The sequence below is a fragment of the Salmo trutta genome, chromosome 36 (genome assembly GCF_901001165.1).
Source record: "Salmo trutta chromosome 36, fSalTru1.1, whole genome shotgun sequence".
In the NCBI taxonomy this organism is placed as follows: domain Eukaryota; kingdom Metazoa; phylum Chordata; class Actinopteri; order Salmoniformes; family Salmonidae; genus Salmo; species Salmo trutta.
The window spans coordinates 25,508,116-25,580,204 of NC_042992.1; the positions used below are offsets into that span (position 1 = coordinate 25,508,116).

At 43.1% G+C, this 72,089-nt stretch overlaps 1 protein-coding gene and 1 long non-coding RNA gene across 2 annotated transcripts; both read left to right on the plus strand.

Moving 5' to 3' along the window:
* Positions 1-684: 684 nt before the first annotated feature.
* LOC115175730 (uncharacterized) lies at positions 685-16,152 on the plus strand. Its single transcript, XR_003872094.1, has 3 exons — positions 685-1,237; positions 14,168-14,212; positions 15,940-16,152. It is a non-coding gene; the product is annotated as an uncharacterized LOC115175730 (long non-coding RNA).
* A 5,711-nt stretch (positions 16,153-21,863) lies between these two features.
* LOC115175461 (phosphatase and actin regulator 4A) lies at positions 21,864-46,701 on the plus strand. Its single transcript, XM_029734695.1, has 15 exons — positions 21,864-22,432; positions 22,715-22,844; positions 30,739-30,909; positions 31,064-31,144; positions 31,447-31,913; positions 32,169-32,778; positions 33,267-33,686; positions 37,875-38,466; positions 38,683-38,942; positions 39,274-39,457; positions 39,560-39,615; positions 40,549-40,610; positions 40,810-40,947; positions 44,839-44,915; positions 45,151-46,701. The coding sequence occupies exons 1-15, from the start codon at positions 22,403-22,405 to the stop codon at positions 45,164-45,166; spliced, it is 3,294 nt and encodes a 1,097-aa protein (XP_029590555.1). The 5' UTR covers positions 21,864-22,402; the 3' UTR covers positions 45,167-46,701.
* Positions 46,702-72,089: the final 25,388 nt, after the last annotated feature.

Genomic DNA, 72,089 nt, shown 5'->3' on the forward strand with positions numbered 1-72,089 from the left:
ATAAAGAAATGTGTTCCTGTACAATAAAATAGCCAAGCCTTTTTGTGAAATAGCACAAAGGTCTTTACATTCTCGCTTTGCAATACTACCTTTCCCAAATGGCACCCAAGTCCCTATTTAGTGCACTACTTTTGAGCCGGACTGTCTCTCCTTCCCGCTCTCCCTCGTTTCCCTCAGTCAGATCGTGCTGGTATTTCTAAATAATCCAGTAGGTGGCAGCCTAAGTAAAGTGTTATCTTTACCCTGCAATTTCACATAATGACCAGCAGAGATCAGAGTACTCACATTTTTGACAGCTGAAAAACAAGCATTTTAGCTTCGACAATGCAATCATGTCCCATTAAAATAACTTTATTGATCAATTGCATACAATGTCCAACCGAAATTTTACTTCCGCTTTTAACCCCACCCCCTCCGAAAAACACACATACATACATAGGATTTTGTAAAGGCATGGGGGGTTTAAGTGCCTTGCTCAAGGGCACAATGAATGTGGGCAGACCCGCGAGCAATTGCGCCAACTCATGATGAGTTAAGATTGTTTGTGGCCCTTACCCCCTTCAAAGTTGCCCATCTATCGCTTGTAAGGATAGGCCTATCATCATACAGTCATCTATGATTTTGAAATCAACTCCAGTCATTTGGAGATGGGAAGGGATATTATTTTCCGTGGTCCACGGAACACTAACAATGCCCCTCGGACAGTCAAACAAACATTTTGTTGTGTCAAACTTTACGTGACATTTCATCCTCGGAGTGGCCGCATTGTTTGTATGAGCTAGCTAAACATTTCTACACTCGATGTATACGTTTGTTTCCCGTATTTAAGCAGTGCATTCTTTCTGTGGATTCTCTAAACGTTTGGAACGCACTTCTATCTACAATAGTAGTCCGCAAAAAAACAAATAACCTACAGTTCACGTCACTGCAAAGGTGGAGCGCCTCATTTTACATCTTCAGTGCGCCTGTGCAGACTCACTAATCTCTGTCCACTTTCAACAGCGATTCCTGGGCACAGTTTTCAAGTTGATAGCTAGCTACTACGTATGTTAATATCTATCTAAGCAGTCTATGTACAAATTAAAATGTATAGACTATAGTAACCTGATATTAGTTGTTGCTTGAGTTTTGGTACTTTAGGTAGCTAAATTAGCTGGTTATCTTAACTAGTTCCGGCTTTGTAGCTAACACGGGGATTTAAGTCGAGCGACCCAGTTTTTGGAGCAATATTTCAAAGGTAAGTGCATAGCTAGCTATTATATATTATTTTTCAAGATACATAACCGTTTCACGGAGAACATGCGTTATTGTGTTCATTGTTAGGTCAGGAATGTTGTTAACTTGTTAGCGACTAGTTAGTCATTCAGACATTAGCCGGAATTCTGAAAATTACTATAGCCACCTGTTGCTTGCTTGCTTACATCAGCTATTTTGCTTGTAAGCTCCAGTACTTTAACTATAGTAGTCTATCATATCATATCACATACTTTTTGCGTATCAACATGCTAGCTAGCCTTTTCATTAACGTTATAGTTAAGGTCAATCTTTATTCTGTCTGACTAAATGTTCTTATAGCTAACCAGCTACAGTAACTATATGATAAATTAGTGCAACTAGCGAGCTGGCTATCCAGACAGGTCAAGACAGGTGCAGTGCACCTGCGATTTTCCATGACACCACTCGTTTGCCGATTATTTTGTGCCATTATAACGTTAATGACACAGCCAACATTTTGCCGACTAAATACTAAGTTGATGGTAAGTTATTTAGCGCATTAGTTATCTTGATGATAGACCCAGTCAGTGCCCTGCTCTGGTTTGCCCACCTGTAATGCCAAGTGCCAGAACAACATAATTCTAGGTTATTGAAGGCCGAATAGACTTGACCTTTACCACAATTTCATACTATATTTCCGTCTGTATGCCATCAAATAGGCATAAAAGCAGTTTAGCAGACGCACACACACAAGTGCCAGCAAGGCACTTTTTTAAATGGGCTCGATCTATTTTGTCTACCACAGTCATCAGTTGGATTGTTTTCAGGACATTGTGTATCATCATGTCAGCAAAAAACAGATGGAGCCATTGTTTACAGATGGCTCATTTCTGGGGTCCTTGATCAACCAAACCTAAACTATTCAGTTTCACCAAAATAATGTTTAATGTCGAGGCATATCTCTTGGAACAATACTTACGATTCACCCCCTACTATTTTGTGAACTAACACTTGACTTTGCTGATAGTAAGTACATTTTAACTCAATAAAGTAACTATGACTGACATGTGGTTGTCCCACCTAGCTATTTTAAGATGAAAATACACTCACTGTAAGTCGCTATGGATAAGAGTGTCTGCTAAATGACCAAAATGTAAATGTCAGGTTGAATGTGTCCTTCGCTATCAAAGAACTGTTTAAAACCTGTTTTTATCCAGGGTCTCTTGTAGAAGTGGGTGATTACATGGTAGCTTACTCTCGCGTGGTCTAGAATGGACTACAATGGCAGCCCACAGGTAGAAAATGGGAGACTAAATAAAACGTATTTTAAATGCTTATTTGACACTTCAACATGACAACGGACACATTCAACATGACAAATCGTAAGTATTGTTCCTAGAGATATTGGAAATGCCTCTTGATGGGTAACTTTATTTTGGTGAAACAGAATAGTTTAGTTTAGGTTTGGTTCATCAAGGATGCCAGGCTGTAAACAATGGCTCGTTGCAGGACTAAGCAAACAGTAATAACCCTTTCAGGTAAGCTCTTTTTCACAAGCCCCATCTAGATGAACTACAATTTAGTTTCACTGTGTTACAAATACTCGTAACTTCAACAAAGTCTCATTCAGCATTATTAGTTTCTCCAGTTTAATTACCTTGTGCCTCATTCAGTTTGATCTCTCTGGTTTCTTTACTGTTGTGATTTGAATTGGAAAGAGACTGCGTGTGTAACCATGTAAAACATAAGATTAGTTGACTGTCATGTTGCTGGGCGTTTTAGTTTCCACTCATTTAGAGAGTAGATGAGCAAATACCTCTCAGGAATTCCTTTACAGCCATTTCTGCTTGTTCCAACAAGTGTCTTCAGTGCTGACTGGAGGTGGTAAACAGCTCTGTAGAATAGGATACCTCAGGGTTTGTCTGAGTTGTCCGGTTCTTCTAGAGAGAAGATGACAGAAAGGGATTGTTTTACTACGGTTTTATCAGATCGAGATACTCAATTGTATGCAAGTAAGTCGTTTTAAAGGTAAGGCTATTGCTTCACTTTGTTTTATATAGGTTGCTTTAACACTTCACTGCAAAAGGTGATGAAAATCTGTAGTCTGGGTTCAAGTCCATGGTTTTAGTGAGGAGGTTGTAATGTTTCTGAACAGAAAATGATAGATTTCTTCACTTTCCAATTCAGCACATCGTCACATCCATGCTACCTGATTAATAGGCCTACATTTAGTTAATTAGGGCCTATTTGTTTCCAATGGAAAGTTTATGATATGTGGTTAATTATTGTTTCAGACTTTTAATGGTTATTGCTCTGCTGTCAGTTGGCTATATGAATAAATTATTCCAAGCCCCCCCCCCCCACACACACTATGTGTGTGGACATGGCCAGTGCTGCAGAAGGAACCCGACACAATGGGTGATTGTACCCACCCAGGTCTTCCAAGCTCTTCCCAGGCTTGCGGCATTATGCTCTGCTCTAAGAACAAGCCGTTAATAAGATGTCAGGGAGTACAGAATAAGCTGCACTGGTTGTTGCTCTCTACAATATTTATGAACGCTATCTCACAATGAAAATGGAGAGCAGCTGATTTAGCACCAGAAGTAATTTTATGTATGCATTTTTAGCCTGATGTAGGCGTTTTATTCCATCAGTTTGAGAAGTTACTTTTCAAATGCCAGATACAGGTGGCATTACTAATCTATAGCCTAATAAGTAATACATAAAAAATTAGGTAGGTGCTTATATTTGTTAGATCTCACATGTACAAGTGTGTATTATACACGTGTGAATTGTAAATGTGTTTTTTGCATATCGTAACTCCCCCTGAGACACCCTCGGATAGTAGGGTCACGGCCAGGGTCTGGCATTATCAACGGCAATCCTGACGCAATTAGGGTTAGGTGCCTTGTTCAAGGGCACATTGGCAGATTTTTCACCTTAATGGCTCAGGGATTTGAACTAGCAACCTTTCAATTACTGGCCCATGCTCTAACCGCTATGCTACCTGTCGCCCATGTAGGCAATGTGTGTATGTAATTGGCACAGTCGAAGGAGCATCCACACGGTCACACACACACTTTCATTTCGATGAAAGTACCCACAATCTCCTGGCTGCATCACCTTACCAAACCTGAAAATCTGGCTTCCTTCACCTGTCACTTTATTCCTTTTTGTGTCAGGTTCTGGTTCCCTGATGCAGGAGAGAGGCCATAGGACTCTAAAACAGTCAAACAACCACCTAAACATACCAATAAGCACAGAGGGATGGGTCATTACCTGCTCTGCTCACCATTTGAACTTAAATGGCGCTAGACCGAGGTGTGTGTGAGACTATCTGTTGCTTGTTCAAGTGTTCAGGCCAGGACCTGTTGTGCATTATGGAGGCCTAGTCTAACTTCTAGTTTACTCTCTGATAGGCCACACAAAACAGCAGCAGCCAGGTGAACATTAACTCTCCATTTTGTTTGCCTTTCCTGCCTGCCCATAACAGGTCATTTGTTGCTTTTTAAAAGCTAGCCTAGTCTACCTCTCTTCAGATCTGCATGGGAGTTGAAGTAGTCTATGAGCTAGGCCCTAATGCACAGCTTGGAATTTTGAGTATGAAACTGAGTGAAGCAGATCTTTCTCTCTAGTGAATAATTTGTGGGCAACCTCACGTTGGCTTTACTCGGGCATCCATGTGAAGGTCAAAAGCATTGGCTATATACATGTAGGCCTATAAGAAATAGTCTACTGATTATGCCATTCAATATAAGCAAGCATAATAACCAGGCAGATACTTGGCATGCTCTGTCTAGTTCCACAGGTGCCTGAGCCTAATGCCCTGGCAGTGGGGATTAGTTAGGCTAATTTAAGTGGTGTACAGAGTGGTGTACATACGGACACTGCTACTGCCGTGGGGAATGACATCACGTGTGTCTGTTTCTGTGTCAGTGTCTACTCACTGCAGTGACATTGCCAAACCGGTTAGACAGCAAAGCTGACCATGCGTGAGATTGCTGCTGCTGAAACGGGACCGCCTAGCCTATGTCCTGACTGTTCTAATGGTTATTTACATCTCCAACGTGCAGCAGCTACGTTAGTGTTTAGGTTCAGCAGTTCAAGCGGTGTGTTTTTCATGTTGTCACTTGTCAAGGTGAAGTTGTCATGATGTCTCTGGATATATTAGTCCCTAGTGACCGTCCCTGTCCTCCTTGGCAGAGATATTGATCTGTATGCGTTTTATCGGCCCCAGAAGGCTTCAGTGTTGTCAGCACTCTCTAGTACAGTTGTTTTTCTCTTTTATATAGGAATAATTCAAGTCCTTCACAGAAGTCAGGAATCCCAGACACTACTTGGCTCTAATCAAATTAATCCCAGACACTACTACTAACTGGGGATGTTACAAGGCCTATGGTCTTCTGAAGTGAGTAAGTAACCTAGCTGTTGGCCCAGAACTGGCTCTACTTAGTCCAAGTCATGCTCACTGGCCACCTTGCCAGGGCTATTACCTTCTGATTGATACAGTGGTTTCTCCTTTAACACCCTCGCTTCATTGATTTTCCTCACTTTGACATGAGGGGGTATATAAGCCACCCCGACTTGCGGAAGGTGTGTGCACTACGGTCCGATATCCTCAAATGGAAACCCAGTCGATCACGCCCAGCGGTATCACTGAGGCTTTTCAACTTTACATACTGCGCATCAGTAGTTAAAAGTTGTGAGCTTACGCTGTGGGACTTAGAGGTAATTTATGGTTTAGTACGGTACCCTGCATCACCACTTCATTGCTCCAGACCAGCGCAAGGGGGAGTTAGAGCGCTGATTATTCTTTTAATCTAACTGACAATGAATGGGTGACATAAATCTACATAGAAACTGATAATTGTGCACGACTTCAGTATTACTTACTAAAATGTTACACTAGGGATTTTATTTTGTTAGGATTATTTTGCTCATACTGTAGCACTGTATGCCACTCCCGCCCGGTCACGTTGTACAGCTCTTGAGTGGCACAATGGTCTAAGCTGTGTTGCTACAGATGCTGGTTCAATACCCATGGCAGCCTCGAATGGGAGACCCAAGAGATGACTGTAGGTTTTTGGTTTTTCTTCCTCTAAAAAAAATAATTATAAATCACAAACTGGCTTTATTTACAAATTAGTAACAATGTCTCATCCCATGTTCAAGAATGGCCTTTTTCTCGCTCATTTTACATTATTTGAAAACCAAATAATTTCCAAAATCTTGTAATTTTTTTTAAACAAAGCGATTTATTATTAATTTTGAATGATATAAAATCCCATTGGATATTCTCAGATATATTATTAACCCTGTTATTAGCAGGACAATATATATTGGTCATATTGATCATGGCTCCCGAGAGGCACACAATGGGACTGCCTTGCAGTTCTCCAGCTGTATCCACTGAAAGTGCGTAAGGTTCAAGGCACGAGGGCAGGGGGCACAGGATGGGCCGCAGAGCCACGCACAGAAGACCGACCTAGCCCATGGGGGAGGGGGTGGACCGCCACACTGACAACACTTTTTAAGGGGCATTGCGGTAATGGCGCTGACTAGGGAAACGTTCCCGCTGTTCTGTTCTTAGTGTCAGTCTGCAGGTTCAAACTAAAACAATGTAATTAATAATGGCATCTTTATGCTTTCGTTTATGAAATAATGATAAAAATACTTTCAAAATGCTGATGTTTATTTGGTTATGGATCCGTAATGTATTACTATGGGAATAAATATTACAGAAATATTGGAACAAAGTTGTCTAATGAAGGTAAACAAATTGTTGCTTACTGGAAAATACTTTTCAAACACACAGCCACGTTGTACGCACCATTATGGCTATTAGCAGGACCATATTTTGGCCTTTATGGGTGGTGCACAATTGGCCCAGCATTTCTCTCCCTCTAAAAACAGAAATACATGTTTTGGCCTTTACAAATATTATTTTGGCTGTTATTCAGATGCTCTCTTTTTGTTTTTTTGAAAACTAAATAACCTTATCTTTATATATTATCAAGTTGATGACAGTCATATAGCTGGCACCTACATAAAGCTGAGTGAGTCACTCATTCATGGCTTTGGATCAAAATAAATAAGTACAAACATTCTTTCTGATAGTCATTAATAAATACATGTTTTGGTTATCCTGACCTGGACACCATGTACAGTATTATAATAGCCCATTATGGGCTATTAGCAGGACAATATACCTTTACCTCTCTGTATTTTGATACTTTGTGGATGGGGGCTCCGGAGTGAATGGTAAATTCTTATTTACAAGGACAGCCTACTCCTTCCTCACCTTCGTGGAATTGAATCCCGGTCTCCAGCGTGCCCGCAGGACACTGGATTATTTAGCGAAATAGACCAGCACTGTACTCCCGACCGTGACGTTGTACAGCGCCATATTTTACGTTCCATTCTAACGGTAACCCAGAGGGTTTTTTGTTTTCCTTGGGATAGAAATAACCTAATATTAATTAAGCAAGTACAAGTCAAAAGTTTGGACACACCTACTCATTCCAGGTTTTTAATTTATTTTTACTGTTTGTAGACTCTACATTGTAGAATAATAGTGAAGACATCACAACTATGAAATAGCACATATGGAATCGATTAAGAACAAATTCTTATTTACGAAGACCGCCTACTCCTTCCTCCCTGTTGGGGATTTGAACCCCAGTCGCCCGCGTGCCCGCAACCTCTATTACAGCTATTATTGCAGGCTACCAAATGCTTCTCAAAGATGCCCTCTGGTGGTCAAATTAACACTAACTAGCATTAGTAGTACCAGTGGTTCACACTTAAATAATGTGCCATAGAATTCTGCGGCACCCTGCAAGCTGTGCCGCAGTATGCTGCAACTTTTAAAGGAGGAACCACTGTATGTATAGGTCAAAGATTTGACTTCCTGTTTGAGATCTGGCCCATGTTCACTAGGCATATGTTGATCTGGTCAAAGATTTGACTTCCTGTTTGAGATCTGGCCCATGTTCATTAGGCACATGTTGATGAACGTTGCAGATAGAAATGTCATAAATAGAGCAGACATGAGTCCTTATTCTACATTTCAGAGGAGCTTGTTTGTTCTACATGATGTGCAGTGCCTTCAGAAAGTATTCACACCCCTTGACTTTTTCAAAATGTTCTTACGTCCTGAATTTAAAATGTTTTCAATTGAGATTATTTGTCACTAATGTCAAAGTGGGATTATGTTTTTCTAGATTTTTCAACCCCTTTGTTATGGCAAGCCTAAAGTTCCCGGAGTAAAAATGTGCAAAGTCACATAAGTTGCATGGACTCACTCTGTGCAATAATAGTGTTTAACATGATTTTTGAATGACTACCTCATCTCTGTACCCCACACATACAATTATCTGTAAGGTCCCTCAGTCAAGCAGTACATTTCAAACACAGATTCAACCACAAAGACCAGGGAGGTTTTCCAATGCCTCGCAAAGATGGGCACCTATTGGTAGGTGGGAAAAGAAAGAAATATGACATTGAATATCCCTTTGTGCATGGTGAAGTTATTAATTACACTTTGGATGGTGTATCAATACACCCAGTCATTAAAAAGAGACAGGCATCCTTCCTGACTCAGTTGCCGGAGAGGAATGAAACCGCTCGGGGATTTCACCATGAGGCCAATGGTGACTTTAAAACAGTTACAGAGTTGAATGGCTGTGATAGAAGAAAACTGAGGATGGATCAACAACATTGTATTTACTCCACAATACTAACTTATTTCACAGAGTGAAAAGAAAGAAGCCTGTACAGAATGCAAGTATTCCAAAACATGCATCCTGTTTGCAACAAGGTACTAAAGTAATACTGCGAAAATTGTGGCAAAGCTATTGGTGGTGCTGAGGATGCAAACACTCTTATTTAATATCTGAACACCGTGAGTGTTGCTTTACCACTCTCCATCACTGATGTGGAGTACACCTCCACTGGTATGTTTTGTGCAGAGGGAGACAATTCCCGCCTTTGTTTATTCACTGTTCCAAGCAGGCTAGTCTATGCAATCAACTTGTCTGCCAAGGAAATTGATGTGAAGTTGTCCGTGGTCACATTTCTGCCTTTGCCCATGTAAGGCTCCACAAGTCTCAAAACCACAGTCTCGGACAGTTGCTCAGCCGCTGGCCTTGTCTCATCTTTCCCCAGATATGGAAAGCCATTGAGCAAGTACTTGGTTTCGACACTGGCGGCTATTATGTTACTAGTTATTATGTTACTAGTTTTTGCTTATAGTAGCCAGAGCAATGCTGCTGCGTGAGTGGTCATGTGCCTAATGCATGGACAGCATGGATATTCTTGGAAAAGGTGGCATTTGGACCTCTTGAATTTGGAGTTATTTGACAAAGGTAAGTGTCATAGAAACTGCAGAATATTTTCTTTCAGATACTATATAGAAATCACAATGTTTTACCTGCATGTGACTGAAGGAGGATTTGATAAAGCAATGCTCTTTTCCCCGCATCTGTCAATTACAAGATGCGCCCTTCTCTTCATGTACAATTTGACAATTGATATGCCTAATGTTGTCACTCATCAGGTTATTGTCGATTTAATCTTGTCTAACTCGTATGTGTGAAATTAGTTTTGGTGTAGTTTCGATGTGCAGGTTCACTGGCATTTGTTTCCCCCTCATCAACTTGGATAGGTCAAGGATGTTTTATATTATTCTAAAGGCCATCTGCAACACATGGCATGTTTTCATTTCCCTTCCAATAAATTAGTAATAGTTAGAGTAAATAAAACAGTCCTGTAACAGCTTCTTTTTACAATGTAAAACGTCAGAGAATGGTATCAACCTGCAAGGTGTGCCATCAAATTATTAAAATGAGCGGCAACGCTGATAAATAGGCAGCACAAACTCATCATCATCATCACACTATTGTTTTAAATTAAATCAACCTCCTCATTCAGTTAGTCCTAATTTAAATTCTATTGTGAAGTAACTTACACAATTATTGCCCATTTGCCATTCATTAAGTGGGCTGGCATCGTTTGCTTTGCTAGGTAGTCAAGGATATATTTAGCATTCTTCTGAAGGTCTACTGCAATATGTAGCATGTTTTTGTTTCCATTACAATACATTTGTTTAGTTATAGTAAATAAAACAGTCCCATAACCGCTTCTTTTTACAAATTAAATCATAAAAGAGAATGGTATCAACTCGCAAGGCATGCAGTCAAAAGGATTTACTGCTGATTTTTAATAGGCATAACACAAATTCATTGTTTCTAAATGAAATCAACCTCTTTACCCTCCTTATTCAGTTAGGCCTAATTTAAATGCAATTGTGGAGTAAGGTGCACAATTATCCATTTCTCATTAATTCCGTGAAGAGCGAGAGACTGCATTAGTGCCTGACTGGGTTCCAAAGCGTTACAGCACGTTGTGTTGACGGATTTTAAGTTAGGAATAGGTGTGAGGAAAAAAGGCTCTAAAATACTTTTCAGTGTGTGATTTTCAATTCTGACAAATGAGCAGTGTAAAATACAAACCTTTTTAAGGAAAAGTCAGGGAAGGAGCAGGTCATAGCTTTTTTGTGGGCTGATAATTAAAATCATAATGTGGCCTACGGCAGTTCAAGTGTTAAGAACTGGGGAGTTTTTCAGGATAAAAAAATAAACGCAATTTACCTAAGCACAGGCAAAATCCTAGAGGAGAACCTGGTTGTCTGCCTTCCACGAGACACTGGAAGATTAATTCACCTTTCAGCAGACAATAACGTAAAACACATTACAAATCTACACTGGAGTTGCTTACCAATAAGACGGGGAATGTTCCTGAGTCGCCGTGTTACATTTTTGTCTTAAGTCTGGCAAGACCTGAAAATGGTTCTCTTATATTTTTTTTGTTTTTATTTAACTAGGGAAGTCAGTTAAGAACAAATTCTTATTTACAATAAGAGCCTTCATCGGCCAAACTCGGACAACACTGGGCCAATTGTGCGCCGCCCTATGGGACTCCCAATCACGGCCGGTTGTGATGCAGCCTGAATACGAACCAGGGTGTCTGTAGTGAAGCCTCAAGCACTGAGATGCAGTGCCTTAAACCGCTACGCCACTCGGGAGCCCCAGTCTTGCAATGATCAACAACCAATTTGACAGAGCTTGAAGAATAATGGACAAAGGTTTCACAATCCAGGTGTGGAAAGCTCCAAAGGTAATTCTAAATTGTATTGACTCAGAGGGTTACCTATCTAATCAAGAAATATTATTATTAATATTATTATTATTATTATTTTCACTTTAACACAACAACAAATTAAAAAGTCCAGGGGTGTGAATACTTACCGGCAGGCACTGTATTTTGAATAGCTGAACGCAGCCCTACCTTGTTTCTGCACAGGTTAGTCACGTGGGCAGCAGGGAGGGGTTCTGTTTATTTTGGTCAGGGGACTTTGTTCAGGGACTACTACATTCCAAAGTGCTGTACCTACCACTAACCGCCCTACCCATTTTCTGCTATGATCGTCCAGGGCCTCACCTACTCCACACAAATCACAAGCTGGGTGACCACAGCATTCTGTGTTGCTGCATTGACTGTTCAATTCTGTAGTGATCTTCATGGGATTGGCCCTTTGTGGTAATCAACTTTGTCAGGTCCTGATCCAGCCCTGGGTCTGGTTGCATCTGCGTCAATGAACAAACACTCCCACTGACTGTTTCTCTCTGTTCAAAGAGCTGCTCTGACCCTCCCTGTATATCCTCTAAAGCTGTCCTTAGCTGTGATTACAGGAAAGGTTTCTGATCACTTGAAGAGGTGATTGTTCCTGCGGGCCATATACAGACGTAGGCTTCCATTTAATGTAATAAGTCACCGGCTACACTTGGCCTGTCCCATTGTCCAGAATAGAGTAACATAACTAACTGGTGCTTTGTTTATACTTTGTTTGTCATGTAATTGGCTGTAATAAAGAAACCTCGACATGTCAAAATCAAATGAAATTGTATTAGTCACATGCGCTGAATAAAACAGGTGTAGACCTTACAGTGGAATGCTTACTTATGAGCCCCTAACCAACAATGCAGTTAAAAAAACAGATAAGAAATAAAACGAGTAATTAAAGGGCAGCAGTAAAATAACAACAGCAAGACTATATACATGTATACATACAGGGGGTACCGGTACAGTCAATGTGCGGAGGCACTAGTTAGTTGAGGTAATATGTACAATATGTACATGTAGGTAGAGTTATTAAAGTGACTATGCATAGATGATGATAAAGTAGCAGCGGTGTAAAAGCGCGGGGGGGCAATGCAAATAGTCTGGGAAGCCATTTGATTAGGTGTTCAGGAGTCTTTATGGCTTGGGGGTAGAAGCTGTTTAGAAGCCTCTTGGATCTAGACTTGGCGCTACGGTACCGCTTTCCGTGCGGTAGCAGAGAGAACAGTCTAGGACTAGGGTGGCTGGAGTCTTTGACAATTTTTAGGACCTTCCTCTGACACTGCCTGGTATAGAGGTCCTGGATGGCAGGAAGCTTGTTTCTGTTAATAAGCGGAAGCTGTGCAGCTGGTTCTGTGGTTGTAATTGGCTAACAAACATTTAGGACGTGATGCAAGCCTGCTTGAATCTGTTCCCTAAAAGCTTGCTTGGAGCACATCAAAAAGACTGGGCAATTAGACAAGTCAGCCCCTGACTGCTTTTGGCTGGGTTAGCAATATTTGCCTTTTAAAACCCAGACAGACATTCACACTGACATTGGTTCATTCCTCCATCACCGGGTCTCTTTCAAATGGCCACAACCTTCATATCTGGCTCAGACAAAGTAATTGCTTGATGGCGACATTGGTTTACGTTTGCCAGTGTAATGAAATTAGTTCTGACTTGGCCCAGCTTCACTTGCCTGGCTCATGGCTAGGCTAATTAATGCACAATTATGTCACAGCTGCTGGCTCAGACTAGTCTTTTAGAAGTCCTCCTCCTTCACTTCCATCTGCTCTTTGGGACTGTGTAAGTCATCAATCTGAGTCTTAAAGTTATTGTGGCCTGTAACACTAAATCTATTTGTTTGTGGGTGGTGAATGGAGGGAGAGGGGGTCTCGGATGGTTGATGGGCAGCTCTCGGGGAATTGTGGGGGAATCTTGGATGGTTGTTGGCCTGGCTGTTGGGAGTTTGGGTCGGTGGCCGATAGGTCACTGGTTCGGGCCCCTGATTTGACTTGGTGGGAGATCTGTCGATGTGCAGTTGGGCGGGGCGCTTGACCCTGGGTCGCTCTGGATGGGAGTCTGCTAGATGACTGAATGTAATGTAAATGTTGAGCAGCTTCACTGCAGGTTGTATGTTATGGTTTGGTATGTTTGTTTTAAAAACAACTTGCTGCTGTTCCATGTGCCCAGAGTCCTAAATGAATTGTGTGTGAGTGAACATGGCATGTGTTTCTGTGTCTGGAGTGGAAAGCTCAACATTGATTTCTTCCTGTCTGATCAGGGTCCATTAACGCAGTGAACACCACAGGTAGTTTGCAGCCAGAGGATTAAGGGCCATGTTCATAACTTGGGACTGCCAGGGAAGGCGAGAGACTGATTTCTAAGCTCCATGTGTTAGAGACTCGGATAAACCATTTTGAATATGGGGCCAGAGCTATTCATTTTACCGTAACTAAACTGCTTCTTCCAGATTGAGGCCTGTCTTAGTCTGTTGGGGAGATGAGAGGAAAGCACCATTTTACTACTCTGTGGCTCCTCTCCCCCTCTTACAGACTGAATGCTAGGCCTGCTGGAAAGATGATCTAATATGGTGTGAATTACTCTTTTTAACCAACCCTCTTATATGAGGGATAAGGACATCTGATAGTCTCCATTGAGAGACACACACACACACACACACACACACACAGTCATCTCATTTGTTTGTGTCTGATGGTGCCTATTTTAATCTGTTGTTAATTCTACTTCCTCATTTGCTCAGTTTGGTCCCTTGTTTTGTCTGACTCAGGAGCTGTTGTCTGCTGTGCTTTGGACTCTGTGATGGCAAATCGGGGTAAGAAAAGTATGATTTCTATGTAGGCCTGAATCCTATTCTATCCTAGCCTACTCCTTTATGAAAATGGATTCATTTCTAACATGTCATGCCCTTTTGTGTAAATGGCTTAGGCCTTATTGTCTAGGAAAATTAGATTTTGTAAGTGGTGGTCTTAGGGCAAAAGCTAAGTCAAAACATCTGAAAACACACAAGACTGTTCTAGCCTAGCTAGTTCTGATAAGTCTCACATGCGATAGTGTTGTGCTTCGGAGATTACTATCAGACATGGTATCAGGAAAGCCGAAAGTGGTGAGTCAACACTAATACTGTAAAGTTGCTGCGCTGGCGATACTAGGCAGTCCTATCCATTATGGGGTGGGTGCAACGTGACACATAGCCCCTGACTGTTTCAACAGAGCTATTTGATTGGGCCTGTCCCAGAGCACACACCTGTATGGGGCTATCTGATTGGGTCTTTCCCCAAGCAGAGGACACACCTGTAAAGGTTAGGAAACAGCTGTTTTTCTCTACCAGCCCCACACAGCCTTGGCTCTAGTCTCTTGTTTCAACCGCAGAAGGACCTCCGTGTGAGTCCATGGAAGAGGACACAGTATCTGGTCCAGACTCGGTAGTTGCTGCCTGTCCTTGTCGCAGACCGATCTGTTGTTCTGTCCTTGGATGTATTGTTGTAATATGTTTATTGATCTATGAAAGGCTCAACAATGGTTGTACGATCGGAGTATAAATGTGAGTAAAATGCTGTTTCTGTTGGTGATTTTGATTGTTCTGTTGAATGGTTTTTCTTTTTTTTTCTGAAACTGTTGAACAATGTCAGTTATTTGTAAGGCAGTTTTATCTGAAAGACTGAATATGATAATTGAATGAGAGAGAGGTGTGACTTGTTTGTACTGTAAGCTGATCCACATCATGTGATGGGTACTGTGTGTGTGGCCTCCCTAACCAGGCAGTGAAAGACGTGGGGGCTGGTCTGGTGCAGATCTGGGGCCTCGTTTATAAAACTGTGCAGAGGATTCACGTCAAATGGTGGCGTACGGACAAAAATATGATCTTTTATAACAGTGTGCACGCATGTCCCACACCGGTTTCCCTATATAAATCACAATCAACTCAAAATTTGGAACGCCTTGTCCCCACCCTTTTAACGGCCATAGTTGCCTATAAATAGTCAGTGAAACGCCCCTAATTAGTATTCATCCATACTGACTGCATGACGACAATGACAGCAAATCCCGACAGAAAGGCAAAAAAAATTAATAATGGAAGTTCTTGTAAGGGAGGTTTAAGCAAGGGGGAAAAAGTGTTTAGTGGACACAGTGTGGGCATTACAAATGCCAAAAAGGCGCTTGTGGCGGATGCTGTGAATGCTGCTGGCTCAGAAGGTCGGACCCTCTCAGAAATGAAAAAGTGGTCCGGCATAAAAGTGGAGGCCAAAAGGCACATTGTTTAAGGCTAAGTGTTTGTGCCACGGGCGGGGGAAAGGGGACACCGGAGCTCAACCCCCTTGATGAGCGACTTGCCAGTGTTTTTGGCTGAATCCCTCCTGAGTGGAGTAGTGACATAGGTGGAGGGAGAGACAGACAATTCAGATATGTAATTAGTATTCCCTCGTTTGAAAAGAGTAAACCGAATGCATTCAAGTTGTTTTAAACATTTTATTTCCACCTAATTGACATGTTCTATTGTTTTTGGTTGCTGCGTGTACCAACGGGGTCGTGGTGCTGCAGCTCAGCAGGAGCTGAGTGCGCCCAGCCTCCACTGCACCTCGTGCGTCACAACCCTCCAGTGGCCATGTCCACACAGATGCAGTCCTGCAAACGCAAAGAGACACCATCGACTCTTAACGAGATTGCCAAGGAGTTGAAGGAAATAATAAATGTTGTGTGATTATAAGCTGTACATTGAAAGAATTACTCAATAAATAATGTTATTTGTTTCCATACCTTGTGTTCTTACAAGCGACGCATCACATCCACACGCTGGCTTACGGCAGCTGCCTCTGGTTCAAACACCTGGGGATAGGGGTCGGGATCGGTGCCAACACAACCAACAGCGTCACGGGGTAAAGTCACGTTCCTTAGCTGTGCCACATTATGTATATCACAGCACACAGCCCCACAATGTCGCAGACCTATTCAGGCTTGTATAAAATGTTTCCGCCTGAGGAGTCGAGGCAGTGCCATCTGCCCTTCAGAAGGCCGATGGTGTGCTCCACAACAGCACGTACCTGGCAATGACGCACACTGTAGTTCCTCTGTTGGAGAAAGGGGTGAGCAGCCACCGCTTGAGGGGATATCCACTGTCGCCTGCAAGATTTAGTGAATGGGTTAGCCACTGCAGTAGAAAAATTGCAATTGATTTAGAATTTCTACATTACTCATCCGTAACTAGAAGCCAGCCATCACGCACAGCTCCGGACTCAAGTCTGCACCCAACACTGCTGTTTCTCCATATGAATGAGGGTTGACCCAGGCCACCGAGCCACTACATTAGTCAGTACCATTTCCGCATCACATTTGATTTAGACGTTCATGGAATGCGAATGCTTTCGATTTAATGAAAGCTAATTCATTCTCACTCGGTGCCCTTGTAGCAACATGAGTGCAGTTAATAACATCGCATACATTTGGGAAACCGGACATTACTGCAAATTGCACTTTTTTATTTGCTTGTTCACCCACTGTGTAAGGAAACTTTATCTAGAAGTGCGTCAATCCAATTATACCTCCTAACACGTCTGGCATAACATGACTAAAGGTAGGTCAGGGATCTCTCAGCCAGTCAGACAATTCCCTTTGAAAAGTGTCGGTTGCCAGAAATCCGAGGGTTGTCGGGACTTGAAGTAGGACAGGCATGGCTTGGTATCTGCGGGTGCTTCTCTGTAAAGCTGGGCCCACTACAGCACAGCGATCTAAGAGAACAGCTCTTTGTAATCCGAACCGCCTCATAAGTCACTCATCATTGGCCAGTAAATCTAGCTGGTCTCTGAAAATTCGCTCTCTCCGAATTCTTCCATTTGCCAAATCTTCCAACAGTGCCAAAGCAGCCATTGTGAATCATTTACCCATTGTAATTGAAGGTATTTTTATACGCACCCAGTTGCGTAACACCTTCAGGTGTGGTAATTACCCTGATTGTAACTGACAATGACAGGGCCATTATAACATTGACAGTTCTGCGCAACGAACATGTGATAACATGCATCTGCCTGACTGAGGCATCGAAAACCGCATCAGTTTAATTGTAATTTGTCCTACTGTTCACCTTATTATTAATGAAAATACATTTCATAACATGCAACTATTGTTTAATAATTACAGATTCAATTAAATATAATTCCCGATTAAGGTGTACAACATATTTGAGGGGTTATTTTGCAAAAACCAATCTCTTTTTATTAATTATCCTAAATGTTAAATGTTTTTTTTGTGTGCACTCCAGGGAACTCTTCATATATAATATGTGAGATGTAATATTTCTATTTATTTTACACAATGGTATACATTTCTAAGCGTTTCTCGAGTTTCATCCTCCTGCCATCAGTCGCAGTTTCTAATTTCTCCAGTTTTTTATGTGCGTATGTATGGGTCAAAGTGTCCGTGGAGGACCGCACATTCTCACGTCAAGTTTTATTTTTTTATAAATGCCAAAGTTTGCTTAGAAAGTGGCGTACGCCTTCCTTTATGCCTATGGAACGTTTATAAATGAGGCCCTTGGACAGGTTAGGGCCTGGTTGACCAACACACATTAGGCCTATAGCAGTCGTCACCAACCGGTCATCGCGATCCAGAGCGCAAATTAAGTGCACCTGTAGGCCTACCGCTGGCCAATCAGATGGCTCAGATCACTGTCTGCAAAGTCTCTTCGTGCCATAGACGATAAAAAGAAGCCTCCAACCCAAAGCAAAGTTGATAATGTGAGATTTCAACACTTTTTAAACCATGTCTAGAGAGACCCAATGAATACAGCAAAGTAGTAAGTTTAAGTAGTTATTCAGCATTGTCAACACTTTGTTCCACATAGTCATAAGCCATAAAAAGCTAGTTTCGATAAGCTTATTATTTGCGGCTTTTTTAATATCGAGGAGTATTTAACTTTCTCTGGTCATTGGAGTAACAACATGAATTGGTGCATTAGGCAGCAGTAATGCAGTGTGACTTAAGTTTCTCCATCAGCTGGAGGAATGTCCCCTTTTCTCAGCGCAGAGAGGAGCGACGGTGTGTCGGGTGAGAGGCAGCCTCATCAATCCTCCCGCCCCTCAGACTGACCATCAGATGCAGGCCATCAGTCCAGTTAAAAAAAAAAAGTCTAATTGTTATGCTCACTCAGCTGTGCCTCACAAGTATTACAACAAATAATCTATACCAGTGTGATCAAAATTATGTGAATATATTGAAGCAACATCTCAAGACATCAGTCAGGAAGTTCAAGCTTGGTCGCAAATGGGTCTTCCAAATGGACAATGACCGAAAGGATACTTCCAAAGTTGTGGCAAAATGGCTTAAGGACAACAAAGTCAAGGTATTGGAGTGGCCATCACAAAGCCCTGACCTCAAACCTATAGAAAATGTGTGGGTAGAACTGAAAAAGTGTGTGTGAGCAAGGGGGCCTACAAACCTGACTCAGTTACACCAGCTCTGTCAGGAGGAGTGGGTCAAAATTCACTCAACTTATTGTGGGAAGCTTGTGGAAGGCTACCCGAAATGTTTGACCCAAGTTAAACAATTTAAAGGCAATGGTACCAAATACTAATTGACTGTATGTAAACTTCTGACCCACTGGGAATGTGATGAAAGAAATAAAAGCTGAAATAAATCACTCTACTTTTATTCTGACATTTCACATTCTTAAAATAAAGTGGTGATCCTAACTGACCTGAAACAGGGAATTTTTACTAGGATTAAATGTCAGGAATTGTGAAAAACTGAGTTTCAATGTATTTGGCTAAGGTGTATGTAAACTTCCGACTTCAACTGTAAGCAATAAGAAGCCCATATTGCCCTTGACTCCTGTGTGTGACTTGATAATTCATCAGTATTGTGGAATTTGTATTGTGTTGAGTCATGCAGTAGCCTATTTTTATTCAGCTCAACTTTTTTATTCTTCATAGTAGATGTGATGAGGAGAAAAAAAATCTACCTATTCATTATCATAGAATCTGTTTCCTTTGATAATAGTCAATAAGGCCGGTATGGTTTCCTATAGGGACCAGCTGACAGCCAGTGATGGTTCCCAGGGTAGTGGGCCTGATTAGGACCTTTTATCAAAAAGATCACCTATAGCCTTGCATTCCTAACATTCCTGCCTGTCATTTCCCCTTGAAAGAGCTCTTTTGTGTCGTTACCTGGTTCCACCTCTAGAGAGAGCTACAGCGGTGTGCGCTGTGGCTCAACAGAGGCAAAGGTTTTGGAATGGAGTAGTGTCAGATTTGAGAAGACGCGCGCGCACACACACATTTAATCTTTATTTTAAGTTAAGGTAATTCACTGTAGACATTCACACACTGATAACTTCATTCAGAATAGTTGGCTAATTTTATGGGTTACACACGTAAAAATAGCTACTGTTTGAAACATTGACATAGGTTTGAACTTGTGTGAAGTAAGTTATCGAGCCAAGAATTGTTCCACCTGTAATTGAACGGTTTAGGCACGTGTCATATGTTCAGTGTCAACTCCTTGGCTTCATCGTAGTTGTCTCTGCCGTTGAGGTTCTTTACAGTGTCAACAAACAAGCTGCACATTCCCACAGACAACTAGCCTGTCAATCATTCATTGATTTATGGTGTACCTGTGTAGCTCAGTTGGTAGAGCATGTCACTTGTAGTAGGTTCGATTCCTGGCACCATCCACTCTAAGTCACTTTGGATAAAAGTGTCTGCCAAATGGTTATTTATTATTATTATTACTACTACTACTACACCCTGGCCAGTTTGTTAGGTACACCCATCTAGTATTGGTTCAGACCCCCCTTTGCCTCCAGAACAGACTGAATTCTTTGGGGCATTGAAACGTTGCTCAATTGGTATCAAGGGACCTAACGTCTGCCAGGAAAACATTCTCCACACCATTACACCACCGCCACCAGCCTGTACCGTTGACACGAGGTAGGATGGGGCCATGGACTCATGCTGCTTACACCAAATCCTGACTCTGCCATCAGCATGACGCAACAGGAACCGGGATTTGTCGGACCAGGATGTTTTTCCACTCCTCAATTGTCCAGTGATGGCGTGCCCACTGGAGCCGCTACTTCTTGTTTTTAGCTGATAGGAGTGGAACCTGGTGTGGTCCTCTGCTGCATTAGCCTATCTGTGACAAGGACCAATGAGTTGTGTGTTCAGAGAGGCTGTTCTGGCTCGCCTGTTTCCTTGCACGATTCTTTCCATTTCTCTTTCGACCTCTCCTCAACAAGCTGTATGCGCCCGCAGGACTGGATGTTTTTGGTTTGTCGCACCATTCTCAGTAACCCTAGACACTCATGCTTGAAAAGCCCAGGAGGGCGTCCGTTTCTGAGATACCGGAACCGGCACGCTTGTCACTGACGATCAGACCTAGGGCTGTTACGGTGACCGTATTACAGCCACAACGGCGGTCACGAGTCACGACCGCAGTCAAATTCCACGTGACCGTTTTGTCACGGTAACAAGGCTTGTCCAAGCTCTGATGCTGCTGAGGGTCATTAGTAGTCTACCAAACTTGCTAACTGCCTGGTACTCAGCACTCTATTGTCCCTCTCATCACTCTGACATCAATGCAAATGTGACGTTCAATCAAACAGTAACTGAATGCCTCGTTACCTGTCTGCTTGCTTCATATAGCAAGCCACTACCACGTCTGTTAGCGCAAACCATTTTATTCACACAGTTCAACTCAGGCTATGTGAGTTTGGTTGTCTTTTATTGTAGGCTAGTCTGTAACGGTTGAGTAAATGCAGTTCTGTGACTGCGTAGGTTAATTAGGCTGCTAATTCACTTAGTCTTAGGCAATTATAGCTAGGCTAGGGGAAGAAGCAACTGTTGATTCCTTCATGCTCCCAATCATAGTATGAGATGGACTTTCTGCACGTTGCTATTGGTATTACTTAGAGAAAACAGCTATCATCCAGCTGGGGTTACTGTCTTTCATAGCAGGTTATCACATTTTTAGGTGGGCTAATCTGTTTTATGTATTGCCACAGACTGAGTTTGAGTGTAGGCATTTATTCACCTCTGCAATATTTATTTTCCAGGAGTGATTCAAAATCAACGATAGTTTGTTAGGCTATAGGCTTAGCTATTCACAAATTGGCCTCGCAGTCAACCAGGCAACGCTGACTGGTCTGGCAATTGTCATATCTGCTCTTTATTGTCTGTAAATGGAATGTGTTTGCAGACTCTGGGTTGCATCTTCTTGCGGACTTGAAGGGGTTGCATCCCTAGTCTAGTGCACAGCCCGCTCTGACATACCTTCTTACCTCCCTCCCTCTAACTAACCTTATCACTTTAGCTATTTCTCCTCTCCCCCTATCACTCTAAACAGACTGATTTACATGTAACCACACCACTCACTGCTAATACAGTTCAGTACAACAGGACTGAAGGAAGATTGCTGTTCTCCATGCTCAACAGGGATTTCTGACTGACACATTAAGCATTCACTGAAATCTCCTACTCCTTTGTCAGTTCACTTCCCCGAATAGTCCCACTGAAAGAATGGCTGATTTTAGAAAGCAGAAACACCTATTGAGAAAATATGTGCTTCGGTGTAGAATTTAGCGTGCCCTGAGATAGTGGTGGAGTTGATTTAGCATTGTGTTGAGGTTGGGGCATCTTAGGTGAGCTGCTCTGATAGTGTCTTCTCTCCTCCTCAATAGTTCTCTCCTCAAACTGTCCATCCAAACTAATCTATCCATAAAAGAAGTGTTTCAATTAAGCTGTCAGCAACAGCTCTAACATTCAGCTGGCCTTCTTTACAACAACACATGCACATTATCGGCTATATGGTTGACTTCAGGTGTGCAATACGACACCTGAGTGACATCACATCCTCTCTGCCTGGTGCAGAGCTCCACCTAGACCCATCTCACCTTCCACCACTTCTCATGTTACAGGGAGAGACCTCCCCTCCAGTTACCAACCGCTTCTCCTCAGGAGAACTGGGATACAATACTATTTGAATTCTCTCAAATACTGTTTCGCCTCCTGTGAACATGAGGAATGACATGCTTCGGAGTCTGCCGGTATGCCACTAACCTTATTTATGAAGTCAGCTACACAGAGGAAGGAAGGGAGGAGGGACTTTGCAAATTGAGTGAGTGAGTAAGTAAGTGAGAGTTTGTGTGTGAGAGAGCGAGACCAAAACACTCAGTGAAATAGACGGAAGGGCAGGAAGGAAGAGATCGACGTGAGCCGAGGGAGTAGGAGAGTCTTGGGTTACAGGAGCGTTAAGGCGGTTGGGTTTGTTGGCGAGGATCGTAGCAGGGGATCTATTTTTCCTCTGTCTGTGTCCCTCCTCCCTACAGTGGACCCCAGGAGAGTTAGGGGCCGGTAGGCCAGAGGGGACAAGGGCGTGGGGTAGCATGGGACAGAGTGCCAGCGACGCGGAGACAGTGCCCCGGCAACACCAACCGCAACCTGCTCAACACAACACTGGTGAGTCCAAGGACAGAACAGGAACCTGTACAGAACCTGAGGACATGAGCTTTTGTATTTGTTTTTGGAGGAGTTTGTGAAGTAGCCTACTCAGGAAAGCACTATTTGTTTGTTTTAGCGTGGAAGAACCTGCTTTTGTATTGCTATCTATGGAAGAGGAGTTTGTTTGTCGAATGTTTTATAGAGAACTGTTTGTGTTAGCATGGAACTGAAAGGGTAGGTGGATATGGAAGATATGTGTTGCAGGGGTTTTTGTGTTGGAAAGCGAGACTGAGAGAGAGGAGGCGGAGATGGGCAGGCACAGACAGGTGAGGGAATGTATGCTGATGGAATGTGGTGATTGTGTAATACACCAACCTCACCGACCCACACTGCTGTCTAAACTCCTCTTTTTCCCTCACTCACTCTCTCCCTCCCCCCTATTTTTACGACGGAACATGTTTAAAAAAAAATTAAAAACAGTGGCGCTGGGAGTGCAAGGCACCAGGCTGTATCACAACCGGCCCTGATTGGCAGTCCCATAGGGCGGCGCACAATTGGCCCACTTCGTCCGGGTTTGGCCGGTGTAGGCCGTCAATGTAAATAAGAATTTGTTCTTAACTGACTTGCCTAGTTAAATTTGAAAAAAGCTTCTCAGGATTCCATCTCTTATTATGGTGCTGTACCATTTGCCTAGCCTAAAGCCCCCATCGTTCCTTTCTCTAATATACAGAGACCAACACAGAAACCTGTTTTTGCCACTGTGACTGTGTCTGTCAGAGGGCGGAACACATAACTGTTGAATTTTGACAACTTGACTGCTCCATAGTAAACTGTGTGCAGGGAGGGGTCTCTTTATGGTGTGGTGGCTCAGTGTAGTTTATTAGGCTTGGATTGTGAGTTCTAGTTAGTGAGAAGAACACATCACAGTTGGATTTAGGCCTAATTGTCTGTACTGTGCTAATTGTCTGTACCGTGCTAATTGTCTGTACCGTGCTAATTGTCTGTACCGTGCTAATTGTCTGTACCGTGCTAATTGTCTCTGTACCGTGCTAATTGTCTCTGTACCAGGCTGAGTTTAGGTAGGGGTGGTGGCTCATCTGAGCTTGTCTTAGACGGGTTGGAATAAAGCAGCATGCTAATTTCTGTGGACAATAAAGTCATCTCCATATTATCCTGCTTCTTCTTGTGCTCAAGTTTATTGGGCTTGTATTGTGAGTTTCTAATCCGTCTTTAATTTAGCCCCCCCGTAGGTTTATTTGCTTAGTAAAAATGTGAACCACATGACACGGTCTGGTCAGTCAGTGTTTGCTGTGTGATGTTGTGGACTTTAATAGGTTAGCATTGTTTTGTTGTGCACTGTACTTTCAACTCTTTAATAACTAAACAAATTGCATGCCTTGGTTTAGCTATTTTTTTTTCTGAACAACTGGGTTTTATATTGGAGCCCGTTGGGGAATGGTAGTGTAGGCCTAGTATTAGTTGGAATTGCATACTTTAGACTGATTGACTTGGTAATGTAGTTTTTACATACAATGAACTTGTAACACATGGTGACAAATACAGTAGAGCACATGCAGTACATTCGGAAAGTATTCAGACCCCTTCCCTTTTTCCACATTTTGTTATGTTACAGCCTTATTATAAAATGGATAAAATAAAAACGAATCAATCTACACACAATACCCCATAATGACAAAGCGAAAACAGGTTTTTATAAATTTGTGCAAATGTATTATGAATAAAAAAACAGATACATTTACATAAGTAGTCAGATCCTTTACTATGGGACTCGAAATTGAGCTCAGGTGCATCTTGTTTCCATTGATCAGCCTTGATGTTTCTACAACTTGATTGGAGTCAACCTGTGGTAAATTCAATTGATTGGACATGATTTGGAAAGGCACACGCCTGTCTATATAAGGTCCCACAGTTGACAGTTCATGTCAGAGCAAAAACCAAGCCATGAGGTCGAAGGAATTGTCCGTAGAGCTCCGAGACAGGATTGTGTTGAGGCACAGATCTGGGGAAGGGTACCAAAAAATGTATGCAGCATTGAAGGTCCCCAAGAGCACGGTGGCCTCCATCATTCTTAAATGGAAGAAGTTTGGAACCACCAAGACTCTTCCTAGAGCTGGCCACCCAGTCAAACTGAGCAATCGGGGGAGAAGGGCCTTGGTCAGGGAGGTGACCAAGAACCCGATGGTCACACTGACAAAGCTCCAGAGTTCCTCTGTGGAGATGGGAGAACCTTCCAGAAGGACAACCATCTCTGCAGCACTCCACCAATCAGGCCTTTATGGCAGAGCGGTCAGACGGAAGCCACTCCTCAGTAAAAGGCACATAACAGCCCGCTTGGAGTTTGCCAAAAGGTACCTAAACAAGTTTCTCTGGTCTGATGAAACCAATATTGAACACTTTGGCCTGAATGCCAAGCGTCACAACTGGAGGAAACCTGGCACCATCCCTATGGTAAAGCATGGTGGTGGCAGCATCATGCTTGTGGGGATGTTTTTCAGTGACAGGGACTGGGAGACTTGTCAGGGTCGAAGGAAAGATGCACAGTGCAAAATACAGAGATCCTTGATGAAAACCTGCTCCAGAGCGCTCAGGACCTCAGACTGGGGCGACGATTCACCTTCCAACCTGACAACAACCCTAAGCACACAGCCAAGACAACGATAGGAGTGGCTTCGGAACAAGTCTCAATGTCCTTGTAGCCAAGCCAGAACCCGGACTTGAACCGGCTCGACCATCTCTGGAGAGACCTGAAAATAGCTGTGCAATGACACTGCCCATCCAACCTGACAGAGCTTGAGAGAATCTGCAGAGAAGAATGGGAGAAAGTTCCCAAATACAGGTGTGCCAAGCTTTGTAATGTCATACCAAAGGAGTGTCGAGGCTGTAATCACTGCCAAAGGTGATTCAACAAAGTACTGAGTTAAGGGGTCTGAATTCTTATGTAAATGTAATATTTTGTTTTATTCTTAAAACCTGTTTTTGCTTTGTCATTATGAGGTATTGTGTGTAGATTGAGGGTGGGAAAAAAAACAATTTAATCAATTTTAGAATAAGGCTGTAACGTAACAAACTGGAAAAAGTGAAGGAGTCTATATTCTTTCCGGATGCACTGTAAGTATAATTGTATTTCTTTAGTACAGTACTCTCCTGTGCATGCTTCCACTGCATGCATGTATGGTATACCACCACCGTGCTATGCTCATAGCTATAGAATGTCATTCCAACTTCATGGCTACACTACTCAATGCAGTTGTCAGAAACTATGTTGACTCAGTGCATGTCATGTCATTGGTATGGGTCATTTACCTTATGGGCCATTCAGTATGACTGCTGGTTGAGTAAGAGCAAACCAAGGCTTCTCTAGCAGCTCTCTGCTTCTCTCTGCTTGTCATGTTAACCACAAAACAATGGCCTTGACAATATTGTCACAGATTTCTGTTCAAACGACGTGTGTCTGTGTACTATTGGTGTGTTGTAAAATATGTAGCCTGCATGCCAGTAAGACAGTGCTCAGCCTGTAGATGGATGTTTATCTTTGATGGCCTGTCAGTCTCTGGGGAGCAGTGGCCTGTCAGTCTCTGTGGAGCAGTGGTTACCGTCAGTCAGTCCAGGGTTGTTTGACTCTGCCGTCACCTTTTATTCCCCAACTCTGATACCTGCCTTCTCTTCTCACATTGTCGCGTTCTATTGTAACACAAGGTCGCCTCGCCCCACACAGACAGACACAGACAGAGCCCCTTCCAGCACCAATTAGTGTCTGTCTGTCCAGGATACAGTAAGTGTCAGGAACAGCTGTGAGTCTAATGTGTTTGACAGAGGGAAGGTTCAACGCCCACCACCGCTCCCTGTCCCCCGCATCACTGCATTGCCATACAGTTCAGTTTAGGACCTCTCTGCGGTCAACTGGGGATCACACGAGACCCATATAGGAACTAAACGGACAAACAGACCTGTTTATCTCATAGAGATACATGCATCTGACAACATGGTTGTGAATTTAAAAGGATTAAAAAGGAACACTCATTTGAATGAGATTAATCATTCACAGCAACGTAAACTAAGGCTTAGACTTAATCCGAAATGAGTTAATGTACGACACAGTGTAGCTAAGCTAACAGTTATGGTAACTTGGCATAGTGATTGCTGGTGTTTTGAAGTTCAGTTGGTATTGATAGTTCTGGTGACCATGATAAAGTATGATTCCTCAGTTGTTCCTGTATGGAACTGTCTGTACCCAAATTAAATGTAATGTCCTGAGCTTTGCTGCTGCTACATTTCGCTTAGAGTAACCTTGAGAAGAACTACAGTGCTGCTGGGAACTGCATCTCTGAGTGTTCACTGTTTCCAGACCAGGACAATTACCATGTGGCCTGGATGTGGAACTACAGTATTTAAAGTATATATTATGCATACTAGATGCATGTTTTCAGATTAATATTTGTGTTAGGTCTGACGTAATCTTCTGGCTAGATGCTACAGACAAAACAACTGACCTCAAAGTTCTGGTGGGATTCTCTAATTGTTTTGTTTTTGCTGGCACTGACTGGCTTGTCTCTCTCACTCTCAAACTGTTTTCTGTGGAACTGGCGCCTGCCTGCCTGCCTGCCACAGGGATATCAACACTCTGATTTTCCCCTTCTGAATCCTGGCCCCGTCTCGCCATGTCTTGTCTCCGACCCCTCTCTTTTTGCTGTTTTGCTCTCCCGCTTTCTTTCTCTTTCCTCTTTCTCCTCTCCCTCTCTCTACTAGTCTTTTATAACATTATCTATTTGTTTAACAAACACCCTTGCCCTCAGTGAATTGCACTGGTATCCTGTTTTTAGCATTCGTTTACCTATTCATACTATTTAGGGGCATGATATACCTGTCTCTGTGTCTGTCTGTCTCTGTACAATTATCAATCAAGTGAATTTGATATGTTACTCTCCGCTTAACTTTCATTCCTCTTTCTCATGCCAGGGTGTTTTCTGGTAAGAGTCAGAATACAGGGGAATGAGGGAGAGATGGAAGGTGTGGGTTGGATGAATGAATGAATGAATGAATGAATGAATGAAATTGAGGATGCAAATTGCCACTGTCCTAAAGTGTGACCCATAGACTGGATTGTTGTGACCACATCAATATAAGGCCGATGACTGTAACATATGTCTGGTGTTTTTATATAGATCTCATGCTGTTCAAAGCTTCCTGGTTTGTTCCTTAGGGAGTGACTCAGTCAGTCAACCATCATCAACATGCTGTATGTCCTAAGCACCGTCCTCTTGTGCAGCAAGTGTGTGTATGTGTGGTTGACTCATCACCTAAGAATGTGTGGATATTTCACGCCCATAATGAGTCTTCCTTGCTCTATTGCATGGTTTACAGCAGCATGTGATGTCATCAGCTGGAGACCAGTTATGAGTCATAATTTCTGGGAGACTAACCTTATCCTCTCCAATGTGCAGTTTCTGTGGTAATTATGTTTGTACTCTTGACAGGAAGTGTGTTGGGTTTTTGTTTGTATTAAAGCCATCCCGCTCTGTCTTTCCATTCTGGTGGGGAGAAGTCTCAGTTCAATGTTAGAAACTCGGCAGCCAATAAGAGTGGAATTTAGAGCAGCCTTCAGCTTTCAGCCTGGCTCAGTCTGTATTGTGGTCTAGTATAACACACTGTACAGTCGTGGCCAAAAGTTTTGAGAATGACATAAATATTAATTTTCACAAAGTCTGCTGCCTTACTTTGTATGATGGCAATTTGCATATACTCCAGAATGTTATGAAGAGTGATCAGATTAATTGCAAAGTCCCTCTTTGCCATGCAAATAAACTGAATCCCCCAAAAAAAACATTTCCACTGCATTTCAGCCCTGCCACAAAAGGACCAGCTGACATGTCAGTGATTCTCTCGTTAACTTCTTGCGGATTAGTGGGACGCTACCGTCCCATTTCGACAATTTCCGGTGAAATTGCAGAGTGCCAAATTCAAATAAAATTACTATAAATAATAACTTTCATGAAATCACAAGTGCAATACATCAAAATAAATCTTAACTTGTTGTTAATCCAGCCACCGTGTCAGATTTTAAAAAAGGCTTTACGGTCGAAAGCAAACCATGCGATTATCTGAGAACAGCGCCCAGCACACAAATGCATAACAAATCATTTTCAACCAGGGAGTTGCGACACGAAAGTCAGAAATAGTTATACTCACAGACATTATTTTAACAGTTTTAGAAACTTTTTAGAGTGTTTTCTATCCAAATCTACTAATTATATGCATATCCTAGCTTCTGGGCCTGAGTAGCAAGCAGTTTACTTTGGGCGCACTTCTTATCCGGGCGTCGAAATACCGCCCCCTATCCCAAAGAAGTTAACACAGGTGTGAGTGTTGATGAGGACAAGGCTGGAGATCACTCTTTTATGCTGATTGAGTTCGAATAACAGACTGGAAGCTTCAAAAGGAGGGTGGTGCTTGGAATCATTGTTCTTCTTATGTCAGCCATGGTTACCTGCAAGGAAACACGTGCCGTCATCATTGCTTTGCAAAAAAAAGGCTTCACATGCAAGGATATTGCTGCCAGTAAGATTGCACCTAAATCAACCATTTATCGGATCATCAAGAACTTCATGGAGAGCTGTTCAATTGTTGTGAAAAAGGCTTCAGGGCTCCCAAGAAAGTCCAGCAAGCGCCAGGACCATCTCCTAAAGTTGACTCAGCTGTGGGATCGGGGCACCACCAGTACAGAGCTTGCTCAGGAATGGCAGCGGGCAGGTGTGCGTGCATCTGCACGCACAGTGAGGCGAAGACTTTTGGAGGATGGCCTGGTGTCAAGAAGGGCAGCAAAGAAGCCACTTCTCTCCAGGATAAACATCAGGGACAGACTGATATTCTGCAAAAGGTACAGGGATTGGACTGCTGAGGACTCGGGTAAAGTCATTTTCTCTGATGAATCCCCTTTCTGATTGTTTGGGGAATCCGGAAAAAAGCTTGTCCAGAGAAGACAAGGTGAGCATTACCATCAGCCTTTTGTCATGCCAACAGTAAAGCATCCTGAGACCATTCATGTGTGGCGTTGCTTCTCAGCCAAGGGAGTGGGTTCACTCACAATTTTGCCTAAGAACACAGCCATGAATAAAGAATGGTACCAACACATCCTCCGAGAGCAACTTCTCCCAACCATCCAGGAACAGTTTGGTGACCAACAATGCCTTTTCTAGCATGATGTAGCACCTTGCCATAAGGAAAACGTGATAACTAAGTGGCTCGGGGAACAAAACATCGATATTTTGGGTCCATGGCGAGGAAACTCCCCAGACCTTAATCCCATTGAACTTGTGGTCAATCCTCAATAGGCAGGTGGACAAACAAAAAACCACAAATTCTGACAAACTCCAAGCATTGATTATGCAAGAATGGGCTGCCATCAGTCAGGATGTGGCTCAGAAGTGAATTGACAGCATGCCAGGGCGGATTGCAGAGGTCTTGAAAAAGAAGGGTCAACACTGCAAATATTGACTCTTTGCATCAACTTAATGTAATTGTCAATAAAAGCCTTTGACACTTTTGAAATGCTTGTAATTATACTTCAGTATTCCATAGTAACATCTGACAAAAATATCTAAACACTGAAGCAGAAAACTTTGTAGAAATTAATATTTGTGTCATTCTCAAAACTTTTGACCATGACTGTACTTTAACATGACAGTGGAATGTAGCACCAACCAGCTCAGGCCTCATTCATACTGTAACTTTACTGTTGAAGACATACTGTAGAGTTAGTTAGGGCCCAGTCTATAGAGGAAAATCGATCCCTTTTTACGAATAGGGCAGCAGTAGGCCTATTATCATTTTCTATCCCCCTTGCCTTCATCTTACGTCTTGTAATAAGCATCATGCCACTCCCCTCCCTCTCTAGATGATGAAGTGGACTTGCAGCATAGTACGACAGGGAGCGAGGGGGGGAACTCATCAGGCGAAACCCCTCCCTTCAAACGCAAGGGCAAGTTCTCCAGCTTCGGCAATATGTTCAAGCCCTGGAAGTGGAGGAAGAAGAAGAGCAGTGAGACGTTTCTGGAAACCTCAATAGGTACCTACCCTTTATAAATAGTAACCTTGATGTATGGATTGTACAACTGTAAGGACCTGTTATCTTAAGTCAGCTCAAGTCTTCATGGTCTCAGACAATGTTACTCATCAAGCCACCTTTGTTACGGGAAAATGAAACATTGGTTTACTTTCAGTGTTGGAGAGGAAGATCTCGGTAAGGAGACCTCGTCAGGAGCTGATCGACAGAGGAGTGCTGAAAGAACTTCCAGAGAATGGTATGCAGACCAATGCCCGTATCCACAAAGCCTCTCAGAGTAGGAGTGCTGATCTAGGACCGGTTTAGCCTTTTAGATCATAATGAATATGATTATATGGAAAGATCCTAGATCTGCGCCCCGACTCTGAGATGCTTTGTGCATACGGGCCCTGATAGGCAAAGGACCTACAGAGATACTAGTAGCCTATATTTTATCAACGAGAAACAAAACTATAGTAGGGTAACAATTTTAGAGAATATTGATGTATAGAATATCTTTGCTGACCTCATTCCTTATCAGTATGTGTTTCTGTGTGACAGAGAGCAACGATGTGAACCACTCCAAAGTTCCGGGGGTGAAGAATGGCCAGCCATTATCCATGGACGTTGACCGGGTCTCAGAATCAGGGGTCAGGGGGTCACGGGGGGAGCCAGGCCCAGGGCTCAACCCCACTTGGCTGCCCCAAGGAGTGGACCCCCGGCGGGGCACTGTCCCTTCAGACGACCCCCGGAGCAGGAGCAGGGTGCCCTCCGATGCCTCTCGCTCCAACCGAGCCCCACTGGACGTAGACTCACACGCCAGGCTATCGGCCATAGATCTGGAGAGACGGAGCAGACTGCCCTCTGACGTGTCGGAGAGGAAAGGAGGGTCACTACCGAGAGGACCTGCTCCGGAGGACGGGAAGCACCGGAGAGAGGGGAAAGAGGACAAGCGAGAGGAGAGGAGAGATGAGAAAGAGGAAAGGAAAGAGGAGAGGAGAGATGGGAAAGAGGAAAGGAAAGAGGAGAGGAGAGATGGGAAAGAGGAAAGGAAAGAGGAGAGGAGAGATGGGAAAGGGGAAAGGAAAGAGGAGAGGAGAGATGGGAAAGAGGAAAGGAAAGAGAGGAGAGATGGGAAAGAGGAGAGGAGAGTGGATGGGAAAGAGGACAGGAGAGTGGATGGGAAAGAGGAGAGGAGAGTGGATGGGAAAGAGGACAGGAGAGTGGATGGGAAAGAGGAGAGGAGAGTGGATGGGAAAGAGGAGAGGAGAGTGGATGGGAAAGAGGAGAGGAGAGATCCTTGTGATGAGAGAGAAAGAAAGGATCAGAGGGAGGAGAGAGACCGGGAGGGAGGCGAACGGAGGGATGATAAAGACAACAAGGAAAAGAGAGACAGGAGAGATGACAGGGAGAGGAGAGAAGCTAGGGAAAGGAGGGACAGAGATAATCGAGAGGAGGACAAGGAGAAGAGAGATGGGAAAGGAGAAAAAGATGACCGGAGAGAGGGAAAAGAGAAAAGAGACTGGAGAGACGAGAAGAGAGATGATCGAGAGAGGAGGGATGACAGGAGAGATGACCGGGAAATGAAAGATGACAAGAGAATCGATTGTGAAAGGAGAGATGCTCGTGATCGCAGTGACGATGGGGAGGAGAAGGATAGGAGAAGGAGTCCTAGGGCTGGGAAACCAGAGACTATCTTGAGACCTGTAGAAGGGAGTCGTCTGGTGGTCAGACCCCACTCTGAGATGGAGCTGAGGCCCAGTCTCCAGAAGACTTCCTCAGAGGATCTCCGTAGCAGGGTCCGCCCTGCCTCCGAGACTTACTGTGGAAGCACCCTGCCCAGGAACATGCCATCTGAGGAGACCAAACGAGGGGAGACCCGCGGAAGAGCAGGTAAGAAGCTGCCTGGGATGTATAAGTAAATCCTCTCGCTTGTACTTCTGAAGGTTGCGCTCCTCAGTTGTGTTGGAGAAGTTCAACAATTATTAGTGGACAAAAGCATTTTAAAGCAGTTTATTGGGCACTTTGCAAGGGAAATGTCTGCTAGTTGAGTGTCTAGGAGATTCTTTCCATTCTACTGTGTTGTATATATTGTAACTCGTAAATCTCCTTGTTCTCACCCCTGTGAAAGGTGTGAGGACTTGACCAGTATTCGTCTTTAGTTAGTTAATCTGTTAAAAAGCTGCTTATTGTCTAACGTTGAGTTGCAGCTTATCTCAGCTCTGTGTTCTATGTGCGCAACACTGTACAGTAACAGTGTGTGTGTTTGAGGCTGCACTTTGAGCCCCAAGGAGCAGGTGGAATAGAAACACTTATTATCCTTCTGACTTCCTGTCGGTCTCCGTGTTTTGTCTCTGTCGGTCTCCGTGTTTTGTCTGTAGAGTCCACTGGTGTCCACTTCGCTTCTGGCCCCACCCCAGACCCTGACTCCGCCTTTAAGTCCTCCTCCTCCCGGAGAGCTCAGCCTCCTACCAAACAGGCCATGCTGCCTCCCAAGGGCCAACCCACCACCACCTCCTCCACGGAGCCTGGCCGGACCTCCACCCCACCTTCCTCCTCCTCCTCCTCTACTTCCTCCACCTCCTCTGCTATAGCGGTGGCCAAGCCACCCAGGACTGTTTCCCTGGTCATCAGTGATGACCCTCCTCCCAGCCCCATCCCCCCTGTGCGGTTCAGCCATGTACCCCCATCCTTCACCCCGGGAGAGTCGGCCACCCCTCCCCCGGTACCCCCCCATGCCAAGCAGCCACCTGTACCCCCACCCAAACCCACCAACCGCAACAGCAACCCCGCTCTGCTTGGTGAGTTTACCCTGCCTTTGCTCCCTGTTTGTACTGCTGTTTCACTCCATAATGTACTGGTTATCATTGTTTTACGTAGGTTTATGGATGAGGTAAGTCCTGTACCCCTCAAGTAAAGTGTTACAATTACGTTTGACCTTTTTGAACCCAAATCAATGACTCTGGTGTTTCTAAGTGTCCTTTGCTGTTTCGACAGAATATGTCCTCCTGCAGTATAGTGGTTGGTCTCGATGTGTACTGAAACACAGGGTGTTCTATGCAGTATCTAGGCCTTTTCTCAATTGAATTTCCTCAACTCCTGCATCCTCTCACATCCCTTTGAAAAAAGTCAAAGCTAATCGGGGAGAGGGAATGTGGAAGAAAATGTGTTTGTATGAAATGACTGTCCTCCACTCACATCAGGCCAATTATGTTTACAAGTGTGGATCTCAAAATAAAAACAAATTGTTAGTTGTGCAAGACATTTTTATAGATAAAACGATAAGTAGCACATAATTTTCTCCTTCGAGAAAACAATGGTATGTGGCAGATTTCAAAACTCTTTCGTAAAGGACTTGAGTAGGATATACATGTGCTTCCTCGCCAAAACAAGGCTATTGAGGAGGGGAGGACCATCTTCCATTTGCATACTAACGAATTGACACGTTTCTCGACCACTCATCGGTTTTCCGGTCACAGAGGAGAGAGGGCGGAGGACAGACTTATGTCCAAACAAGAAAAGGCCCTAGTCTGCAGTTTGTGTACAGCGAGACAGTTTCCAAAGAGAGGGGCAGGCAAGGGCTTTTCTTTACCGGGGTTATTCAAGCTCAGCTCACACACAAACACACACAATGCTGTGCTGGCGCTCTTCCAACAGGCCTGGAGCAACACCAGAGCATCCAGGGCTCTGATTGTCTGCCTCAGTTTTCCATATCCTCTGCCCCAGCTGCCCTAGGTCTGGAGCCCATTCCAACAGTCTGTATAGTAACAGTTGTTGTGACTAGGGCTGTTGTGGTGACCGGTAATTAGTAGCCTACCACACTTGCTAACGGCCTGGTACTCAGCACTCTATTATCCCTCTAATCACTCTGACATCAATGAAAATCTAATCAAACACTTCATGAGAGCTCATGTTGCGCAACATTTCTATAGGCTATGAAATTGTGCAAGAAACGGTGATGGCCTCTATTAAAAAGAGGAGGATCCCATTAGATTTCTATAGGCTAGGCCTACTGTATTTATTTCTCAACTTTCCTAATATTAAGCAAATACTAAGCACATTGCTTATCTTTACAACAGGAGTATAGCCTACCTGGTTGGCATTAAAGTGAACTACAGGAAAAGCGTCCTCCATTCACTATTTAAGTGCAGAGATTACATGTATTTTTTCACCTGCCCCTGTTTCAAAACAGATGCATGATAATGGTCCAATCTAAATCAAAACGGATTTCACACATATATTATTTAGTATATGTAAAGTTAAGACTAAATCAATAATAGTCTGATGGATGACAAAATTAGCCTATCACTTGTGAATTATATATTATCACTTGTGAATGATGCCCAGCTTAAGGCAAGAAACAATGCCTTTTTTATTATTTTAACTTTTTCGAATCCTAGTCCACACCTCATGTAGCCTAGCCCATAGGCCAATATGTTTTGATAAGGTTTGCATCACAGCTAAAGTGACCAAATAGCTTCTTAAAATGAAGCACATGAACCCGCTTTACAACCGGTGTAGAGCCTAACTGGCATACATAAGCAGCGCGTGAGTTTCAAGTTTGGGAAGATAATTTTCACCATAAAAATGCACCTTTATAATAAAAGCATTGCATGCATAATTGCATTTGTGGTCACTTTTGATCAAGGTGTTTTCCCGCTAATGGAACATTTGCGCTTATAGCCTACTGCCATGTGTGCAATGCTGAGGTTATAGTGTGAAGCAGGCAGCACTCAGGGAGAAGGGCTGCAAAAGGAATGGATTTTATTAGGGTGCTTTATGGCCACACAAAGGGGATGCCACCGGGAAATTCAAAGCATTATCAGGTGCTTCTCAAATTGTGAATGAGAGACTGATGAAGTGTGAACAGTCTGCGCAAAAAACAAAGCAGAGCTCATGCCTTTCAAGTGACTTTTTTCAAATCATCATTAGAGTCGCATCATGCAGCCTTGCAATGTATTAAAAATCTAAACATATAGCCCAATGTTTGTAGAACAACTAAAGTTACATTATTAACTCTAAATTAAGCATATAGGAGTACATATTTCGTTGTTAACCGCTCAGCACATGTCCGCAATCATTTGGAGAAAATATCCATTATTTTATTCAGCTTTGTTCAATTGTATTCTTCATACTATAAAATAATGACATGGAATTCAAAGCGAATCTTGTCTGCTAAATGAACTAGTGTAGCCCACAGCCATTTGGCATAGCCAGATCAGTACCTAACATAAGGACAACTCAATATGCTATTCTGTTCTTTTGAAATGGACTACATTTTCTTCATATCATGTTTCTTTAGACCTGTCTAAAATAAGTAATGGATTTATTGTGATGGTGTAGGCTATATTACATGGATTTATTAGACTTTTTAAAATGTAGATGTTCCAAAGGTCTGCATCAGTGGCTTGTAGGCTGTGTGTGGAAGCCAGGAGATGCTAAATGTGTTTTTAAATGAATGGTCAATTACCATGAGATCGACAGTTATTTTCTTGACAATCACCCGGTGATTGTCAAGCCCTAGTTGTGACACAGCCCTAGTTGTGACACAATTAGAAAATTCCTATGCCATTCTGAAGGCCATTCTGAAGGCATACTCCATTTCACAATAATCGCATCTGGCTGACAGAGTTGTGTACAGCAGAAATGATAGTATTCATTAAGTGAATCTCCTCTCTGATAGGCTTTCTGAGTCTGTATTCTGATTGGCTGCTACACTGACACACAGTGCATGTCTCCTGGCTAATCCCAAGAGTGGCGTTTGTTGATGGTTATGTAACCCTGTCATTGGTCGTATACCATACAGGATGCACAGAATACAAACATCCATTCTGTCACTGCAAGAGAGAGCAGGTTTATGTATCACAGTATATACATACAATAGGCCAACGTCCTCAACAGTCTGTCAACAGACAGTCATGCTGCCTGGCAGTTTTCTGTATCCGAAGTCTGTCTTTAGGTTAGATATTAGATATAATAAGATGTTAGATATTGAGGTAACAAGCTGCCTAGCTGGGCAACAGTTTTCCAGTTATTCAGTGTCCCGCACCTTCAACCAGCCTGCTGAAGGCCTTGACCTCTGACCTCACTCATCTCTGGCAGCGTCCACATTGAACAGAGCCTCAAGGGTCCACGGTCCCCATCCTCCGTACTACTGGACAAGTTGGAGAAGGCAGGGGCAGCCAGGCCTCTACCTTTCCCTGTCCACCTACCTCCGCTACCGACGGGCTGAACAAGCCTGTTCAGATACCCTGTCCTGAGGGGCACAAGCCTGCTATGCCACGCTGTGACGCTGTCCATCCATGGGCTTAGCACTGAATAACCGTAACCGCTCCACAGCACGTGTTGTGACACCACCAAGTCTGACAGGAACTGATGACACTGGAACAACGGAACAACTGTTCCCCGTTCTGCCCATAGCAAGTGATGTGATGCACCACCAGCATAGATCGATCGTCCCCCACTACTTTATTCATTGCATGTCAGATTGAGTTGTGACTGAACTAACTTGACTGGTTGGAATGAAAACAATGCATGGAAGTTAGGCTAACTGCCAGGCAGTATGCCCCAGCTTGTTGGTTGTGTCTTCTTTGCCTTTAAAGAAAGGTCAAGAGAGACTGCTGAGGCATGTGAAATGACTTAAAAATAACGGATTAAGACTAATAAAATGCTTTTCAGGTTCTTTTCAAATTCAGGCTTTAATACTGCACGGAATGATTTTCATCTGAACCATAGGATAAGATATGGGCCATGCTGCTAATATCCAGACCTGATATCATCATGCTTTTTAAAATATATCCCATCCATCCACAGGTTAAAATGCATTGTGCCTTCATGAAACTAAACAACTCATCCTAATCCTTTAACCAGTTTGCTTAAGTGTGAATGTGATGCTTTGATGCCCTCTCTCTTTCCCTCTGACCTTCTCTGTCAGTTCTGTCCTTGTAAATGACCAGTATTCATTCTGTTGTGTGTTTTTTGTTCCGTAGCGGAGCTCTCTCAGGCTAGCAGTGGTGTCATCGTGCTTCCTGCCCCCACCGGGCGCTCTCCACCCACTCCGCCCAAGAGGATGACCCCCGTCACCAAGCGCCTCTCCGACGACCCGTCCCCTGAGGCAGAGACCTCCTTCCCCTCTAGTTCTGCCCCTGTTCCAGTCCCCATACCTACTGTCTCTGTACCCCCCAGCACTGACCGAGATGACAACCGGGACACCCTTAAGGTAGTAGGCTTCCAACTACCCACCTCTGACCCAGCACCACGCCCTCTGTCCCATATACCCATGTCCACTCCTAGCTCCCTCCCCCACCTACCTCTCCCCAACCCTGTCTCTGTCCCACTCCCTATCCATCAGAAGGATCCTCCCAGCCCCACCACAGAGCCACCCAACCACCCCCCAGCCTCAGTCCCAGCCATCCCCCTGCACATCCTGATCCAGCGGGCCCTGAGCTCCCCCAGCCCGGCCCAGGCTAACCCAGACGGATCCCAGAGAGCCCACTCCATGCTGTTTGAGTCCCCTCCAGAGTTCCTCACTGAGGCTGGAGGCCGACGCTCTCTACCCATCACCATAGAACTGCTCAGACTGTGAGTGCTGAACTTATCATGCTTCCATAACGTCACAGCATGTCTATTAACTACAATATCAACTGGAACAATATTGACTTTGAGCTAAAAATGTGGCTCCAATCATTACAATAAAAAAATTATAGACATACTTCAAACACACGATCACACTTTATTCAACAGAGTCAGACTCAATTGTTGACATTTGTCCCTCTTTCTTTCGATCCCTCTCTCCAGACCTGAGGATGATGACTTCAACATGGAGGAGGAGTTGGAGAAGCTTCACCCCAGGCGGATGCTGCCCTCCCAGCCCCCCAGGCAGCCTGAGCTGGAGCCCAGGAGCAGAAAGGGTCTCATGGGGGAACCCAGGGTCAGTGTGATCCCAGAGGGCCGGGGGCCGGGAGACAGCAGTGAGGAGGACGAAGATGAGGAGACGGACTCTGACGGACCCATCCTCTACAGAGATGACGATGAAGATGAGGACGAAGATCCACCAAGTAAGTAGATCTGAAGTCTGTTGATGATATCACATGGTTCTGGTGTTGATTGTAGTAAGTAGATCTGAAGTCTGTTGATGATATCACATGGGTCTGGTGTTGATTTCAATCTCAGAAGTCAAAAAAGTACAATACTATTAGGAAGACACTTTCATTATTCGTGAACATCAATAAGGGAAATTCAATTTGAGCCTGTATCTTTCGATTTTCTTCCTTCATTGTATGTATTTTACTACTTGCAGGCAAAGCTAAACCAAATGAGTAGTCTGTGATGTAGAGCGAAAGTATAGCCCCAAGTTAAACTCTGTCTGTTATTGTCTGCAACACCCAGGTGCCTTGGCGAGCCGTGTGACGAGGAAGGACACCCTGGCCCTGAAGCTGGAGAGACAGCAGGAGAGAGAGGAGCAGGAGGGAGGAGAAGGACAGGATGGAGGAGAAGGACAGGATGGAGTCGGCTGGCAGAGCAGAGAGCAGTGGGAGGCACTCAGGAACAAGATCGGTACTACGCTCAACAGGTAACTACATCTAGAGACTGGTGTGTGTTGGGAGGGGGGGGAATGTGTGTGTGTGTTCCCCTATCCTGAATGTGTGCGTGTGTTGTGTGTTTCTTTAATCAGGAGATTGAGTCAGAGACCCACAGCAGAGGAGTTGGAGCAGAGAAACATCCTTCCAGGTAACTCTCTTGCGCTCTCTCTCTTGCGCTCTCTCTCTCTCTCGCTCTCTCTCGCGCTCGCTCTCTCGCGCGCGCTCTCTCTCGCGCATGCTCTCTCTCTCTCGCGCTCTCGCTCGCTCTCTCGCTCGCTCTCTCATATTATTTGTCTGCATTTTTGTCCGTTTTTTTTAATGTTTCCAGTCAATATCATCATCATGCTACATTCGTTTCCCCTCAGTTGCTTTAATGTCCGTTACGTCTAGATAGACAAGCAACCAAGTAACCAAAACTGTATCAAATACAGTGTGAGATGTCAATGTGTTATAGACATCTGCCATACATCAGTCTACCCTCTAGTGGTCTGTAAAAGTACTTCCATACAAGAAAAGATATGGCTTGCTTCACGGTGTAATTTGACCATTGCACTTGTTTGTTCTTGAGTTTAGCATTGGGACCAAAACGGTAGTGCCAACACTTTAAGAATTTGAGATTATATTTTCGAAAACATATTTCCACTCAGGTATCCAAAATGGAACGTTTTCACATGTCTTATGGTTGTCCTCAGACTACTCTGAAAGCGCTACTTAAAAGCTTTGTCCTTAGACAGCTTTGTAAAAGGGCTACGTAATGTGCAGAGTGTGTCTTAGACAAAGGACTTCCTTGTCCCCGAGAGTGGAAAGACTGATTTAAAACAACTCCTGTGCTGTGTAGACGCCAGGAGAAGCTCAGGGCCCTGAGTGCTGGTCTAGGATCAGGTCCCCCCTGGCCATATAATCATATTCATTATGATCTAAAAGGAAAAACGGATTCTAGATCAGCACTCCTATTCTGAGACGCTTAGTGAATATGGGCCCTGGTCCAGTCTACCTGTCTCGCTCGCGCGCTCTCTCTCTCGGTGTCTAACTGACTGCAGTTTCTGTTCTGCCTCTGATGGAATGTCTTGTCTTATTGTAGCCAGGAACGAAGCTGATATCAGGGCAGAGAGGAGCGAGATCAAACGCAGACTAACCAGAAAGGTTAGCCTGACACACACACTGCAGAATGAAATAACACAAAGATACAGTACATTATCCTGCATATATACACACACTCCTGTGACAAAACAATCATACACAGATATACAAATAAAACACTAAAATGTAACTGATCACCATAAAGTGTTAACTTAGCATTTTAGTTCCAGACAGTCAGTGTTTTCTTTCTAACCCCCGGCAGCTGTCCCAGAGGCCCACCATAGCAGAGCTTCAGGCCAGGAAGATCCTGCGTTTCCATGAGTACGTAGAGTGTACCACCACTCAAGACTACGACCGCCGTGCAGACAAACCCTGGACCAAGCTCACTCCCTCTGATAAGGTGAGACTCAGTTAAAGGGCATTTTCAAAAATGTTCAACTTCATATTAATCATCCACAGCACCATCCCAACATCATGTGAAAACGGCGCGTTTCTATGTTTTGTGAGAGAAAAAAAGGAGGAAGATGGATGTTTCCAATGACATCATCAGTGTGAATCATGTGATTTTGACCAACTATGACTATGCATTGACTACTAATTGCCTTATTGTCTACTAATTGGTAGATGTCATCTTTTTTACTACGAAATATAAACATAGCTATTTTCATATGTTGAGGTGGTGCTGGAGATGAATATAAGGTTGTAAAAGACTGGTAAAAAAATAGTAAGAGTGCTCCTCAACTGTAATAATGAGTCATAGTAATAACAGCCTGTCACACACTTTTAAGCCTTTGTACCTTTATTTATACCAGGAAGTCTCCTGAGGTTTAAACCTCTTCATACTGAGAGATCTTTTATCATTTCAGCAGGGTTTTGAATTCCAGACACATACTGTGTCAAACAAAAATCCCAAGAATGCAATATAATCGCTTCTTAATGGCTGTGCTTAGTTGTCCCCGGGATATTACCTGGTCCAGTGAAGCTAGGAGAAGAGGTTGAAACAGAAATTATAGCATACTTTCTACTATTCAGAGGTTTAAAATCCGTCACCATTTTTTAGATGAAAACTGAGGTCTTAAAACATTTGCTGTTTTATTTTTTTTAAGTTGCAGAACTTTTATTGGCAAGTTAAAATATTGAGAAGTTCATATTTATAATTGGATGGAAGTTCTGAGGTGCCAGGATTTGGATATGAGGCAGGATTTGGATACGTGTGCCATCGCAAATAAACTCAGCAAAAAAAGAAACGTCCTCTTACTGTCAACTGCGTTTATTTTCAGCAAACTTAACGTGTAAATATTTGTATGAACATAAGATTCAACAACTGAGAGATAAACTGAACAATTTCCACAGACATGTGACTAACAAAAATTGAATAATGTGTCCCTGAACAAAGGGTGGGGTAGAAGTCAGTATCTGGTGTGGCCACCAGCTGCATTAAGTACTGCAGTGCCTCTCCTCCTCATGGACTGCGCAAGATTTGCCAGTTCTTGCTGTGAGATTTCTGGGGGGAAATGGCCCTAGCCCTCAACCTCCGATCCAACAGGTCCCAGATGTGCTCAATGGGATTGAGATCTGGGCTCTTCGCTGGCCATGGCAGAACACTGACATTCTTGTCTTGCAGGAAATCACGCACAGAACAAGCAGTATGGCTGGTGGCATTGTCATGCTGGAGGGTCATGTCAGGATGAGCCTGCAGGAAGGGTACCACATGAGGGAGGAGGATGTCTTCCCTGTAACGCACAGCGTTGAGATTGCCTGCAAGGACAACAAGCTCAGTCCGATGATGCTGTGATACACCGCCCCAGACCATGATGGACCCTCCACCTCCAAATCGTGTAACGCTCATTCCTTCATCGATAAACGCAAATCCGACCAGCACCCCTGGTGAGACAAAACCGCGACTCGTCGTTGAAGAGCACTTTTTGCCAGTCCTGTCTGGTCCAGCGACGGTGGGTTTGTGCCCATAGATGACGTTGTTGTCGGTGATGTCTGGTGAGGACCTGCCTTACAACAGGCCTACAAGCCCCAAGTCCAGCCTCTCAGCCTATTGCGAACAGTCTGAGCACTGATGGAAGGATTGTGCGTTCCTGGTGTAACTCGGGCAGTTGTTGTTGCCATCCTGTACTTGTTCCGCAGGTGTGATGTTCGGATGTACCGATCATGTGCAGGTGTTACACGTGGTCTGCCACTGCGAGGGCGATCAGCTGTCTGTCCTGTCTCCCTGTAGCCCTGTCTTAGACGTCTCACTGTACGTACATTGCAATTTATTGCCCTGGCCACATCTGCAGTCCTCATGCCTCCTTGCAGCATGCCTAAGGCACGTTCATGCAGATGAGCAGGGACCCTGGGCATCTTAATTTTGTTGTTTTTCCAGAGTCAGTAGAAATGCCTTTTTAGTGTCCTAAGTTTTCATAACTGTGACCTTAATTGCCTACCGTCTGTAAGCTGTTAGTGTCTTAATGACCGTTCCACAGGTGCATGTTCATTCATTGTTTATGGTTCATTGAACAAGCATGGGGAAACGGTGTTTAAACCCTTAACCTCTCTAGGACCGGCGGGACGAATTCGTCCCACCTACGTAACAGCCAGTTGAATCCTGTGGCGCGATTTTCAAATACCTTTGAAATGCTATTACTTCAATTTCTCAAACATATGACTATTTTACAGCTATTTAAAGACAAGACTCTCGTTAATCTAACCACACTGTCCGATTTCAAAAAGGCTTTACAACGAAAGCAAAACATTAGATTATGTCAGCAGAGTACCCAGCCAGAAATAATCAGACACCCATTTTTCAAGCTAGCATATAATGTCACAAAAACCCAGAAGACAGCTAAATGCAGCACTAACCTTTGATGATCTTCATCAGATGACACACCTAGGACATTATGTTATACAATACATGCATGTTTTGTTCAATCAAGTTCATATTTATATCAAAAACCAGCTTTTTACATTAGCATGTGATGTACAGAACTAGCATACCCCCCGCAAACTTCCGGCGAATTTACTAACAATTTACTAAATTACTCATGATAAACGTTCACAAAAAGCATAACAATTATTTTAAGAATTATAGATGCATTACTCCTCTATGCACTCGATATGTCCGATTTTTAAAATAGCTTTTCGGTGAAAGCACATTTTGCAATATTCTAAGTAGATAGCCCGGCATCACAGGGCTAGCTATTTAGACACCCACCAAGTTTAGCCTTCACCAAAGTCAGATTTGCTATTAGAAAAGTTTGATTACCTTTCCTGTTCTTCGTCAGAATGCACTCCCAGGACTTCTACTTCAATAACAAATGTAGGTTTGGTCCAAAATAATCCATAGTTATGTTCCAACAGCGACGTTTTGTTCGTGCGTTCTAGACACTATCCCAATGGTAAATAACGGTCACGCGCACGGCACATTTCGTGACAAAAGATTTCTAAATATTTCATTACCGTACTTCGAAGCATGTCAACCGCTGTTTAAAATCAATTTTTATGCCATTTTTCTCGTAAAAAAGCGATAATATTCCGACCGGGAATCTGCAATTAGGTAAACAGCCAAAAGAAAATACAGCACGGGGTCGAATCGGCACGCGCCTAATTCCATTGTCCTCTGATTGGCCACTTGGCAAAGGCGATAATGTGTTTCAGCCTGAGGCTGCCTCGACATCGTTCAGGTTTTTCCCGGGCTCTGAGAGCCTATTGGAGCCGTAGGAAGTGTCATGTTACAGCTAAGATCCTGACTCTTCAATAAACAGAAGCAAGAACAACAACACCTTGTCAGACAGGCCACTTCCTGCATGAAATCTTCTCAGGTTTTTGCCTGCCATAGGAGTTCTGTTATACTCACAGACACCATTCAAACAGTTTTAGAAACTTTAGGGTGTTTTCTATCCAAAGCCAATAATTATATGCATATTCTAGTTACTGGGCAGGAGTAGTAACCAGATTAAATCGGGTACGTTTTTTATCCGGCCGTGCAAATACTGCCCCCTATCCCCAACAAGTTAACAATGAAGATCTGTGAAGTTATTTGGATTTTTACGAATTATCTTTGAAAGACAGGGTCCTGAAATAGACATTTTCTTTTTTTGCGGAGTTTATGTCTGACTCAGCTGGAGAGAAGAGCAGAATTGATTCTCATTGAAAAAAGCCTGAAGTCTAGGGACTAATCGTTTGATCTATTTGTCTGTACCTTACAGGATTACAAAGTAGAACTGCTCTAGGTTGTTGCTGCCAGTACAGTGACTCCGGTGTTATGTGATGCATCTTCCCTCTATTATTTTCTATCTAGGCTGCCATCCGCAAGGAACTGAATGAGTTCAAGAGCTCTGAGATGGAGGTTCATGAAGAGAGCAGGATCTATACCAGGTTAGTGTCCTATACAACACCAATATCTATAAATGATTCAAAATGGCTCCTCAGATTTAGCTGAACACTTCAACATTTCTTCCAACTTTATGATTAATATTTTATTTAATAGGCCGGGAACTCCAACCTAACCAGGATTTCTCTAAAACGCAACTGTTGTTGAATGTTGTAAGTTGCAGCCCTATATCTTCCTAGCCAGTGTGCATCATGACTTTCCTCCATCCTCACTCCTCAGATTCCATCGGCCTTAGCTGTGCTCCCTGGCCTGGCTGCAAAAGAAGCACTTAAATGCAATACGGAGCCGGGGGTTTGCAGGACTCCAATATGGAACGCACAGACCCCCTGGTGACTGCAATATCCACAGTCCCTTGTCCTGGAACAAGCCTGTTCCTCTCCTGGAAGGCACACTATTGATGGCTGTATCTGAAACGATGGCCTGTCTGTAACCATGGACTATGAATCTGTGGATGTGGTCACTTGGTCTATCCAGTCATTGTTGAAGCCACAGACTAGAGGTGAGGCCCATCGGTCCAAGCCCTCAGATATGAAACCATGGGGCTGCTGGTACTACTGTACTGCAGCGTTGAGCTTCCTGACAAGATGACCCACAGGGGAGGAGAACAACAGAGGTGGTGGTTTAGGCCTATTTCAGAGGACATTTTGTTACTTCCCTGTGCCAACACTGTGACTTACGATAGGCATGACAAAAGGGACAGAGGTTGACAGAGAATGTCCTGTTTTGTTCATCACATCTACATTCTCCATGTCGCTACCTAAGGCAAGAATATTCCCAAGAGGCCTTTCTGTACCTGCTTTTTAGACTTCCCTCAACACTTTGCCATATTTCTATTTGAGAAGAGGAAAGAATTGTGTACGTATTGATTGTTGTTCATGATGGTTGAAATTAGTAGACGGTGGTACTAATGATTTAATGTCCAAATAAATGAGATGCTGAACTTTGTTAGACTACATGACACTGGTGAAACCCTCCAACGTGTGTGTATATGGGTACCCACTGGTACTAGCCTTTATCGCTGTTGGGACAATACATGGAGTGGTACGGAAACTGTACAGAGGAAATGTGAAATGGCTATATGTAGCCTACATGTATCGGTGACGGCTTTAGTTAAAGGAAACTCAAATGTAGCCTCAACTAGTCAGCTTACTAGCTGTTTTACATAGACCAAGATCTTATTCAACAGCTCCATTCTCCCCATACACAATGATGTGCATTTTTACTATATTCTGTTGATTTTCTGACAGACAATAATACAAGCTGACTAATTGTTTTTTCAGGCATAGTAATAAGGCACCGTATTGTTAAAATGGGAATTTAAAGTAAACAAATTAAATTGTACAATTTGAAACGTTAGAATAATTTAATAAGACATAACATAAAGCTTACATGCACTATAATTATTTCACGGATGGTGTTGAAGCCCTGCGGCAGGAACATGGATATATTTTTACTTAAAAAATGGTTTTATTATGTTACTTTGTATGTAGGCCAATGGTTGGCCTCAGCTGTATAAACTTAACCTGTAGAATGATTTAATTGACTTTATATTAAATATTGCATGTCTTCCTAATGTTAACAAAAATGTGTTTTAAATGTAATTAAAGTATTACAACATTGCTATTTTCTAATAATGTTACAGAAATTGGTACAGAAAAAGCGTTCCCTTATTTTACAGATGTTTTTTTTATCATTAAAATGATTTGCAAACCTATTGTATAAATGAATGGTCAACTTGCACTCAAATTAAAATAAATGGTTTATCATAAAGATTGTTGTCAACTTGTCATTTTCCCAACCATTTGCCTTTTAAAAAGTACTCCAGGTGAGGGCAGTATTACACAAACTGTATAGTCTGCGTCTTGCAACTTCGATTCTGGGTGGAAAATACAGGGCAATTGTGTGTGTTGTTTTGGGTCAACAATAGCCTTGAAACTATTATGAGTCTTTCCTATCGTCATACATGCAGATGAGAGGTGTAGTCTACCGTGTACCCTAACTATGGCAATAGAGTATTCTTGTATTCTTCTTCGACCGTTGGTGCATGGGATAAACAGCCTTCCTCGATCAGACATGTTATATCATACTGCACATCGAGGCCCAAGTTAAATCGGGTCCTATTCGCTCCTCTCTTCAGCCTTTGAATTGCTAATTATGGAGTCACGTAATAGAAATACATATTAAATGTGTCCACTCTACCTCATGTTAGTTCTTCTAAGCCAATTGGCCCAAGAATATTATTATGACTTTAGCAAAGTGAATTAATATCTAATACTCTTCCACTCTTTCTTTATTGCCTTTCATCTTTGTTGATGTATTCTGTTTTTAATGTTCCATTTTTAATTTTATTTCATTAAATCTTTAGACTATCAATTGTGGACAATGTGTTCACCCCGCAATAGCCGTCAGTGGGTCCTTACCGATGCAGCGGTTCTTAATGACGTCGGTATCATCGAGAGTATCATGACTGGCTGCATAACTGCTTGGTATGGCAAATGCACAGCCCTCGACCGCAAAGCACTGGGTTGGGTTGGCTGACAATGTCACAAACGATGCCCGCGCATCGATGAGGCAGAAGGATGTGTGGTGTTATGATTCTGAAAGGTCAGATCTCTAGAAACAATGACAAGAAGCTGCCATGTGGGGAATCGTATGGGGCTCTGGAGAAATCCAGGCACAGCTCATCACCCGTCTAACACCATTCCTACCGTGAAGCATGGTTGTGGCAGCATCACGCTATGAGGATGCTTTAAATAGAGCCAAATACAGGCAAATCCTTGATGAGAACCCGCTTCAGAGTGCAAATGACAGACTGGGGCGAAGATTTACGTTCCAACAGGACAACGACCCCAAGCATTCAGCCAAAGCAATGCTGGAATGGCTTCAGAACACAAATGTGAATGTCCTTGAGTGACCTAGCCAAAGCCCAGAATTGAATCCCATTTAAAATCTGAACAAAATTAAATTGCTGTTCACCGCCGCTCCCCATCTAACTTAACAAAGCTTGAGAAAATCTGCTAGGAAGAATGGGAGAAAGTCCCCAAAACCAGATGTGCAAAGATGATATAGACATACCCAAGACGACTGAAAGCTGTAATCGCTGCCAAATGTGCTTCTACAAAGTATTGACTAGGGTGTGAGATATTTCTATAGTTCAGTTTCAATAAATTTGCCAAAATTTCTAAAAACACGTTTTCACTTTGTCATTATGGAGTATTGTGTGTAGATGGGTAAGAAAAATACATTTCATCCATTTTTAATGCAGGCTGTAACCCAACAAAATGTGGAATAAGTCAAGCAGTATGAATACTTTCTGAAGGCGCTGTACACACTCTCCACTGACACAACACACACAAGCATACATATACATATTTACACAATTTGCAGCTGCTACTCTGTTCTTTATTTTAGTTTTGTCTATCCTGATGCCTAGTCACTTTACCCTGCTTTCATGTACATATCTACCTCAAGTACCTCGTACCTCTACACATTGATTTGATATTCCTTGTATATAGCTTCATTCTTGTGTATTTCATTCCTTTTGTCTTTTTTTTACTGCATTGTTAGGAAGGGCTCGAAAGCAAGCATTTCAAAGCTGTATTTGGCGCATGTGACAAATCAAATGTCCTTTGATTTGAAATAGGTTTTAGAGAGACCATATTTTTAACAGATTGGTAAGGCTTTGTGTTCCTGTTATGTTGCTTTCATTGAGTCCCTTGTAGAGCTTAAAGGAGGAATCCTACAGCACATCTACCAGAGGTGATCATACAGCTTCAGGCTCTGAGACATTCGGTGCTAGCGATTGCTCTGTAATAGTGATTGCAACCTATTATGCCCCCCTCCTCCTTCAAAAGAGAGTTAAAAGGATGACTAGATAAATGATAGGCTCTGTCCCAAATGGCTCCCAATTCCCTATATAATCACAACTTTTGATCATTTGGGACTCCGCCAGAGACTCCACTCACTGGTGTATAAAATGGAGAGTAGAGTACTTATCTGGGGAGAAGCAAGACAATAAAATTGTGGCTCGCTCTTCAGCAGTAACCTACATTGCTATTATTTATAATGTATATTGGAGATCCATCTATATGCCCTTGTAGTTTTGTATTTCATCTCAAAGCATTTAGCCCATGGGCCCTCCCTGGTTCTGCCTTATTCAGGTTGCCATTGGCAACAATATGGTCCTGTTGAAAAAGTGTTTAATGGTGTTTCCTCTGAAACAGATTATCAAAATCCTGTTAACCATTTGAAATACCGAAACAAAAGTAGGTATATTTAATGTACCTTCTTGGCTCCTGGAAATGGTGGACCTTTCCAAGCTCCTAAAACAGTAAGCCTGATGTACTGTGAGATTTCCTTCTGGGTTACGAGATTATGACATTTTAACAACCCAATATCTACCATAAAACTGACCCTACCTTTCCCTATTCAATGGACTGACAGTGGACGGATCTCTCTCTCTCTGCCATGTAATCGTTGTTGTCATGTAGACTACATTAGGTTTCGTTCCCCATGACAGACGTTTGATTCTGGGTAAAAAATCTATTATGTTGCACAACAGGCAAATGGAAGGTTTTGAAGTGTAATGACAGTTATTCAGCTGAGCTGAATGTCAACTGGCACTATACCACTACTTACTTGTTCACAAAACACCCACTTATCTACCCATCTATTTCTGTCTATGTATTTGTTCACTTTAGTAAATTCTACTGTACATGACAATGTTGATCATGGATCTGAATTTGTGGTCATTTTGCTCCATTGTAATGTTTTTATCAACAATATGCCTTTGGAACACAGTTGCTTGGTAACTATGGACAAATCTGATATATGGATGGGATCATGGTTGTGTTGTCTATCTGGTTTATTACAGTAATGAGATATAAATCCTTTCTTATACAGTTCTTCTCTCAGATGTATTATACTGTATATGTGAAGTGAAACAACGTATGAAAGTGACACTTACTCTATCCTCATTTTGTAGGCTAATAATGAACCTCAAATGTGCATAGTCAAAGTCATAAATGCGCCCATTTAACCCATTTAATCCCATCGGTCACAATAGTGCCTTAATTTTCAATACATTGAATCCATGATGCTCATGGTATAATAAAATATCTTAATGGGAAAATACAGTGGCGCTAATTTATTATATATATATATATATATAAGCAGATTATTTATATTTTCAGTAGATTGAAATTTTGTTGGATTATAGATATACTTGATCAAGAGATCTTACAGATCATTTTACCATTAGCCTTTACATACAGTATGTTTAAATCAGTGATTTTGACTGTGAAACGTCATATTTGGTTATTTCAGGGGGAATTGGCCATGTATAGACCCATATACTGAATTAATGTAATAATTTAACAAATATATAATATCAATAGGTTTGTTTAGTGTCTTTTGCACAATGGTAGTGAGTTTTGAACATAGTATTGGAACATAGCCATAGGTGCAAACCTGGTTCGTATGGGTATTTCCGCTGAGATATGCAGGAGTAGATCTGGGTTATATTAGTATTGGGACTCAGTCAAAGATGTAGACCTTGACAGAGTACTGGAGCTGTGTTGCAGGGGTAGAACAGGTTTACAATTTTAGTATTCAGGCTTTGTCACATTTAGACCTGGCTTAGTTGACTTATTGGGTTCAAGCACAGGTGCATACTGTAGGTATGTAAATTGGACAGGTGTAGACATGGTTTTTATGAATATTGGGGCTGAAATGCAGAATTACACATGGCCTTTATGTGGTGGTGGTAGACCTGTTTTATTGTAGGGCATGCGCATCAAAAGCCCCAGGTTTTTCTTCTCCATATTCTTTAGCACACTACTCATCCTACACTGTTTAAGCTAGAAACGCTGTTCAGACGTCAAAATGTGTGTAATGGTCACACTCGAGTTGCTTGTATACAGTACAACTCTTTTCTTTGTCCTCCATCCGCTTTCATGGTATTTCTTCAACATTCTGAAGCTCTCCATTGCAGTGTTGCCAACTTAGCGACTTTGTCGCTATATTTAGCGAGTATTCAGACCCCTCTAGCGACATATTTTCTAAACATCGACTAGTGACAAATCTAGCAACTTTTTCTGGTGTTATTGGAGAACTATCGCTGAACACTGTTCCATGCTGGCATGTGATCACATTGGAGAAGCATGTAGAGCTGCTTTCTCAGACTCCACTGCTACTACCCACTTCAAAATGCACAGGACAAAGTGCACATAAATGATTAAGGGTGTTCTAGCACCATACTTTCTGAAAAAGTTGGTCGCAGATGTAGGTGACCAGAGTTTCAGCCTCTTCGATGAGTCCACGGATGTAAGTGTTTCTAAGTACCTTGGGGTTGTGATAAGGTACTTTAGTGACACCAAGCAGACAATTGTATCAACATTTCTGGGGCTTGTTGAGTTGGAGGGAGATGCCAAATCTATAGCCGTGCTGTTGTGGCTTTCCTCGAGACGCGTTGTCTTAAAAAAGAGAAACTCCTGGGGATAGGGACTACCATAACACTGACCCTACCTTTCCCTATTCAATGGACTGACAGTGGACGTATCTCTCTCTCTCTCTCTCTCTCTCTCTACCAGACAATGCCTCTGTTATGACGGGGATTAACAATGGGGTCCATAAAGTGCTGAAAGAGGAGTATGGCCTCAAATATCTGGTTCTTATTCACTGTGTTTGCCACTCTCTACAGCTTGCTGTAAGTCATGCTTCCAATGACACCATCCCTTGTAGTGTGGAGTACTTGGTATGAGAGACTTATAACTGGTTTTCAGTGTCTCCAAAGCGCAGGGAGGCTACAAGGCCATATATGAGACCAACTGTGGGGAGAAACCTTTCCAGATAACCAAGGTGTGTGCCACACGTTGACTCTCCATTGAACCCGCGGTTTCACGCATTTTGGACCAGTGGGAGCTTAGGCTGCATTTCACAGTCACCAAGTCCAGTGAACACTGCTACATGGCTGAGGTTTTATACTCCATGTACAGTGATCCTCAAAACATATTGTATCTGACTTTTTTGAAGTCAGTGCTGGGTGAGGTACAGTTGGCCATCAAGGCTTTTGAGGGAGAGCAAGTAGATCCTCTTAAAGTACTTGACAGCTTGGTTAGCCTGATCAAGTCTGTGAACAGCAGGGTGCTGAATCCACTGGCAAATGTTGATGTACTCAAAGGGCCAATAGATGGATACATCAGTCCCAAACCGTACCTTGGTTAACTTTTTGAGTCAAAGGCAGCTGAGCTCCACCTTGCGCCTGAGGATGAAAACAATGTCCTAAAGCGGTGTGTAGCCTTCACCATCTCCCTCACTAATGAGTTGAGGGTGAGACTGCCGGATAACATTGAAGCATTGCAGTGCATGTCAGTTTTCAATGTGGAGGAAACTCTAAAGCACAATAAGAGCCCTGTAGAAATAGAAAAAATAGCCAAGCTCCTTGGCTACTCCCCTGCAGAGATAGATAAGATTGTCCAGCAATGACGTGCCATCCATCTTAGTAAATGGAATGAGACAAAAAACACACTGGGCTTCTGGAGTGAGATTTGGAAGTTCGGGGATGCAGCTGATATCAACCCACTTCAAGAAGTTGCCATGGCTGTTGTGTCTGTGTTGTCCTTGCCACACTCGAATGCTGAAGTCGAGAGAGTATTCAGCCAGATGAGTGTGGTAAAAAGCTAACTTAGAAATCGGATGTCCTTGCAGACCCTTAACTCCATCCTGTACATTAGATATGGACTGAAGCTGTCTGGTGAGGCTTGCAGCTTTTTGGCACATCAGCTGCTTACTCATTTAAGTCAGCTCCCTCAGTTGCTGAACCTGCCATAGAGAGCCTTGACCAAAATGACGATGACACATTCTTTCTGTGAGCCAGCACAGCCTGTGTGTGTGTGGAGGGGGGTCTGGAAAAAAAAAACAATTAACCTGAATTAGGGCCAGACTAGTTACCATAATTTTCTCACATTGCCATTGACAGTTTTTTCTATTGTCTCTTTTTGGTCCATTTAGATTGTTAATGTAGATTGTATACAAAAAAAAATTTAAAAAATGTTATGGTTAAAAATGTTCATGTTTTACTGTGACTTGTTGTAGGCTCCTAAGTTAACCATAAGGTTAAAAACCAAACCAAATTAAGAAAACTAAACAAAAAAACAAACAGTTTTTTATTTTATAAATTTTTTTTTTTAAAATACCTCCGTCAGAGTGTCTCTTTTGGATCACTTTTACCGGTCCCAAGCCCGGATAAAGGAGGAGGGTTGGAATTGGGACATAAAAAAAACTAGAATCGACAGAAGAAAGTTAATTTGTAGTTCTAAACATATTTAGGGTGTTTTTTACTCACTTTTTGTCACTCCCACGACGTTATTCCTCTCTCCTACAGCGTCCATCCCAACTACATGCACATCGCCAATTATGCAAATTAGGTGATGATGTCATTTAGCGACTTCTAGCAACTTTTAGGACAGCCAATAGCTACTTTCCTTACTGAGGAGTTGGCAACACTGCTCCATTGTGACAACATCACTTCCAACAGCCATTCTCTGTACATGGAATAATGCAACTTTTGACACAAATCAGCTACTTTGACCACTTTACAAGAAGCGTTCACATCTTCGTATAGTTCTCTGCTACTCAAATCTGGCGTTTGAACAAAAAATAATATTCTGATAAAAACTTACAGCTGTTTAAGTAACCGCATACCGAACATTTTCGTACAACTTTTTTTGTGATTTTGACCACTACCCTCAACCAGTTAAGACAAAGTTAGAGTGTGTGGAATATTCGTTTACTTCTCTGCTATTCATATCTGTTCGCGGAACCAAAATACTACAGATCTTACGGTACAGCCGTTTTATTAACTGTGTTACCACCTTTTCTTCCAACCTTTTCCAAACAACTGCCATTTTGACCACTTATCCAACAAGTTAGAAACATATTCAAAGGCATGAAAACTTTACCGATGTATTTGCTTTTCAAATCCGAAAACGGATTTGGAATAGCTTCTACCAATCTGTAACTAGAGCCGTTTTACTAACCCATTGCCTGCTCTCTTTCTAGCTGCAGTAAATCATGTCAGAAGCTATCAGATTAATTATTTACCAACAACAGCTGCAATTTCCTATCAAACTACATCACGTTTTGAAGTTCACTTTCCTTGCTTTGTCTAACAACACTATCATTAATCTAGCAAAGTCGTTTTGTGGGTCAGAGGGCAGTGTTTAGTTCATATTAAAAGCGCAAACTAACTATCTTAGCCTGCGTCTCTCTTGCTTTCGCCAAAAGGTAGCAGTGTTGCCAAAGCTACTGTTGCCTAGCAACGCTGTCTCTGAGGAGAAGGGTGGGCTATACTCCTCTGATGGAAAAGAGCGGATTAGGAATAGCTTCTACCAATAATAACTAAGTTGTTTGTTGGAGTTTAGAGTTAAAAAGTGGCATGCTGATGTCTATTAACCCTCTCTTTCTGAAATTATCTGCTGAAATTGTTGCAACTCCTATTACTAGCCTGTTCAACCTCTCTTTTGTCAAATCAAATTTATTTGTCACATACACATGGTTAGCAGGTGTTAATGCAAGTGTAGCGAAATGCTTGTGCTTCTAGTACCGACCATGCAGTAATATCTAACAAGTAATATAACCTAACAATTTCACAACAACTACCTTATACACACAAGTGTAAAGGAATGAATACGAATATGTACATAAAAATATATAAATGAGTGATGGCCGAACGGCATAGGCAAGATGCAGTAGATGGTATAGGGTACAGTATATATACTGCTCAAAAAAATAAAGGGAACACTTAAACAACACAATGTAACTCCAAGTCAATCACACTTCTGTGAAATCAAACTGTCCACTTAGGAAGCAACACTGATTGACAATAAATTTCACATGCTGTTGTGCAAATAGAATAGACAACAGGTGGAAATTATAGGCAAAAAGCAAGACACCCCCAATAAAGGAGTGGTTCTGCAGGTGGAGACCACAGACCACTTCTCAGTTCCTATGCTTCCTGGCTGATGTTTTGGTCACTTTTGAATGCTGGCGGTGCATTCACTCTAGTGGTAGCATGAGACGGAGTCTACAACCCACACAAGTGGCTCAGGTAGTGCAGCTCATCCAGGATGGCACATCAATGCGAGCTGTGGCAAGAAGGTTTGCTGTGTCTGTCAGCGTAGTGTCCAGAGCATGGAGGCGCTACCAGGAGACAGGCCAGTGCATCAGGAGACGTGGAGGAGGCCGTAGGAGGGCAACAACCCAGCAGCAGGACCGCTACCTCCGCCTTTGTGCAAGGAGGAGCACTGCCAGAGCCCTGCAAAATGACCTCCAGCAGGCCACAAATGTGCATGTGTCTGCTCAAACGGTCAGAAACAGACTCCATAAGGGTGGTATAAGGGCCCGACGTCCACAGGTGGGGGTTGTGCTTACAGCCCAACACCGTGCAGGACGTTTGGCATTTGCCAGAGAACACCAAGATTGGCAAATTCGCCACTGGCGCCCTGTGCTCTTCACAGATAAAAGCAGGTTCACACTGAGCACGTGACAGACGTGACAGACTCTGGAGACGCCGTGGAGAACGTTCTGCTGCCTGCAACATCCTCCAGCATGACCGGTTTGGCGGTGGGTCAGTCATGGTGTGGGGTGGCATTTCTTTGGGGGGGCGCACAGCCCTCCATGTGCTCGCCAGAGGTAGCCTGACTGCCATTAGGTACCGAGATGAAATCCTCAGACCCCTTGTGAGACCATATGCTGGTGCGGTTGGCCCTGGGTTCCTCCTAATGCAAGACAATGCTAGACCTCATGTGGCTGGAGTGTGTCAGCAGTTCCTGCAAGAAGAAGGCATTGATGCTATGGACTGGCCAGCCCGTTCCCCAGACCTGAATCCAATTGAGCACATCTGGGACATCATGTCTCTCTCCATCCACCAACGCCACGTTGCACCACAGACTGTCCAGGAGTTGGCGGATGCTTTAGTCCAGGTCTGGGAGGAGATCCCTCAGGAGACCATCCGCCACCTCATCAGGAGCATGCCCAGGCATTGTAGGGAGGTCATACAGGCACGTGGAGGCCACACACACTACTGAGCCTCATTTTGACTTGTTTTAAGGACATTACATCAAAGTTGGATCAGCCTGTAGTGTGGTTTCCACTTTAATTTTGAGTGTGACTCCAAATCCAGACCTCCATGGGTTGATAAATTGGATTTCCATTGATTATTTTTGTGTGATTTTGTTGTCAGCACATTCAACTATGTAAAGAAAAAAGTATTTAATAAGATTATTTCTTTCATTCAGATCTAGGATGTGTTGTTTAAGTGTTCCCTTTATTTTTTTGAGCAGTGTACATATGAGATGAGTAATGTAGGGTATGAAAACATAAAGCGCATTGTTTAAAGTGGCTAGTGATACATTACATCAAGATGGCAAGATGCAGTAGATGGTATAGAGTACAGTATATACATATGAGATGAGTAATGTAGGGTAAGATAGTATCATCTCTCCAAAGATTGGAAAGCTGCTGAGATCATCCCCCTCTTCAAAGGGGGAGACACTCAAGACCCGAACTGCTACAGACCTATATCTATCCTACCCTGCCTTTCTAAGGTCTTCGAAAGCCAAGTTAACAAACAGAAAACCGACAATTCCAAATTCCACCGTACCCTCTCCGCTATGCAATCTGGTTTCAGAGCTGGTCATGGGTGCACCTCAGCCACGCTCAAGGTCCTAAACGATATCATAACCGCCATCGATAAATACATTACTGTGCAGCCGTATTCATCGACCTGGCCAAGGCTTTCAACTCTGTCAATCACCACATTCTTATCGGCAGACTAAACAGCCTTGGTTTCTCAAATGACTGCCTCGCCTGGTTCACTAACTACTTCTCTGATAGAGATCAGTGTGTCAAATTGGAGGGCCTGTTGTCTGGACCTCTGGCAGTCTCTATGGGGGTGCCACAGGGTTCAATTCTCGGGCGGACTCTCTTCTCTGTATACATCAAGGATGTTGCTCTTGCTGCTGGTGATTCTCTGATCCACCTCTACGCAGACGACACCATTCTGTATACTTCTGGCCCTTCTTTGGACACTGTGTTAACTAACCTCCAGACGAGCTTTAATGCCATACAACTCTCCTTCCGTTGCCTCCAACTGCTCTTAAATGCAAGTAAAACTAAATGCATGCTCTTCAAACGATCGCTGCCCGCACCTGCCCGCCCGTCCAGCATCACTACTCTGGACGGTTCTGACTTAGAATATGGGGACAACTACAAATACCTAGGTGTCTGGTTAGACTGTAAACTCTCCTTCCAGACTCACATTAAGCATCTCCAATGCAACATTAAATCTAGAATCGGCTTCCTATTTCGCAACAAAGCATCCTTCACTCATGCTGCCAAACATACCCTCGTAAAACTGACTATCCTACCGATCCTCGACTTCGGCGATGTCATTTACAAAATAGCCTCCAACACTCTACTCAACAAATTGGTGCAGTCTATGACAGTACCATCCGTTTTGTCACCAAAGCCCCATATACTACCCACCATTGCGACCTGTACCCTCTCATTGGCTGGCCCTCGCTTCATACTCATCACCAAACCCACTGGCTCCAGGTCATCTACAAGTCTCTGCTAGGTAAAGCCCCGCCTTATCTCAGCTCACTTGTCACCATAGCAGCACCCACCCGTAGCACGCACTCCAGCAGGTATATCTCACTAGTCACCCCCAAAGCCAATTCCTCCTTTGGCCGCCTTTCCTTCCAGTTCTCTGCTGCCAATGACTGTAACCAACTGCAAAAATCACTGAAGCTGGAGACTCATATCTCCCTCACTAGCTTTAAGCACCAGCTGTCAGTGCAGCTCACAGATCACTGCACCTGTACATAGCCCATCTGTAATATAGCCCATCCAACTACCTCATCCCCATACTGTATTTATTTTTTTATCTTGCTCCTTTACACCCCAGTATCTCTACTTGCACATTCATCTTCTGCACATCAATCCCTCCAGTGTTTTATTGGCATATTGTAATTACTTTGCCACCATGGCCTATTTATTGCCTTACCTCCCTTATCTTACCTCATTTGCACACACTGTATATAGGTTTTTCTACTGTATTATCGACTATATGTTTGTTTATTCCATGTGTAACTCTGTTGTTGTATGTGTCGAACTGCTTTGCTTTATTCTTGGCCAGGTTGCAATTGTAAATGAGACCTTGTTCTCAACTAGCCTACCTGGTTAAATAAAGGTGAAATACATTTTTTACATCTCTCTGTGTCATCATTGAGTTGCAACGGAGCCGTTGCTATGATACACAGACACAGAGCACAAAAATTATGAGGAGAGTGAAGAGGGACCACAATTACTGACCACAACAACACAAACAACTGAACTACACATCTTCAGACCACAACTACTGACCAAAACTTCTGACCACAACCACACAAATTCTGACCACACAACTACTGACCACTCATCTACTGACCACAACAACTGACCACAACCACACGTCTCATGACCACAACTACTGACCACAACCACACAACCTCTGACCACACAACTATTGACCACTCATCTTTTGACCACAACTACTGACCTACACCACACAACCACACATCTAGTGACCACAACCACACAGCTACTGACCACAACCACACAACTTATGACCACAACTACACAGCTACTGACCACAACCACATAACTTATGACCACAAGTACACTATTGTTCTCCACATCTAGTGACCACAAAAACATAACTACTGACCAGAACCACACCATTTCTGACCACAACTACATTACTTTTGACCACTACCACACAACTGCTGACCACATCTAGTGACCACAACCACACAACTTCTGAAAACATCTAGTGACCACAAACACACAACTTCTGACCGCAACCACACAACTGCTTACCACATCTAGTGACCACAACCACACAACTTCTGACCACAACCACACAACGTCTGACCACAACTACTGACCATAACTTCTGACCACAAACACACAATAAATGACCACAACCACACAACTACTGACCACAACCACACAACTTCTGACCACACATCTAACTACTGACCATATCCACACAACTTTTGACCACAACCACACAACTACTGAACCACATAACTACTGACCACAACTACTGAACCACATAACTACTGACCACAACTACTGAACCACATAACTACTGACCACAACTACTGATGAAATCTACTGACATTTGATGGGAATTAAAAATTATTTCACTATTTGAATAATATAATCAAAGTACAACTTTGTAAACTTCTTTCACCACCACAAAAAATTATTTTAAAGAGCTTTAGCAAGCCCCACAACTTTACTTGTAAAGTTACCATCTAGTTACAATCAATATTGGATTAGACATGCAGATGTACACCTGAGCTGTGTTCGAATACTCATACTCATACTGCAATAAACATACTATTTGTGACATAATTTGAGTATGTCGTATGCTTATTGGTCATCGTATGGATATAGTTAGTATTCCAAAAGTTCCCAGATGTCGTACTAAAGTCGCCAAAATACAAATTATACAAGCAGTGGACACTATTTCTGTGCTTTTAGGGCCCATAATGCAATTCTTCAGAAAATGGCCGTTGCTTCGCAACGTTTTCAGATTTTAAGAAAATGGCGGAAAATATGCAGCGAGAGGATATTTCCCTCATTAAAATGCAAATAATTTTATAACATTTTTGACATGCGTTTTTCTGGATTTGTTTGTTGTTATTCTGTCTCTCACTGTTCAAATAAACCTACCATAAAAATGATAGACTGATAATTTCTTTGTCAGTGGGCAAACGTACAGTTGTGCTTTCTCAATGGACATTGTTAATTCTGGCTATCTACTCCGACTTCAGAGCACCCTCATCTAAGGGTGCCAAAGCGCAGAATAACTGATGAATTTACGAACGCTCAACACCCGTTGAATATGGCCGGTGTCAGTAAACGTTGGCAAAAAAAACGTAATTAAATTGTTGTCAGCAGCACAGTTACAGTCTCCAACGCTCTGGATAACATGAAAGCCTAACCAGCTCTGCTAGGGTGAGTAAAATGGTCAGCGTGAGGTTCTCTCTCATTTGTGTCTGGAAGTAGCTAGCAAGCTAGCAGTTAGCTTGGGTGCTTGACTGCCGTTGTGAGGTCAGAATGCTTGGATCAACCCTACTCCTCGGGATGAGAGTCCAGTGTGCACTCTGAGAGCGAAACACACTGAATTTAAATAAAATAACATTTTCTTGATCACATGCTTGTGCTTCTAGTTCCGACAGTGCAGTAATATCTAACAAGTAATCTAACAATTCCACAACAACTACCTAATACACACAAATCTAAAGGGAAGGAATATGAATATGTACATATAAATATATGGATGAGCGATGACTGAGCAGCATATGCAAGATGCAATAGATGGTATAAAATATAGTATATACAGTTGAAGTCAGAAGTTTACATACACTTTAGCCAAATACATTTAACCTCAGTTTTTCACAATTCCTAACATTTAAGCCTAGTAAAAATGTCCTATCTTAGGTCAGTTAGGATCACCAGTTTATTTTAAGAATGTGAAATGTCAGAGTAATAGTAGACAGAATGATTTATTTCAACTTTAATTTCTATCCCCACATTCCCAGTGGGTCAGAGGTTTACATACACTCAATTAGTATTTCCTCCTGACAGAGCTGGTGTAACTGAGTCAGGTTTGTAGGCCTCCTTGCTCGCACATGCTTTTTCAGTTCTGCCCACAAATGTTCTATAGGATTGAGGTCAGGGCTTTGTGATGGCCACTCCAATACCTTGACTTTGTTGTCCTTAAGCCATTTTGCCACAACTTTGGAAGAATGCTTGGGGTCATTGTCCATTTGGCGACGGATTTGCGACCAAGCTTTAACTTCCTGACTGATGTCTTGAGATGTTGCTTCAATATATTGTGGCGTACAGCAGGTCATCCACCAGGGGGAGACTTATCGAGGCCTGGTAACAGATGGAGTATACATCATGCGGCGATGGCTCCATCTGCTGGATGTGCCAGGTCTCGACGGACTTTCCAGCTAGGACTAATTGGGGCTGATTGGGAGCTGGTGAGTAATCAAGGGCGGATTGCTCACCAGTTGTGCAAGGCCCATAAAGAAATGGGGGAAGAAAGGACTCCTGTGGTATTGTTGACGGGTTCAGAGGTAAGAAGAGGGAGTTCAGTTTTGTGCCCGACAGGATACAGCCAGACCCGGAATACCAGAAGACGGCATCCCGGAGAGGGTCTCATACGGAAGACCTATCCTTTTCTTTTTGATCTGTTATTTAAATAAACACTCTTGAAACTGAGCTAATCCTTCTCTGTCCGTGTCTGATATGGGTAAACGTCTTGACCAAACCCCCTGGTCTGCCACAATATCCACATAATTTTCGCTCCTCATGAAGCCATCTATTTTGTGAAGTGCACCAGTCCCTTCTGCACCAAAGCACCCCCACAACATGATGCTGCCACCCCTGTGCTTCACGGTTGGGTTGGTGTTCTTCGGCTTGCAAGCGTCCCCCTTTTTCCTCCAAACCTAACGATTGTCATTATGGCCAAACAGTTCTATTTTTGTGTCATCATACCAGAGGACATTTCTCCAAAAAGTACATTCTTTGTCCCCATGTGCAGTTGCAAACCTTAGCCTCGATTTTTTTATTGGCTTTTTGGGAGCAGTGGCTTCTTCCTTGCTGAGTGGCCTTTCAGGTTATGTCGATATTGGACTCGTTTTACTGTGGATATAGATACTTTTGTACCGGTTTCCTCCAGCATCTTCACAAGGTTCTTTGCTGTTGTTCTGGGATTGATTTGCAGTTTTCGCACCAAAGTATGTTAATCTCTGGGAGACAGAATGCGTCTCCTTCCTGGGCGGTATGACCGCTGTGTGGTCTCATGGTGTTTATACTTGCGTACTATTGTTTGTACAGATGAACGTGGTACCTTCAGGCGTTTGGAAATTGCTCTCAAGGATGAACCAGACTTGTGGAGGTCTCCAACTTTTTTTCTGGGGTCTTGACTGATTTCTTTTTATTTTCCCATGATGTCAAGCAAAGAGGCACTGAGTTTGAAGGTAGGGCTTGAAATACATCCACAGGTACACCTCCAATTGACTCAAATGATGTCAATTAGCGTATTAGAAGCTTCTAAAGCCATGACATCATTTTCTGGAATTTTCCAGGCTGTTTAAAGGCACGGTCAACTTAGTGTGTGTGAACTTCTGACCCACTGGAATTGTGATGCAGTGAATAATACGTGAAATAATCTGTCTGTAAACAATTGTTGGAAAAATTACTTGTGTCATGCACAATGTAGATGTCCTAACCGACTTGCCAAAACTATAGTTTGTTAACAAGAAATGTGTGGAGTGGTTGAAAAACTTCTGACTTCAACTGTACATATGAGATTAGTAATGTGAGATATGTAAACATTATTAAAGTGGCATTATTTAAAGTGACTTTTGATCCATTTAATAAAGTGGCATTATTTAAAGTGACTTTTGATCCATTTAATAAAGTGGCCAATGATTCGAGTCTGTATGTAGGTAGCAGCCTCTCTGTGTTTTTGATGACTGTTTAACAGTCTGATGGCCTTGAGATATAAGTTGTTTTTCAGTCTCTCGGTCCCAGCTTTGACGCACCTGTACTGACCTCGCCTTCTGGATGGTAGCAGGGTGAACAGACAGTGGCTCGGGTGGTTGTTGTCCTTGATGATGTTTTTGGCCTACCTGTGACATTGAGTGCTGTCGGTGTCATGGAGGGCAGGTAGTTTGCCCCCGTTGATGCGTTGTGCAGACCGCACCACCCTCTGGAGAACCTTGCTGTTAAGGGCGGTGCAGTTGCTGTACCAGGCGGTGATACAGCTCGACAGGATGCTCTCAATTGTGCATCTGTAAAAGTTTGTGAGGATGTTAGGTGACAAGCCAAATTTCTTCAGCCTCCTGAGGTTGAAGAGGAGTTGTTGTGCCTTCTTCACCACACTGTCTGTGTGGGTGGACCATTTTAGTTTGTCCGTGATGTGTACGTCGAGGTACTTAAAACTTTCTACTTACTCCACTGCTGTCCTGCCGATGTGGATAGGGGCTGTGCTCCCTCAGCTGTTTCCTGAAGTCCACGATCATCTCCTTTGTTTTGTTGACGTTGAGTGAGAGGTTGTTTTCCTGACACCACTCTCCGAGTGCCCTCACCTCCTCCCTGTAGGCTGTCTCGTTGTTGTTGGTAATCAAGCCCACTACTGTTGTGTCATCTGCAAACTTGATGATTGAGTTGGAGGCGTACATGGCCTCGCAGTCATGGGTGAACAGGGAGTACAGGAGGGGGCTGAGCATGCACCCTTGTGGGGCCCCAGTGTTGAGGATCAGCAAAGTGGAGATGTTGTTTCCTACCTTCACCACCTGGTGGCGGCCCGTCAGAAAGTCTAGGACCCAATTGCACAGGGCGGGGTTGAGACCCAGGGCCTCAAGCTTAATGATGAGCTTGGAGGGTATTATGGTGTTGAATGCTGAGCTGTAGTCAATGAACAGCATTCTTATATAGGTGTTCCTCTTGCGCAGATGGCATAGGGCAGTGTGCAGTGTGATGGTGATTGCATCGTCTGTGACCTATTGGGGCGGTATGCAAACTGAAGTGGGTCTAGGGTGGCCGGAAGGTGGAGATGATATGATCCTTGAATAGTCTCTCAAAGCACTTCATGATGACAGAAGTGAGTGCTACGGGGCGATAGTCATTTAGTTCAGTTATCGTCATCTTCTTGGGTACAGGAACAATGGTGGCCATCTTGAAGTATGTGGGGACAGCAGACTGGGATAGGGAGCGATTGAATATGTCCATAAACACACCAGCCAGCTGGTCTGCGCATGCTCTGAGGATGCAGCTAGGGATGCCGTCTGGGCCGGCAGCCTTGCGAGGGTTATGTTTTACTCACATCGGCCACGGAGAAGGAGAGGGGAGGCCTGCAGTCCTTGGTAGCGGGCCGCCTCGGTGGCACTGTATTATCCTCAAAGCAGGCAAAGAAGGTGTTCCGTTTGTCTGGAAGCAAGACGTTGGTTGTCTTTTTGTGGTCTGTAATTGCCTGTAGACCCTGCCACATATGTCTCGTGTCTGAGCCGTTGAATTGCGACTCCACTTTGTCCCTATACTGATATTTCCCTTGTTTGATTGCCTTGCAGAGGGAATAACTACACTGTTTATATTCGGCCATATTTACGAACAGACAATCTGACAAAGTCTTGGATTTACTCTGGCACTACAGATTGATTTTACGAACATACCCGAAATTGTAAAATGTCTAACTAGTCATTTGTTACGCTAACAGGCTAGCAAGAGTTTGCATAGCAACATCATTAACTTCCGGGAAGACAGGCGCTAGTACGCTCAACTGAAACGATACTGTTCGTTTACAGTACACTAAAATGAACTAATAGTATGTAGTATATACTCATTAAGTATGTAGTATACAGTATGTTAGTATGGGTATTCGAACACAGCTCTGGTCTATCAGAATATTGAGGCTGAAGTACACCTGGTTTGTATGAATGTTGCGGCTTGGGGAATGGGGTAGACCTCTTTTATATGAAATATGCCCATGGATTTACATAGTTTATATGAGCAATGGGGTGTAGGGATACACAAGGCTCACACAGGGGTCTGGATTGACGTCTGTTGCTCATTCAAATACTTTCTGGCACCAAGTTTGCAGTAGGAAAAAGCTAAGGGGGCTGGGGCACATGTGCTATACCACTGTACTAGGAGTTTACCTATGAAATTATTAGCATATAAATCTCAGAAGTCACAGGACTAAGATATGCAAATACCAGTGTGAGGGTGTGCAGCGAATGGCTGGATATAGGTTCCTGTTGGTGACTTGGGGAATACAGGCCTAAGGAAAGTGGGTAACAGAGCTGAGATAGGCAAGTAACAGGGATGAGGTGTGTTGGCAAAGGAACTGGGGTCTATGAGTAACAAATAGGGCCTTTAGGGCTAGGATAGGGGTGTATCTGTACTTGATTGTATCAATATTAGGGTATTGGCATGTGGGTTCTAGGGTTAGGGCATGGGGGTAATTGGGTTTAGGTGTGTGGGTAAGTGGGCTGAGGTATATAGATAGTGGGGCTGAGGAATAGTGGTAAATGTCTGTTCATTTTATTATAGGCAGAGGACTGCTTGTTCCCGTCAGTCACAATCGTGACTGAGAATAATATATATATTTTTAATGTACTTTAGATTTTTTTTAAAGCATTATGGATTACGTTAGGGTTACTAATGGCATAAGATTTGCATAGTGGCACGTCTGGGAAAAATGTAGGGAACAAATGGCTTAAGATATAAAAATGTGTAAGTGTTTACAAGTATATTTACTTACCATATGCCATATTTGACAGCCAAGATGAAGCCCGAAGCCGAAAAGTTTCATTACAACTACACACATGAACTACTACCAGCTATATATGTCTCACTTTTATAGATTTTTTTTTATAGTACTGACTGGCAACTTTCAGTAAAAAAAGAAAAAACGTAGTCTAACATAAAACACATTACATGTATTGGCCACTGAGAAGCTTAATGCCACTGGTCAGCCATATTGGCACTCCCTAGTAAGAGCGGTATTCCATAGGAATGAATGGAATTCTACAATATTTCAATTAAATGTTTCAAGGACAAAATTACATGTATTTAAGTATTTTTTTTGTTGTAGTTGGGACAGTAACATTAGTTCTCTAAAAAAGCATATAATTTAAGGAAAATAGTTGAATGTATTATTTAATTTTTATGTTTAGCTCACAATATAATTTCAAAGTCTGCATTAAGGTGTCTGTGATAGAATACCTCTTCAAACAGTATCTTAAATAATCCTCCTCCTCACCTCGACCCCCCCTCGAAAAACATAACCAGCTCTTGCAGTTGACCCCCCCCCAGCTCTGACTCTGCTGATAGCTACGTTATTAAGGGAAATGTACTTTCTGTGCCTGTGATATGTGGTTGTCCCACCTAGCTATCATTAGATGAATGCACTTAACTGTAAGTCGCTCTGGATAAGACGGTCTGCTAAGTTACTAATGTAACTGTAAATGTCATAAAGGTGTTAAAAACTTATGTAGACATTAATAAATGCATTTCCATAGCTTCAAAAATATTTTTTACAATTGAGGACTGCTAAGATGGCTGCGTGTTGGCTTCAATACAGCGCCCCCTTTCAGTCATCTAGGGTTCATACACATTATTATTTCTTACCATCCAGCATGTACGAGCATCCTAACAAAGCTGCAGGAGTTGTAGTTCAAATGAGACTTTTCTTACTTATTGGGCGTCAAATATTTTTTGTAAAAGGTACAGCAAATCAATAAACGAATATCAATATACTTTTATATATATTACAAATGACCTTGTTTTCGTACATATGATGATATCATCTTGAAGTCTAGTAAAGAGATTATGGAACACATCCAATGATTTATATACTGTATATCCAACACTAGATGACTAATGCGTTGAAGCCACCGTGCCTCCATATTGGCACTCCCCCACCATTGTCAAACATAGTTTGGAAGTAATATAAATGCATTTATGAATGTCTACATTCGTTTTTGCAACATTTTATTACAGACACAATGCATATGTTAAGTTATATTATGTAAGCTAAACATTCAAAACATGAACAGATATATATATATATTTTTTTTATTATTACTAATGTTACTGTCCCCAATACAAAAAGTATATACTTAAATAGTTGTAATTTTGCCCTTGAAACATAATTGAAATACTGTAGAATTCCATTCATTCCTATGCAGGACTGCTTCTACTGGGGAGTGCCAATAGGGCCAACCAGTGGCTTCAAAGCCTTTCAATGGCCAATACATAGCATCAGCAATCCAGGGTTTATATACATCGTTGGACACAACCCGTAAGTCTGAAGTAGGAACGAGTCACATTCATATTGTATTAAAGCCACACAGTCTCCCTCCCCTCATTTAATAGCTGATTAAAGGTCTTTGGTGATTGGACATCCATCATGTTTTCATTAAGAAAAGCAATAACAAACCTTTAGGGGAATATAGTATTGTGCCCTTCAATATGTTCCGACTGTATTATAGCAGCCCTGCGGTGACAGCCCAGTGTTTCTCCTTCTGCACTCTCTTTCCCTTCATCCCTCTCTCCCTTCTCTTTCTCCCTCTGCCCTTATCTCTCTCTCTTACTCTCTCGCTCCCTCATCTCTTTTCTCCTTCTCTCACACTCTCTGCACAGTTCCCATTCCCGTACAATACAGTAATTTCTCCATCTCATGGAGTGTATAGAGTGTATAGAAGTGTATAGAGTCTGCCTGATGCACTTTACTTTGCAGGGTTTTTACCCAGTGAGATTTCAGAAGCCACCTGGGAGCTGGGGCGAATGGACCTCTCTCTCACCATGGAGACAGGGAATAGAATGCCTAAAATGTATGGTGGATTTGGGCTTTTTTTTTTAATTGAACCTTTATTTAACAAGGCAAGTCAGTTAAGAACAAATTCTTATTTACAATGATGGCTTAGGAACAGAACGACAGATTTTTATCTTGTCAGCTCAGGGATTCGAGCTAGCAACCTTTCGGTTACTGGCCCAACACTCTAACCACTAGGCTACCTGCCAGCTTGTGGGACCCTGAGATGGGAGATCAGAAAGATGCTTACAGGCTTCCTTCCCTTGAAGCAGGGATACAGGTGTTCAAAACACCACTCATATGTCTGCTTAGAGAGGCCCTCTACCCCCCCAAAAAAACTCTGTAGATGAGAAGTTCCGTATCTTGCTGCAGAGGTACAGGTGCACAAGACAACACCATCCTTCTGTCTATTCAGTGTTTAGTTTCTAGATATCATATTTATTTTCCTACAGAGGCTCAGGCAACTACCGAGAGTGATGAATACATAGCAGGCAACAATTCTAACTTCCTGTAATAAATGTTTGATATTATTAAATACAACCCTAGAGTAAGACTGTGAAGTCTAAGTATCCAGGTCAGCCTTGCCCCCAACACACACTCGAAGCCACAAAAAGCCTTGAAAGCCCTCAGAACTCCTCAATTTGTCAGAAGCATTCCACAGGGATGCTGGTCCATGTTGACTCCAATGCTTAACACAGTTGTGTCAAGTTGGCTGGATGTCCTTTGGGTGGTGGACCATTCTTGATACACTTGAAAAAACCCAGCAGGGTTGCAGTTCTTGACACAAACCGGTGTGCCTGACACCTACAACAAAACCTCGTTCTAGGGCACTTAAATCTTTTGTCTTGCCCATTCATCCTCTGAATGGCACACATACACAATCCATGTCTCAAGGCTTAAAAATCCATCTTTAACCTGTCTCCTCCCCTTCATCTACGCTGATTGAAGTGGATTTAAAAAGTGACGTCAATAATGTATCATAGCTTTCAAGTGGATTTACCTGGTCAGTCTATGTCATGGAAATAGCAGGTGTTAATAATGTTCTGTACACTCAGTATACAGTACAGTGATGTATAGGAGGAGCTGAAGTGGGCTATAGTCAGCCTGAGATTCATGGATGAAGCCTGGGTTGGTATGTGATTTTAATGACTGGAGGTGTAGAGGAGAGGATCCATTCTAATACCTCCCTCACTAGGCTCCTACTGGTGCATTACTATTGCTCTTTGGGGCAACTGTAGGATAATCACTATGCTGGGGCTTCCTTCCGGACAAACATAATACATACTGTATCTTTTTTTGAGGATATGATGTGTGTACATCTCCTCCTCTCTCTGAGCTATACCTCCACACAGCCTCTCCATTTCCATCTCTCCTCCTCTCTCTGAGCTATACCTCCACACAGCCTCTCCATTTCCATCTCTCCTCCTCTCTCTGAGCTATACCTCCACACAGCCTCTCCATTTCCATCTCTCCTCCTCTCTCTGAGCTATACCTCCACACAGCCTCTCCATTTCCATCTCTCCTCCTCTCTCTGAGCTATACCTCCACACAGCCTCACCATTTCCATCTTTGCACCCCTTTCCCTGAGCCAAACATCCACACAGTTTCTCCATCTCCCTCTCTCGCTCTCTCGCTGTCTCTGTCTCTCTCTCTCTCTGTCCCTCTGAGGGTCCCCCTCACCTTCCATTGACTATTCTCCTGAGCTGTGGCTGGTATAAACACAGCCACCAATGGCCAAGTGCAGCGATCACCGTTAGACAGCAATGCCAGAGAGAGGGAGTGTGTGTACGAGGGAGAGCTGCAGGCCTTGTTAGACCTATGGTACACATTGTAATTACAGTCTTGCATCAGTGACCCAATCCCAGAGCTTCCCCTTAGGGAGGGACTGTTAGTTTCTCAGACTCCTCTCTGGATGATTCAACAATGTTTCCCTGTCCTGTCCTCTCCCTCCATATCCATCTCTCCTTCCCTAAACACTGTCCTCCAGCCTTCCTCTGCGGTGGTGTTCTGGGAGGCCTGATGTCTCCACAATGTCTTAATTAACTGCATCAACAGCAATGTTAGCAGCCAGTGGACTTGATGCTGTTGGGACACAACAAGTGTTTGATGTCGTCAGAGAATGACCTGAAACTCCTGCTCTGTGGTAATCCTGAGAGACAGACCATAGCTCACCACTGGAGAGGAGACAACTTCATCTCTCCAAGGATCTGATGAATAGCAACTCTGAAACCTCAGAGGGCAGCTAGGAGAGTTATTACTGTATAATAAAATAAAGATAATACTGTTCTGTGGTTGGAGGTTGTGATTGGATGCTTGTTGGGAGTTGTCTGTCTCATGGATGAAACTGAATCCATACCCATTCCTACTCTTGAGTCCCTGGCTGCTGTTACATGAACACTGAAAGAATATTCAAAGATAAGTACACAACACATAGGACTAAAGGTCAAGAGGGAATTAATGATCAATGGAAATAGTTGTTTTTCTGTAATGGGGAGCTGAAGATTAATGGGTTAGGGACACGGGAGGAATTTCAGTCTAGGACTCATAGCTACATGTGGCAAGTTTTCATGGGTCCGAATTGTTTATAGGGGTTACTTGATTTTCAGTGCAAGAAATTCGAATTGGTCAACCACAGGCTAGGGTTGGGGTATAATCTACACCCTGTCTCTTTTTTCAGGGGAGAAAACATTGAGGACAGGGAATAATAAACATCTACCATCTACTTCCCATCATAACAACTATGATTTGTTCTCTTTGAATAAATATAATTTTCTCCCCCTGATTTGCTTTGGGGTCTGTGTTATTGAAGAATAACATCAACTGCTAACAACATTGAATAGTCTCTGTAGAGGAAGACAAATGCAAGACAAAATGGATAATTTTCTAACATCATCATGAATATTCAATGTCCTGCTTAGATGACTAGGTAGGTCGGTAGGTAGGCTAGATATTATTAAAACAACAGAATTACAATAGAATTTAGATTTGTTTTCTCATATCATAGCTTTTGTTCTTTGTGGTTTTATGGTGATTATATGCCCTCTTCATGTTGTCCATCATGATGCTGCTTTGGTGATGTCAGTAGGCTTCTGATACCTGACCTGACCTTTGACACACATCAATAATCAATCCATTAACACCTTTTCATCAATAATTAAACAAGACCTATCTAAGGTGTGTATCGGCAAAGCTATACATTATTAGTCCCCAAAACATGATTCAATCTTTATTTTGTCTCCTTGAGCTGAAAACGAAATTAGGAATGGATCATGCTAAAGCTATTTAAGGGGATATGAGGTTAATTATTTAAGAGGGAATGTATCTGCGTCATGCAGAACGTGCCACTGCTGGTTTTGGAAGGACCTCTGAGAACCGTGCGGCTGGTCGACTGCAGGAAAACACCAGGGCAGAGTGGAACTGTGAGAGAAGGATGCTGGAGTGAGTAGTCGTGCTGTACTTCGCTCCGCGGGTAATATTACATTTCCTTACATTCATTACATTACAACGGAACGATTGGATTAGTGTAATGTTAGCTAGTTAGCTACATAGTTGTCTTTGCATCAAGGATAAAGGTGTAGCTAAAGGTGTAGGTGTAGCTTTGAGAAACTAACTTTGAGAAACTAACAAGGTTAGCTAGCCAGCCAGCCAGCTGTATTCGTTCGTTCGCGCCGTTTTCCAAACGGCGTCAACATCACAACACCACAGCCACTGCTAGCTAGCCAACTTTATCAACTAGCAGTACTGTAGAAACGAAATACATTACAACGAAACGATTTGATTAGTGTAACGTTAGCTAGCTACATAGTTGTCTTTGTATCAAAGATAAATGTAAACGCAGCCACTGCTAGCTAGCCAACTCTACCAGCTACCAGCTAGCAGTACTGTATCATTTTTAGTCGTTTTTTATCCGGCCGTGTAAATACTGCCCCCTAGCCCTAACAGGTTAACCTCCCTACGTCTACCTTTGACTCATTTCTCTCTGCCTCCTTTCCATTCCTCTCCTCTTTTGACCTCACCCTCTCACCGTCCCCCCCTACTCACAAGGCAGGCAATACGCTTGACCTCATCTTTACTAGATGCTGTTCTTCTACTAATCTCACTGCAACTCCCCTCCAAGTCTACGACCACTACCTTGTATCCTTTTCCCTCTCGCTCTCCTCCAACACTACTCACTCTGCCCCTACTCAGATGGTATTGCACCGTCGCAACCTTCGCTCTCTCTCTCCTGCTACTCTCTCCTCTTCCATCCTATCATCTGTTCCCTCTGCTCAATCCTTCTCCAACCAATCTCCTGATTCTGCCTCCTCAACCCTCCTCTCCTCCCTTTCTGCATCCTTTGACTCTCTATGTCCCCTATCCTCCCGGCCGGCTCAGTCATCCCCTCCTGCTCCGTGGCTTGACAACTCATTGCGAGCTCACAGAACAGGGCTCCGGGCAGCCGAGCGGAAATGGAGGAAAACTAGTCTCCCTGCGGACCTGGCATCTTTTCACTCCCTCCTCTCCACATTTTCTTCCTCTGTTTCTGCTGCTAAAGCCACTTTCTACCACTCTAAATTCCAAAAATCTGCCTCTAACCCTAGGAAGCTCTTTGCCACCTTCTCCTCCCTCCTGAATCCTCCTCCCCCTCCCCCCTCCTCCCTCTCTGCGGACGACTTTGTCAACCATTTTGAAAAGAAGGTTGACGACATCCGATCCTCGTTTGTTAACCTGT

Excerpts from the sequence above, each read along its gene's own strand:
- LOC115175461 (XM_029734695.1), top strand. The coding sequence starts at position 22,403 with ATGAGGAATGACATGCTTCGGAGTCTGCCG. Across the intron at positions 39,458-39,559 it reads ATCGGTACTACGCTCAACAG|GAGATTGAGTCAGAGACCCA; the intron begins GTAACTACATCT and ends TTCTTTAATCAG. Across the intron at positions 40,948-44,838 it reads AGCTCACTCCCTCTGATAAG|GCTGCCATCCGCAAGGAACT; the intron begins GTGAGACTCAGT and ends TTTTCTATCTAG.